Source organism: Phascolarctos cinereus, unplaced genomic scaffold, assembly GCF_003287225.1.
Source record: "Phascolarctos cinereus isolate Bilbo 61053 unplaced genomic scaffold, phaCin_HiC Scaffold_726;HRSCAF=1367, whole genome shotgun sequence".
NCBI classification, from domain to species: Eukaryota; Metazoa; Chordata; class Mammalia; order Diprotodontia; family Phascolarctidae; genus Phascolarctos; species Phascolarctos cinereus.
The window spans coordinates 389,090,980-389,161,304 of record NW_027556098.1 but is presented as its reverse complement, the minus strand read 5'-3'; the positions used below and the strand labels follow the sequence as shown (position 1 = coordinate 389,161,304).

At 47.3% G+C, this 70,325-nt stretch overlaps 2 protein-coding genes across 2 annotated transcripts in view; both read left to right on the top strand.

Annotated features, from left to right (window-relative positions):
* The window catches only part of PLOD1 (procollagen-lysine,2-oxoglutarate 5-dioxygenase 1), a 41,918-nt gene extending 16,676 nt beyond the window's left edge, over nucleotides 1-25,242 (top strand). Inside the window, 16 exon segments of the mRNA XM_020973672.2 lie at nucleotides 4-116; nucleotides 355-418; nucleotides 1,303-1,400; nucleotides 2,843-2,944; nucleotides 4,256-4,325; nucleotides 4,328-4,386; nucleotides 5,106-5,227; nucleotides 6,675-6,779; nucleotides 8,087-8,212; nucleotides 10,225-10,366; nucleotides 12,281-12,394; nucleotides 14,582-14,647; nucleotides 16,170-16,274; nucleotides 19,776-19,922; nucleotides 23,047-23,172; nucleotides 24,260-25,242. Coding sequence (XP_020829331.1) covers nucleotides 4-116; nucleotides 355-418; nucleotides 1,303-1,400; nucleotides 2,843-2,944; nucleotides 4,256-4,325; nucleotides 4,328-4,386; nucleotides 5,106-5,227; nucleotides 6,675-6,779; nucleotides 8,087-8,212; nucleotides 10,225-10,366; nucleotides 12,281-12,394; nucleotides 14,582-14,647; nucleotides 16,170-16,274; nucleotides 19,776-19,922; nucleotides 23,047-23,172; nucleotides 24,260-24,415 — 1,715 coding nt within the window. The 3' untranslated portion in view covers nucleotides 24,416-25,242.
* A 3,778-nt stretch (nucleotides 25,243-29,020) lies between these two features.
* On the top strand, nucleotides 29,021-61,732 carry MFN2 (mitofusin 2). The gene is given in 21 exon segments (XM_078145672.1): nucleotides 29,021-29,255; nucleotides 29,930-30,056; nucleotides 30,538-30,629; nucleotides 35,429-35,607; nucleotides 39,291-39,426; nucleotides 40,558-40,720; nucleotides 41,852-41,976; nucleotides 42,458-42,566; nucleotides 42,679-42,786; nucleotides 43,528-43,681; nucleotides 43,904-43,971; nucleotides 44,054-44,175; nucleotides 45,680-45,806; nucleotides 46,365-46,401; nucleotides 46,404-46,468; nucleotides 46,852-46,954; nucleotides 48,134-48,354; nucleotides 48,842-48,997; nucleotides 56,648-56,844; nucleotides 57,520-57,654; nucleotides 59,137-61,732. Coding segments are annotated over 18 exon segments (2,271 nt in total). The 5' UTR covers nucleotides 29,021-29,255; nucleotides 29,930-30,056; nucleotides 30,538-30,629; nucleotides 35,429-35,432; the 3' UTR covers nucleotides 59,207-61,732.
* The last annotated feature ends 8,593 nt before the right edge of the window (nucleotides 61,733-70,325 follow it).

Here is a 70,325-nt window from a genome sequence, read left to right as displayed (position 1 = left end):
CAGGCTTCATTGGCTACGCCCCAAACTTGAGCAAGATGGTGGCCAGCTGGGAAGGCCAGGACAGTGACAGTGATCAGCTCTTTTATACCAAGATCTTCTTAGACCCGGAGCAGAGGGTAAGTAAGAGAAGGAGCTGTGGACCTGAGGGAGTCCAGTTCTTACTGGATTCTCAGTGGGGAGTGGCCTTAGGCCAGAACCCTGGACTCCTGGGTCTCATTCCAGTACTGCTGCCCCGAGCAGCCTCGTACCAGTCACTTCCTCTGTGGGGAGGGCAAGAGAGGGAGGGGGAAGGCACTGGGTCAGTGCGAGGGGAGGCCTGGGCTGCTGGCCAGCTTGGTTTTGCCTCTTCTGAAGGAGAAGATCAATATCACCCTGGACCATCGCTGCCGAATCTTCCAGAACCTGGATGGAGCCTTAGGTGAGTGGTGGCAGCAGCGAGGAGGGTGATCATGCAGGACCCAGGGAGGGAGAAGGGAGGGAAATAAGGAGAAAAAAACTCATAAACACCCAGGCCTCACAAAGCATCCATGGGCTCCTGGAAGTCTTCTCGATGGGGGGAAAGTGCTGGACCCAGAGTCAAGAAGACCTGAGTCCCACTCTTGGCTTAGATCCTGAGTGGCTGTGTGAGTCAGCAAATCATTTAACCTCTCTGAACCTTGGCTTCCTCTTCTGTAAAATGGGATAATAATAACAACTACCTCACAGGGTGGTTGTGAGGATTTAATGAGATAATGGATAAGAGATCACTTTGTAATCTTAAAGCACTGACCCACCAGCTATTATCATTATTACTATCATTAATATTATTATCCTTATTAAAAAGAGAGAACACTATACTTAAAATGAAAAGACCCGAGTTTGAGTTCCAGCACTACTGTGTGACCCTGGCAAGTCATGTCACTGTTCTGTGCCTCAGTTTCCTCATTTGTAAAAAAAAATGGGTAATGTGAAAAGGTTTTTGTAAGGCTCAAATGGCAGTGTATACACACACATATATATGTATGTACCTGCACACAAACAAAATTTGCAAACCTTAATGAACTTAATGAACGTGACCTTGGTCAAGTCATTTCACACCTCTGAGGCTGTTTCTTGTTGCTCTGTAAAGTGCTTTTCAAACTTGAAAGTGTTACATAAATGCTAAGGGGCTGGACCTTCCAGGGAAGGAAACTCCCTCCACCAGGACAGGTTGGCATTTTCCCTGCCCTCTGGGGGCTTCCACTCTGATTTCCTGAGAAGATCTAGGGCTCAGGGCTTTCCCCAGGGCCATGAGCAGGTGATAATCTAGGCTGTGATTTCTAGATGAGGTGGTACTCAAGTTTGAGACAGCTCAAGTCCGAGCGAGGAACCTGGAGTATGACACCCTGCCCGTCCTGATTCACGGCAACGGGCCCACCAAGGTAGGCTGTCCCCTGGCCCTCGTGGAGGAGGAGGAGGCTGCCTGAGCCTTCACTTCCCAGCCAGCTGGGCCTGGGCCAGACCAAGGTTCTGCCCTTCCATCCTCCTGTGCTTGGACCTGCCTCGCCATACTTACTCTGGCTTGTCTGTCCTTTTCACCTTTCATCTTCTGTATCTGTTGTCCCCGCCTCAGCCTTGGCTGGGAAAATGAACCTTACTGAGGGTGGGTAAGTCACGTCCTATCTGCACATAAAGGACCTCCCAGACACAGTTGTGCCCAGGCTCTGGGCTGTTTCTCCAACAGCCTTCATGGCACAGTGCCCCTACACAGTGCCTGGCATATAGTGAGCACTGAATAGATGCTTGTTGACTTTGGAACTCTGTACTCTTTCATCCAACAACTTGTGGCTGAGACCTCCTATATGTGTTGCCTCCATTTAAATTAGAATGTAAGCTCCTGAGGGGAGGGGCCATCTTGCTTTTCTGTTTCAGCTCTTATTAGAGTGCTTTGCACATAGTAAGGTGCTTATTCATTCATTCATTCATCCATCTATCTATTCATTCTCTGCCTCCATAAAATAAAGGTATTCTAGGATAAAGTGGCTTACAGGGGCTTGGGGGTACAGAGTGTATCTGGGGGAAAGCAAATCTAATTGGCCTACAGTAGAACAGAACCCAGGTGTAGACCCACTGAGCAGAGATGGTGCATTTCTAGAGCAGAGATTCCTAGCTGTGGTTCGGCCCATGCCCACTTTCGCTATCTTCATTTATCTCAGAGGGTAGGGTCAGATTTTTCCAGAAACCCTACAAATAACATTAATTTGAAGTGTGGGGCCAGAAGGAAAGTAACTCAACCACACAATACTGAAGCAATATGACTCCTACATATGGATTTTTTTAAAATAAATTATTTCTTTTTTATTGAGGGCAGCTAGGTAGCACAATGGATAATGTGCTGGGTCTGGAGACAGGAAGACCTAAATTCAAATCCAGTCTTCCTAGCTGTGTGACCGTGGGCGAGTCACTTAACCACTATATGCCTCAGTTTCCTCAAATGTAAAATGAGGATCATAATAGTATGTTATTTATGTTGCTATGAGGATCAGACGAGATAGTATTTATAAAGCTTTTAGCACAGTGCTCAACACATAGGAGATGCTTTATAAATGCATGGTTCCCCCACACACACTCTTTCTGTTTTTTCATTTTGGAATATATCCCTCCTGTTTCCCAGACACAATGAACCATCCCCTGTAACAAAGAATAAAAAAGAAAGAGAAAAAAAAATAACTGAGCAGAACTAGCTAGTACACTGGCTGCCCGGGCACGTATTTATTTATGAAGGCTTTGTGAAGATGGGGGTGAAGGGAGAGGGGAGGGGTTGGGGGAGGGGGATGAAAGGATTTTTCTCTTCCCTCCTGAGCCACCTTCCTCTGCGTCTTAGCTCCAGTTGAATTACCTGGGGAACTACATCCCTCGATTTTGGACTTTTGAGACGGGCTGCACCGTGTGTGACGAGGGCCTGCGGAGCTTGAAGGGGATTGGGGTAAGGCTGAGGCCCCGGGTAAGGGGGGAGGTCAAGGCTGGGGGTTCCCTCCGGGTTAGGTGGGCTGGGCAGATCTGCAGCCTACAGCCTTAGGAAGTAAGTAGGGGTCACTGGGGCTTAGGGTGAGCTGTGAGTTGGTCAGGTCGTTAGGACACCAGACAGAAGAGAGTGTCTGAAGAGACACCAGTCACCAGGATGTCGTGAAGCCAGGCATGCTCCTAGAGCAAGGTCTGGCTTGTACAGAGGCTCGTGGAGCTCAGGCTGGTGGAACCCCAGAGGCCAACTGGTCCATCCCTGCCTCCTTTTACAGACAGAGAAACCGAGGCCAGGGAGGTGTAAAGATCCTCGGTCTAGAGCTGGAAGGGAACTCAAAGGCCATATAGGCCAAGCCTCTCATTCTGCAGGGGGGGAAACTGAGGCCCACTTCGGTAAAGAAATGACTTGCCCAAGGTCTCACAGAGCCTAAGGTTCAAAGGCTCTCTGACTCCAGGATTAGGGATTTTCCCACTGTGGCTTGGCCAGAGGCCTCTTACGTACTTCCTGCCAGCATGGCTGGCGAGGGTGGCTCAGTCTAAAGCACTCCCCGACCCTTGGAGCTGTCCAGCACCCCAGCGTGGTCACCGAGCTGCCTCAGGAGGTGGAGGTGGGCTCCCTGGTGACCACTTTTTGGAGGTATTGGAGAGGGCATTCTTGGACAGGTCTGGGTTGTACTACATGGCCACAGGGGCCCTTCCAAGTCCTAGTCTCTGGCACTGAGCAAAGTCATTTTCCCCATCTGTAAAATGAGGGGCTTGGACAAGATGACCTCTGAGCTCCCTTTCAGCATTTGATCTATGATCCTAAGTCAGCTAACCCCCCTGAGCCTCAGTTTCCCCCTCTGAAAAATGAGAGGTTTGACTAGATGCCCTCCAAAGTCCCTTCCTGATCTAGTACCGAAGATCCATTCACCTTTCTGGGCCTCAGTTTCCCCAACTGTAAAATAAAGGCGTTTGACTTGGTTTGATTCAGAGGCCTTTTCCAGCTCTCTCTCTGTTGCCTTCTGTGAACAGGCCAGAGGACTGGTGGGTGGTCCCAGTGAATCAGGTCACCCTGTCCCTAGGTACAGTCATAGCCCAGGCTTCCCTGGGAGCCGAGCTCCTGGGTTCTGGCTCTAGCTCCACCCCTCCCCCATCTGGCCTTAGACAGAGCTCGGTGCCCCCCAATCCCCGCTGTGTGATGTCCCTGCGTGGCTCAGAGGAAGCTAGGTGTGAGGGGAGGGGGATGCCTGGATCTGCCTCACCCTGGGGCTTGCACCCTCCTCTTCTCCTGCAGGATGAGGCTCTGCCCTCGGTCCTCATCGGAATCTTCATAGAGCAGCCAACTCCGTTCCTGTCCCTGTTCTTCAGCGGCTCCTGAACCTCCGGTACCCCCGGAAACAGCTTCGACTCTTCATCCATAATCATGTGAGTAGCCAGCTCCAGGTGGAGTCTTCCAGGGAGGGCCTCCAGGCAGTATGTGACCCAGGGTGGACTTCTAGCTGGCCTTGGCACGAGCAAATAGTGAAGGATTTATAAATGCACCCAGGTGACTGGATTTGGAGCCAGGAAGACCTGAGTTCAAATCCTGCTTTAGGGCCTTATAGGAAAGTCACTGACCCTCTCTCTCAGCCTCAGTTTCTTCATCTGCAAAATGGGGACCATAATAGCACCAACCTCAAAGGGTTATTACGAGGATTAAGTGAGAACACTTCTAGCACTTTGCAAACCTTCAAACGCTGCGTAAATGCTAGCTGTTATTATAAGACAAAGCCAGATCTCGATTATTTGTGACGGGGAATGCAGCAGTAACACAGGTAGTCCAAAGCACAGGCCATCCACAAATCCCTCTCTCTTGCCTCTGGTGGGCCCATGAAGGAGAGAATGAGAAGCCGGGCCTGTCAGGGGTGGAGAGTCTGTGAGCTCGTGCTGTTTCCTGAGTCAGACTGGACACTCTGCCTCAGTCTCGATGCCCAGATGCCCCGGGCTGGGCTCACAGAGTGGGGGTCTTCCCTTCTCCTTTGTCACAATCTTCTATCCCCAGCCTCCTGACTCGAGTCAGAATTCTTTCCTTTTTGCCTTCGGGCAGGGGGGCGATTGAACCCCACCCCCACCTCCATCTCCACCCCCTCCCTCACCCCTCCCAGGAGGAACACCATGAAGACCAGGTGGAACAGTTCATAGAAGACCACGGCAGCGAGTACCATACAGTCAGCCTTGTGGGCCCGGACCAGCGGATGAAGAGTGCTGATGCCAGGAACATGGGCGCGTGAGTCTGGGGCCAAGCAAGTGGAGAAGTGGGGCTGGCAGCAGTGGAGAAGCTCCCAATTTGGAGTCAAAGGACCAGGGTTCAAATCCTTGCTTTGCCACTTACTACTTGTGTGACTTCAGTCATGTCACTTTTCCCTTTGGGCCTCAGGCACCCCATGTAGAAAATGGGCGTAATAATTCCTGACCTGCTCCCTCCCAGGGGTATCATGAGATGACTTAAAAGAACATTAAAATGTGGGGCAGCTAGGAGGTGCAGTGGATACAGCACCGGCCCTGGAGTCAGGAGGACCTGAGTTCAAATCCAGCCTCAGACACATAACACTCACTAGCTGTGTGACCCTGGGCAAGTCACTTAACCTCACCAAAAAACAAAACCAAACCAAAAAAAGCATAAAATGACTCATGGATGCCAGAAAGTGTTACTCATTAGGAGCTGGTGGCCTTGCTGAGCCCAGCAGGTACCCGGGAAGGCCAAGCAGGGGGAGGAGGGATACAGGGCTGTTGGTAAATTTGGCACAACAAAGAATATATGGGCCACCTAGAAAAGGTGACGTTTTCCTCACTACATTCCTTCGTCCAAATGCAGTCAACATTCATGATATCACAGGATGACAGATTTAAAGGCAGAAGGCACCTTAGAGGCTATCAATGGAACCCCCTCATTTTACAGATGGGGAAACTGAGGCCTAGTAAGAGAAAGTGACTCACTCAGAATCACCCCGCTAGCAAGTGTCTGAAGTAGAATTTGAACCCAGGTCTCGATCCAACTGAGCAATGAACATAGTATCACAAGATGTAGGTCTGTGTGGGAGCTGAAATGTGATTTGTTGGTTAACGTCCTGACTAAAGAACAGGTCACAGAAATAATACTGGACGTCTTTAAAGGTAACAACACTACAATCTAGCAAAAGTAGTCTGTCAAACAGGCATCATAGCTAAGGCAGGGAACTGAGTTTATATTCCTGACAAAAGGAAGAGAAAAACATTCAGAAGAGGAAAGGAAGGAAAGGGAGTAGGGAAGAAGAGGGGAAGAGATGTGAGAAAAAAAGGAATTTAAAATCAGAAGGGACTTGAGAGGCGCAATCCCCTCATTTTACAGATGAGGAAACTGAGGCCCAGAGAAGTTGTGACTTGCCCAAGGAAACATAGGTAATAAGTAGCGTGGCCAGTGAGTTTAAGGAAGAAAGTAGAAGAAAGGAAAGAAAAAAGATGTAAATAGAGAAGATAGAAGAAAGGAAAGAAAAAAGCTATGCTATCAGGAGGGCACCCACAGCAGCCCCTGCTGGCCAGCAGGGCTGGGAGCAGGGCGGGAGGCCACTAGGACCCCAAGGACAGTGACTCAGTGGCAAGTCGTGGCCTCTCCATCGGGGTTAGAGGGGAGGGGGTCTTGGTCTTTCTCTTCCACATCTTTCTCTCCCTGACCTTTGCCTTCTCTCTCCCCATAGGGACATGTGTCGTCAGGACCGAGGCTGTACCTATTACTTGAGCATGGATGCCGAGGTGGCTTTGACCAACCCCGATGCCCTTCGGCTTCTGATTGAGCAGAACAAGTAAGAGATGCCATCCCACCCCCACCCGTCCCTGGGCCCCTGCGCCACACAGGAGCAGGGAGAGAGAGAGAGCAGAGCTATCTGAGCAGCACTGCATCCTCTCCAACATGGTCCTCCCTTGCTACTCCCCAGGCGTCTACCTCCAGGTCTCCCCTGTCTCCCGGAGTCCTAACCCATCTGCTTTTCTCACCTGGGAATTCTCTGTACCAATGAAATCACAGGACCATCTCTAGCTTTTGTATTTTCATTTCTACACCTGTAATTTCCCCCATTAGAATGTAAGATTTCATTTATGCCTTTGTATCCCTATCACCTAGCCTAGTAGGTGCTTAATAAATGCTTATTGATCGATTGATAAGCATTTATTAAGTACCTACTTTGTGACAGCCATTGTATCATCTTCAGAGAGAGATAACTCACAACTGGGAGTATGGGGAAGCCTTTCTGGAGAAGGTGGCATTGAAGCTGAGCTTTATAGATCAGAAGGCAACTCAGAGGCTGAGAGTAGTCTAGACTGAGGGAATTGGGTGTCCACTAAATTTGGCATTGTTACGGTGAGCCCCCAGGAGCAGGGGAGGGGGGAAGGCCACCGGTCACCTAAAGAGGGTGAACCAGCTCAGGTTAGAATGGAGCGGGTTAAGGCTCTCATGACAACCGGAGTGTGGTCAGACCTGTGAGCAGCCCCAGCCCTGGGTGAAATACAGACCTAGGCTTTGAAAAAAAATTGCCTAGAGGACTGGGAGGTTAAACAACTCTGGAAGGATCTCATTTCATGTCATACAGAAATATAAAATATTAATGTTCATATGGGAATATGACACTGTAGGGGGGCATCCCCCTCCTATAAATAATAACTATGCCAACAGATAAGTGAATCTAAATGTAAGGTCATTGCTATCAGCATTGTATTGTAGAAGAGAGACACAGTTGCCAAATGTCTGTATTGATATTTGATGCTCCATGACTCATCCTGACATTACCACCCATTCAGAGCTCAGTCTGGGACAAAAACGTCTTTGCTTCCTGGCCTACATTATTTCTTGCCCGAAGCATTTTGGTGTTATGGTGCTTAGAGATCCCTCGGTGGGAAAGAGCCCAAGGGGTCCCTTGCCATTGGCCCTGTGGGAGTCGGTGGAAGGGCCATGAATGCCTTAGTTATTGCCATGCTGGTGGGGTGGGCCTGGGCGCCACCCCCTTCTGTCTCGGAAGGCTGGCTCTGTCTGCCTCCCATGGAGATGGAGTGGGGTGCTCTGCTTTGTACATGCGTCCTCATCTGTTGAATTCATTCCCCTTTTCCCCCTGCCTAGAGCTGTCATCGCTCCCTTGGTGATCCGTGCAGGGAGGCTGTGGTCCAATTTCTGGGGGGCCCTCAGTGCTGATGGTTTTTATGCCCGCTCCGAAGACTACGTGGACATTGTCCAAGGGCGACGTGTGTAAGTGTCTGCCTCTTGAGCTGTTATCTCATTGAGAGAGGGTGGCTTCTCATTTAAGGGGTGATGAGGGTGTGGTCACCAAACTGCCCTAAGTCTCCATTGCTCTTGTATTTGGCAATGTTTTGGTAAGAGAGATTCAGTCTGTAGAGAAGGAGTAGTAGAGCAGAAAATGCACTGGGTTTGGGAGCAGAACAGCTGTGTGCCCCCAGGCATGTCACTCCCTCTCTCTTAGCCTCAGTTTCTTCATCTGTAAAATAAGGGGTTTGAACTACCATGGAGATCACTAAACCTTTCCAAGGGTGGATGTGGACTTTCCATTCAGGGAGATCCCCAGAAGCAGGATTAGGAGGAGATGTGATATGATGGTATGGGCAGCTTGGTGGTGCAATGGATAGAGAGCTAGGCCTGGAGCCAGGAAGACTCATCTTCCTGAGTTCAAATCTGGCCTCAGACACTTACTAGCTGTGTGACCCTGAGCAAGTCACTTAACCCTGTTTGCCTTGGTTTCCTCATGTGTAAAATGAGCTGGAGAAGGAAATGGCCAACCACCCCAGTATCTCTGCCAAGGAAACCCCAAAGGGGGTCACAGAGTCTGAAAATGACTTAACAACAACATGGTATGATGGAAGTAGTCCTGGCCTTTCCATCTTGGATTCAGATTCCACCTCTGAATCTTAGTAGCTAAGTGAATCTTGGGCAAAGTATTCCCTTCTCTGGACTTCAGTTTCCTCACCTGAAAGTGATCCAGTTGGACTGGATGGCTCTAAGGACCCTTCTGGCTCTAAATCTAGAGTGTTCAAACCAGATTTGAATTCCAGTGGAGTCTTTTACTGTCTTGGGACAAGTCACTCAAATTTGGGTCCTAGCTGGAAGGAACCTTAGCACTCACCCATTCTAACCCTGCCATCTCAGAGATGAGGACAGTGGCACCCAGAGAGGGAGCTGGGTTGTCCAAGGTCACCTAGACAGCGAGCAGCCGTCAGTCCTGCAACTCTGAATGGATGGCACTACTGTGCCTATCTCTCAGCTGCAGTTTTGCGCATCTGTAAAATGGGGATAAGGATAGCTGTACCATCATCTGCTTCCATGGTTGTTGTGAGAAGAATGTTTTGTAAGCCTTGAGATACCTTGAGATGTGGGGTTTTCATCATTGTTGATCACTGTCACAGCTCTGGAGCTGGGACCTCAGAGGCCAAATAGTACAGTCCCCTTTGTTTTACAAATGAGAAAATGGATGTCCAGAGAACTGAGGTCACATAAGGGCATGAGTGTCAGAGTAGGATTTGAATCCAAATCCTCTGATTCCAAATTTGGCATGCCTATTGTACCACTCTCTTCCATGCAAACCTAAGCTGAACCTTGGAGGAAGAGAAAGATCATGGGAGGCAGAGATGAGACAGTATGTCCCAGGCATGGGGGATGGGTTGTATGAATGAATTCAGCCAGGAGATGGAATAGAGAGTTTTGAGTATACCTGGCAGTACAGTTTGGCTGGAATGTAGAATGCATAATAATAACAATAATAGTAGTCGTAGTAATAATAACAATGATAATTACTCCTAATAATACCTAGCATTTATGTAGCATTTTAAGGTTTGCAAAGTGCTTTATAGGTGTTATCTCATTTGATACAATGACCCTATGAAATAGGTGCTGTGATTATTCCCATTTTACAGATGAGGAAACTGAGGCTGAGAGAGGTTAAGTAATGAGCCCAAGGTCACATAGCTAGTAAAAATCTGAGGGAGAATTTGAACTCAGTTCTTCCTGACTCCAAGTCCAATCCTCTACCCCCTGTAGGCTGGCAAAGTAGATTAGAGTCAGATTGTGGAGAGCCTTAAGCCACGCCTAGAGGTCACTAGGTTTTTATATAGTAGGTTTCAGAAGAGGGGAGTGTAGTAGTGGTCACTGGGGGTCTTGTCCTAAGATTGGAGATTGTGGTATCATGAGGCATTCCCCTCCCCCCCCACCTCTCTTGCCCCCAACTTTGACCAGTCTGCTTCCACTCCTAGTGGCGTCTGGAATGTCCCCTACATCTCCAATATCTACCTGATCAAAGGAAGCACCTTGCGGGGCGACCTAAGGGAGAAGGACTTGTTTCACAGCAGCAAACTGGACCCTGACATGGCTTTCTGCACCAATGTCCGCGAGCAGGTCAGTCTCAGGCATGGGAGGAAGGTAGTGGGAGACCTGCAGTTCACATCTGGCCTCAGACACATAATACTTCCTAACTGTGTGACTCTGGGCAAGTCACTTAACCCCAATTGCCTTACCAAAAAAAAAAAAAAGAAGAAGACCCCTTCGCTCCCTTCCAGCTGTATTGAATTAGAAAGCACTTGGAGTTGGGAGCCCTGAGCTCTGTCCAGGAAAACCTGGATTTGGATCCTGCCATGTGACCTCAGGCAAGTCTCTCAATAAGACTCAGTTTCCTCATCTGTTAAAAGGGAATAATAATAGGACCTGCCTTACAGGGTTGTTGTGAGGATCCAATTCAATAAACATTTATTAAGTGCCTACTGTGTTGCAGGAACTGGGGAGGTGATTAATAAAAAAGAAAGAAAGTCCCTGTGATCTCAAAGAGCTTACAATCTAAAGGGGAAAAGGAGACAGGAAAGCGGAGTGAGGGGGTGGGGTAGGCAAACCAGAGGTGCCCAGCCAGGGGCATCTTGTTCCATGGCACTGAAGCCGGGCAGAGCCACAGATGCCAAGTGCAGCGATCTGAGAGTCCAGTTCCGGCCCTCTATAAAGGAAGGCACTGGGAGGAGTTTGGTACCAAGCCCTCCAAACAGAGGGGAGGTGGAGGGAGGTGGTGTCAACTAAGGCTTGAGTTAGCTGCCTGGTGGTGAGTTTAGAAGGGATGAGCTGGTCCTGGGAGGGGCATCTTGTTTCTTGGAGCTGAAGCCAGGCAGGGCAGCAGATGCAAAGTGGAGATAGGATCAGATGGGATAATATAGGTAAAATACCTTGCAAACCAGAACAAATATCATAGAACTGGCTGAGGGACCCTGGCCAAGTTATTTAACCCACATTCTCAAAGATATAGAGATAATTGCAGAGAAGATGCCTTCCTGTATTGATAAAGGGAATTTCCTCATTAGGAAGCTCTTCATACTAGTGAAATCACAGATCCAGACTGTATCCTCATATAAATATGAATTGTTGTTGTTATGATTATCATTACAGGGCTGTTGTTAAGATCCAGTGTATGAACAATATGTAAAGCCCTCCTACAAAAATGTCAGCTATAATCATGACTGTTCATGAGTCTTAAGGTCTAGGATTCTAAAGTTACCGTTGTAACTCACATTTATTCGGTGCTTTGAGGTTTGCCAAGTTTGATAGATTAACCCACTGGATCCCTCACAACACGTCTTTGGAGTAGGTGCTGTGAGACAGATAAAGCATTTATGAAGTGTTCACTCTGTGCCGGCAATGTGCTACATGCTGGGAACTCAGTACAAGTAATCTAGACAGCTTCTGCCTTCAAGAAGCTTACATTCTAATAGAGGAAGGCGACAGGTTGGGGGAGCCAGGAAGAGCATGGTATCTGAGTTGTGGTAGGGCGTGGCTATGGTCACAAAGTGGCATGGAGGCCTGTTTCCAGAGCATGCCTATCAGAACTTGGGGTCGTAGGGGCTAAGTCTGGCGGTATGGGGGGGAGGGAAGATGACTATGGGTGGAAGATAAGGAGCATGGGGAGAAGATACCTGTCAAGGGCGTTAGAACTCATGCCAACTCTGGGTACCTATGGTGCAGCTAGGTGGCGCCATAGTGTATAGAGTGCCAGGCCCAGAGTTGGGAAGATGAGTCTTCCTGAGTTCAAATCTAGCCTCATTCACTTACTAGCTGTGTGACCCTGGGCAAGTCACTTCACCCTGTTGGCCTCAGTTTCTTCATCTGTAAAATGAGCTGGAGAAAGAAATGGCCAACTGCTCCAGTATCTTTGCCAAGAAAAACCCAAATGGAGTCTCAAAGAGTTAGACGAAACTGAAATGACTGAACAACAACAGGGGACATCTATGGTCATTCTGGGGGCAAAAACCCACTTTGTCCTTTTCTGTCTTGCAGAAAGTCTTCCTGTTTGTGACCAATCGGCATTCCTTTGGCCACCTGCTGTCTGTGGACAATTACCAAACAACTCACCTGCACAATGACCTCTGGGAGATCTTCAACAACCCAGAGGTAAGAAGAGGATCAGAGCAGGACCAAAAAGAGGGATGCCATGGATTGGACCCTTTCCCCTTTCACACACATACACACACACACACCACACACACATTAGCCAACTCAATCTCCCTAGTGCCCACTTTCCTCTTCTGTAAAAGTGAAAGGGTTGATTCAGGATAATGTGATTTTCCTTCTAGCTTTCATAAGGCTAGGAGCTCTGAAAGGGAAACAGAGGCAGAAAGAAGGTGGGTTACCAGCTTGCTGGTTGGAGACACAACCTGGTCAGCTTCTGAGGAAGAGCCAGTGTTAGAGTCTTACTTTGTTTCCCCCGGGAGGTGCCCAACTCTGCCAGTCAGATAGTCAAACATTTATGAAGCACATACTCTGTGCCAGGCACTGTGCTAAGCACTAGAACTACAAAAAGAAGCAAAGGACAGTCCTTGCCCTCAAGGATCTCACAGTCTAACAGTGCGGACAACAAGCAAACAAATGTGTCCAAACAAGCTATGTGCAGGATCATTAGGAAATCATTACAAGAGGGAAGGCACTAGAATTAAGAGGGTTGGCGAAAGGCTTCCAGTAGCAGATGGGATTTTAGGTGGGGCTTGAAGGAAGCCAGGAGGCAGAGATGTGGAGGGAGAGCAGCCCCATGCCCACATGGGGGACAGCCAGAGAAAATGCCTGGGGCCAGGCAATGGAGTGTGTTGTTCATGGAACAGCCAGAAGGCTGGTGTCACTGGATCTAAGAGCACGTGGTGGGGTGTGAGGCTTAAGAACGCCAGGAAGGTGTTAGGAGGGGGCTAGGTTATGAAGGGCATTGAATGCCAAGTGGAGTGTTAGAGTCTCACTGGAGTCTATTGAGTAGGGACGTGACATGGTCAGCCCTGCGCTTTAGGAAAATCACTTTGGTGACTGAATGGAGGATAGATTGGAGTGGGGACAGACTTGAGGTAGGAAGACCCAACAGAAGTCTAGGTGAGAGGTTCTGGGGGCCCAAAGTAAGGGTAACTGAGGATTGAGAAGGGGAAGGATGGGAGAGATGTTGTGGATTCAGAAACAATAAGGTTTGACAACTGATTAGAAATATGGGGTGAGAGGGAGTGAGGAGTCTAGGATAATGCCTTAACCTTAGTGCCTTTCCATTTACTAATTATCTCCAGGTAATCCTGTGTGTGTCTTGTCCTTGTATGTCTTGTATTTGTCTTGCTGCTTCAAGCCCCAAGGATAAGAATATGTCACTGAGAACTGAAGCTTGCCTGGGATGGGTTATGCCGTGACTCCTGGGCCATGGCCTAAGAGTGAGTCCTGTGGCCCATGATTCTTGGTCCTTAACAGACTTTCCAGAAGCTTGCTGAAGTGCCACAATCAGAACAGATTGACCTGGCAGTTAGGAACCTTTGGCAGAGTCCATGGGTGGGGGTGCCTTTGGGCTGTGGGTTACTACTATGGATAGTAGCATAAGCACGCCACCCCAAGCAGGAGAGGAAGGCTGCTTTTCTTTTGGGGGATGGATCCTGAGCAAAATCAGTGGCTACTGGAGTTGGTTTGGGGAAGAGTTTCCTGCCCTACCTTCCTTGTGTAGATGGCAAAATTCCACTGTCTGATCAGTCCGTCCCCTTCCCCCTGGCCAGGAGGTAAGGCCTCTTCTTGGATTTTTTGTTGGGTTATGGTGTCTCTTTAGATACTTGTAGAGCTGTATAAAGTGGAACTTGGATTTCCCTGGTCTGGTTCTAGGATTCTAGGGGCCAGTGTTGTCCACAGATAAGCTGTCTTATCACACTAAACAAGAAACCAGGGCATTTTTGCTAATTTGTTGTTTAATTATTTGCTGTTAATCATTATATGTGCCATCATTGCAGGAGATTATGGGATAGTCTCTAATGAACTGTTTTTTAGCAGCCAAAACAAAACATAGTTGTTTGCATGTTGGCTCCCCTGTTAGACTGTAAGCCCCTTGAGGGCAGGGACTGTCTTTTTGCCTTTCTTTGTATCCGCAGTTCTTAGCACAGTGCCTGATACATAGTATGAGCTTAATAAAAGTTGACTGACTGACTTGACTCACTAATGCCAAGGTTACAGACTTTGGAAGAATGGTGGGCTTAAGTTGGGCTAGACATCCATGAGGTGCCTTCCGATCCTGAAATTCTTTGATGCCGGGAAAGCGCTCAGAAATGTTAAAAAGCATGGCTTCTCTCACCATAGGACTGGAAGGAGAAATACATCCATGAGAACTACACAGAGGCCCTCAAAGGGAAGTTGGTGGAGACGGTAAGAGAGCCTCAGGGTGTGGGAGGGAGCAGCTGTGCAGAGGGAGGGGGAGGCGAGCGGTTGCCGGGGAGATGTTTTGGACTCTGAGCCTGCACAGATGTGCCTTCCTATTTTGTCCTGGCTGGGAACCGACCTCTGGGGGTGAGGGCGCTGCTGGGGTCAGAAGAACAGCAGGATCCTGTCACCAGGGATGGCCCAGCTGATGGGGCCAAGCTTCTTGGTCTGTAGGAATTCAGCCCAGTTCTTCTTTCTACCCTGCCCACTCCCAGCTAGAATTAGAGTTCAGTCAGGTCTGGAGGGCTGTCCCCATCACATTACCGGGAGGCTTCCCAGACGTGGTTTCTGAGCAGAATGGATGGCCATGGCATGGTTTGGGGAATAAGTGGGAAGACGGCATTCTGGGAAAGAACTAGAGCCTTCTCTGACCAGTATGGGCCTCCCCAAAGGGTCCCCCTTGCCACAGCCCCATGAGAAGCTTGAGGCTTAGGAAAGTTATATTCTAAGACAGGGAGAGGGTGACTGGCAGGGCTGTGCCCAGGCAGGGAGGCGGTGTGGACAGGGACAAGCAAGAAAGAATGGAAAAAAGGAAGAAAGCAAGTGTATCAATCCCTGTGCCTAAATTATCCCTTTCCTCCTGTTCCCTTCACTCATCCTGACATTCCACTCCCACACCTTCTTCCTCTCCCCCACTCCCTCTCTCCCTCCCCTCCTCTGTCCCTCTCTCCTTTTCTCTTTCCCTCCATCTCTCTCTGTCCTCTCCCTCTCCTGTTTCTCTCTTTCTTTTTCTCTTTTTCTCCCTCCCTCCCCTTCTCTCTCCTTCCCTCTGTCCCTCTCTACTTCTCTGTTTCCCTCCATATTTTTCTCTCCTCTCCCTCCCTCTCTTTCTTTTTATCTTCTTCTCCTTCTCTTCCCCAGGCCTCAGTCTCTGCCCCTGATCATAGCTGTAATTTTAAGCATAGATCTAATCATGTCACCTCTCCTGCCCCAAATCCTCAGTGGCTCCCTAAATCTTACCATGTAAAGTTCAGAGTCTTCTGCCTAACATTCAAGGCCTTCCATAATCCAGCACCACCCTACCTTCATGTTGATTCACCTCTGAACATGCTACACCCCAATCAGTGGACGACCCCCTGTCCCCTGAACACACTCTGTGTTCTGCCTTCATGCCATGAGTAGGCCAGTCTCCTATGCCTAGAACGTCCTTGCTCCTTCCCTTCCCATGTTGAGCTCCTGTCTAGTGCACATGCCAAATGCCCCCTGCCTGATTTAGTAGCCCTTCCTGGACCCTTCCCCCAGGGACTCATACAGCCCTCTGTTTGTTTCTCTCTGATAAACTCAGAATAAATGACCTATGTATAGCATTGGTGTGTATACCTGTCCATTACTGGACTTCAGTTCCCAGAGAGCAGTCAGCCTCTGAGCTAAACTTTGTATGTCCCCAAGAGCCTAGCACCGTGCTCTGTACACAGCAGGTGCTTAATAAATGTTTATGGCTGCTGTTGGTGGGTCCTGTCTCCCCTAGCCCTGTCCAGATGTGTACTGGTTTCCCATCTTCACGGAAACGGCCTGTGATGAGCTGGTGGAGGAGATGGAGCACTTTGGCCAGTGGTCGGCTGGTGACAACAAGGTGAGGGACATCTGTTTTCTCTCTCCAGGGGAACACTTCTCCCAGTCCAGGTCACTAAGTCAGCATAGGTATTGAGAGGGCAGGTACGGAGGCTGAGCAGGGGCAGATGTCTAAGGACGCTGACAGTATAGAGGAAGAGCATTGGGCCTGGCAGGGAGGGAGAGGGGTGGGGCCGTCTCCGCCAGCTGCCTTATTGTTTTCACAGCAAGTTTTGCCCATTCTTCCTAGCTCTGGGAGCAGCCTTCTTCTTCTTCTTCTTCTTTTTTTTTTTGGCAAGGCAGTTGGGGTTAAGTTACTTGCCCAGGGTCACACAGCCAATAAGTGTCAATGTCAAGTGTCTGGTCTGAGACCACATTTGAACTCAGGTCCTCCTGACTCCAGGGGCGGTGCTCTATCCACTGCGCCACCTAGCTGCCCCTGGGAGCAGCCTTCTTAAAAAAAATTCTATTGATACTTTTTGCTTTTATATCACCTTCATTTTCAAATATAAACTCTTTTTCTGCCCTCCCCCAAAGCTGTTTTAAGTGTAGATGACCACTATGGATTATCAGAAGGACAGTTCCCTCAGTTTGGGGTGGAAGGCTCATAATCTGGAGCTCTGGATTTCTTTTCCAATCATGCTTTGTCATGCAAACTGACAAAGTTATGTAAATCTTCCTATGTATTCATATTAGCACATAGCACATAGAATGTTAGTACTAGACAGGAATGTGAATTGTCAGAGCTGAGAGAATCCTTTTGTGGTTCAGACATTTCAGACATGTCTGACTCTGTGACCCCATTTTGTGGGTTTCTTGGCAGGGATACTGGAGTGGTTTGCCATTTCCTTCTCTAACTCATTTTACAGATGAGGAAACTGAGGCAAACAGGGATGAGTGACTTGCCCAGGGTCACCCAGCTAATAGGTATCTGAGGTCAGATTTGAACTCAGGAAGATGAGTCTTCCTGACTCCAGGCCCAATGCTCTGTGCCACCTACCTGCTCCAGGACAGAGTCATCAGAAACAAAAAATTCAGAGCCAGAAGGGATTGTAGAACATGAATTGTTAGATCTGGGAGGAATCTTAGAACACGGACTGTCAGAACTGGAAGGAAGCTTAGAACATGGAATGTCAGAAATGAGGACTTAGAAAACAATATCGGAGCTGGAAGAGACTTTACAATATGGAATGTCAGAGCTAGAAAGAATCTTAAAACATCAAAAATCAGAGCTGGGGATGCACCTCAGACTACAGAATGCTAAATCTAGGAGGTCCCTTAAAACATGGAATTAGAAGGAGCCTTCTAAAAAAATAAACCTATCCCTATCATCTTACTGTTTTTGTCCAAACAAAATTGATTTATTGAAAAAGGCGTGAATACGATTGAGAGGAATGTGCGTCAGGAGAAGCAGCTAAGCAATGCAAATGCAGTATTTGTGGTTAAGGCCAGGTGTTCTTAATCCGGGGTTGGTGAACTTGTTTTTTAAAAAAAAAATTTGATAACTTAATTTTAATAATTTGTTTCCTTTGTAATTCTCTGTATTTTATTCATTTAAAAACAACAGTTTGAGAAGGGGTCAATAGGCTTCACTGGACATTGCCAGAAACGGCCATTGCACAAGATTCAGATTCTCTATTTTAGATTTAAAGATCCTTAGATTTGGAGTCTGAGGATCCAGGTTCAAGTTCAGACTTTGCCATTTAGTTCCTGTGTGACCTTAGATAAGCACTTAACCTCTGTTGGTCTCAATTCCCTTCCAGTTCTACATCTATGATCCTACCTGGTTACTTCCATTCTGAAAGATTTTCAATCCAATAAACAAACAGCTTGGGGTATAATAAGAATAATAATAATAGCTAGCATTTCTATAGCAGTTTAAGGTTGGCAGAGTCCTTTTACTTGCTCTCATTGGCTCCTTACAACAGCCTTGGGAGCTAAGTGCTATTATTATCCCCATTTACAGATGAAGAAACTGAGACTTGAGAGAGGTGATGTGCTCTGAGACATTCATCTAGTGAGTGTCCAAGGCAGGATTTGAACTCAGATCTTCTTGATTCCAGATCTAGGGCTCTATCCACTGCACCACCTAGTTCCCAAAGCTAGGTGTGGTGGAACCTCACCACAACGTAGACATTTAATCAGAAAAGACAAAACTGAGCACTCAGGGCTCTGAGGATAGTTGTTTTGTTTTGTTTTGTTTAGCTTTTTTATTACTCTTTTTTTTTTTAAGATCACCATAGTTCCTCACTACAGCATCCGTCCCCTTACTCTTCCCAGAGCACCATCCTATGTAACAAATTGTATTTTTTAAGACAAAAAGAAAGAAAAAGACACTTCTTTGCTTCCATCTCTCTTCTTTCAAGCCCGGCTCATTCTTGATAATTTTGCAACATTTACTTTTGATTTTTTTTGTGAGTGAGTGTGTGTGTGTGTGTGTGTGTGTGTGTGTGTGTGTGTGTTGTGTGTGTGGTTCGCTCTCTGTTTACATTGTTGCAACCGTTGTGTCTATTTTTTTGTTGGCTTTGCACTATGTAGCTCTTTCCAGGCTTCTCTGTGTTCATCCCATACACTGTTTCTTAGAGCACCAGCATTACTATTCTGTTACACTCGTGTGCCACAATTGGTCTGGCCTTTCTCCACCTGATGGGCCTCCACTTTCCTTCCAGTTTTCTGCTATCACAAAAAGTGCTGCTATAAATATTTTAGTGTAGACTTTCTTGGGGACTTTCTTCTTATCGATGGCCTCCTTGGGGAGGCTAAGAAGAGTCTGAGGGTGGATTTGAACTCAAGGCCATTCTGACTCCAAGTTTGGCATACCCACTATGCCAAATAGCTGCCTCTCACCGGCTGCTTGAGCTTTTGGTTTCACTGAATTATGGCGGGTGGGAACTGGCTCTATTTGCATCATAGCAGATAGAGGGGCTTCACTGTGATACATTTCCTTATGTGTGGTCCCTTCTTGGAGATGAAAGGCACTTAGAATAAGGCATACTGAGGACTTCCATAATGAAATATCCTCCCCAGACTCTAATCTTTCCTAGCTTCAATTTCCTCATCTGTACAATGGGGATGATAATACTGCCTACCTCACAGGGTTGTTATGAAGATCAAATGAGATAATATTTGTAAAGCGCTTTGTAAACCTTAAAGTGCTATGTAAATGCTGGCTATTATTATTTCTGCTCCCAGCCTTTAGAAACACATGACAAATCAGTAAAGATAATATGTAGGGGAACTAAATGTGTCTGTCTACATGGACATGCATGTAAGTCTCCTGACTATCAGATTTGACCTCTGTATACTACTCTAGTCCAGTGTGAGATCGTTGAACCTAGCCAAACCTTGATTGTCATTAGTAACTGTTAGATGCTTTGAGATCTGTGGAAAAGGTGGAGTCTAGACGTGTAGGCATTGATTTGGTCACTGTGCAAAAAACACAAGTGCCACTCTCAAAGTACAGGGGAGTATTGGGGTTTATTTTAATTGGGCTAACTGGTATCCTCTGGTAACTGAATTCCAGGACAGCCGAATTCAGGGTGGCTATGAAAACGTCCCAACGATTGACATCCATATGAACCAGATCAAGTTTGAGAGAGAATGGCACAAGTTCCTGGTGGAATACATCGCCCCCATGACTGAGAAACTCTACCCAGGATACTACACCAGGGTAAGAACACCTGTCAGGCCCTGACCAGGAAGGACGGCCCTAGCTGGGGCCCAAGAATCTGCCAAGCTGCTGGGGAGTCCTCAAGGGGGGAGAGAGCTGGGTACTGGGCCCCCAGGTAGAATTCCCCCGCTCTCCAACCCAGGCCAAGCAATGAGAAGGGGTATGGCTCCTGATGGTCCCCCCCTTCCAGGAAAATAAAAGCAAGTCAGCTCTTTTCAGTATTCTGCTGACTGTGCACAGACCCAAGGATGAAGGGGGGCTTCTGGATGACAACAAAGATACCTGAGTTTCCCCTTCAGGATGGGGATGCCCCCTGACTGACTCAGCATTGAGGCTGAGAACAATTTCCTTGGTCTGACCCGCTATTTGAAAAACTTACCCTTGAATCCAGCCATCTTTAGTTAAAGTGGCTCTAAAATCAGTCTGAGAATCTTCTCAATTAGATAATTAATATGCCATTTCCCCCTTTTTAAGAAAGTTTTCTTAACGCCTTTCTTAACCTATCATTTCCTGATATAAACGTTCTACCGCTAGCCATTCCTTTTAACAAAGAAAAATAGCCAAAGAAAACCAACCAGGAACAGACACTATTCCTGATGGTGTATGCAGCATTCTTCACCTATAGCCCACCACCTCTCTACTTGAGAGGAGGGAGGACACACCAGTGTTTTTATTCATGCATTTCTTTATTGAGTACTCTATTTGGTGTCCAGTCGGCCACAGTATTCCAAGGAATATCATGATACAGAAGACCAGGCCCTTGGGGATTTTACAGTATCATTGAAACAAGGCATAAATAATTGAATACATGAATGAATAACATCAGTAGCTAACCAACAGTTTGGAACATTACAAGGCTATCTATCTATCAGTGCTAAGTGCCAAATGAGTTATTTAAATAGGTATCGTAAATTTGAAAAAAGAGGACTTTTTTCATCCCATTTCCCCCCAGGTCATGTAGAGAGTTGACTTAATCAAAGGTTTGTTAGGGTTTTTTTTAAATTATTGGCCCAGTGCCTTGCATATAGAAAATGCTTAATAAATGTGCTTCATCTCTAAAAGGAAAGGAATGGCCTGGATGACCTCAAAGGACTAGCTCTAAATCTTCTTGGGGGCTGATTTGGCTTGAATTGAATTTTCCATTCACACAACCCCATCTCTTGGGCTATGCTTATTTCCAAGGCTGATTGTCTGTGCTACCTCAGGAAGGAGAGCATGACACCGTCCTAGGGGGAATGATGCTGCAGTCTTAGCCGCCTGGTACATGAGTGAAGAGATGAAGTGGAGAAGAATCAGACTTCTTCATTAGAATGTCATCACATGCCAGGAAGTCAGTAAGGCCTGGGAGGATTAAGCAAGCCAGCCTCTCTGCAATTCAATTCAGTTCAGCAATTGGGTGGCGGTTTTTTTAAAGGTTTTTAAGACATCACCTAAATTTTCCTCAGTATCTGTCTTCTTCCCTTGTTCCAGTGACCCATATTTTTTAAAGAATATTTTTAAAGAAAACATTTTTAAATGACAATATTTTAAAGAAAAAAAATTAGCAAAACATATCAATACATCAAAAAATCTGACAGTCTATACAGTGTTCCATACCTGTGGATTTTCCACTTCTGCAAAGCAGTAGGGGGTGGTATCTTCTCTTACCTCTTCCTTGGGGCCGTGTTCATCAGTTTTTAATTAAGCACCTCCTATATGCCAGGCATGGTGTGCTAGGAGCTGGGGATCTAAAGAAAAGAAAACAAAATTGTCATTCTACTGGGGTATGCTAAAATACAGACAGAGAGAGTACTAAGAAGCTGGGGAATCGGAGAAGGCTTCATGGAGAAGGTGGCACTTGAGTTAGGAAGAAAAGGAGCCTGTAAGTCAGCAATCCTGTCTGTGATACATACTAGGGGATACAGTGATAGGGAAAAGGCCAAGCTATCCGTGAGTGCTGGCCTTTGTGAATGAGCCCAGAAAGGCAGCAAGGGAAATGGAGAGTTGGGATGACAACTAGCAGAGCACTTTTGCTGTACCATAAAATTCACAGAGGTGTGTCTAGGTGGTGCAGTGGATAGAACACCAGGCCTGGAGTGGGAGAAGATCTGAGCTCAAATCTATCCGCAGAGGCTTATTAACTATGTGACCTTGGACAAGTCACTTAACCCCTGTTTACCTTAGTTCATCTGTAAAATGGGAACACACCAGAGAAGGAAATGGCAAACCACTCCAGTATCATTGCCAAGAAAACTCCACGGACGTAGAGTCAGACATGACTGAACAACAAGAAGAATTCACCGAAGGCAGTGATAGGAAATCCTCCAGAGGGGCAGGCTATCACCAGATCAGGTCCTTACATGCCAGGCTCCTCCAGCTTCACCTCCTCCCATCCAGGCTCTTCTGGCTCCTGTGCAAAGGGCCAGCATGGGGCTGCCCCACCCCAGCTCCTTTGTGGCAGTGGCTCCTAGGGTCCATTTAGGGAGAAAGCAGGTTAGTCATTCTCCCCAGCTGTAACTCTCTGAGCTTCCTCTGAGAAATGCTGGTTTTATCTAAACCTTCTTGAGTCTGTTTCTGTCCGCAAAGTCATGCCACCTGTCCGAGCCCTGAGGGCTAGGGCTCATTCTCATTTGGGAGAAGCATGAATTCTTCCTATTTGTCTGAGAGCCCCCTCTTTTCAGTAGCCGGGATTTCCGCGATACTGGGATTTGGAGTGCCCCCCCTGCAGCACATGGCCACTAGGCATAGGCGTTCTGAACCCTGACTCGGGGCTTCCCAGAGCTCAGACATTATTTTATCTCCCCAGTTAGAAGGTCCCTCCTGGAAGGGATGGACTGTTTGATTTTTTTTTCCCTGGTGCCTTGAGAATAATAGGCACTTAATAAATGTTTGTTGATTTACTCATTATTGCAAGGATCTGTATAGGTGGTATGGAGGAGGTCTTTGTGGTCATTAACATTTCTGCCCCTGCCCTCTCCCCTACCTCCTGTAGAGCCCCCACTAGAAATGTCTGTTGACTGAATTAGGACACGTTCACTCTGCAAAAGTCAACATGTGACCAAGGGGACCATGGAGCCTACTGAAGGAACTGTGCCTAGGACTGGGTTAATGAGTAGTGCTTTCTCTCTTTTGCCCTCACCCCCAGGCCCAGTTTGATCTGGCTTTTGTGGTCCGCTACAAGCCAGATGAGCAGCCCTCCCTGATGCCACACCATGATGCATCCACCTTCACCATCAACATCGCCCTCAATAGGGTGGGCGTGGATTATGAGGTGAGAGCTTCCTGCAGTCATAGCCCCTGGTGGGAAGGTACTAGTATTAGAGGTCCATCAGAATATAGCTTCAGACACAGGATGTATGGGCAAGAGATACTTGGAGACCTATCCCAGATAAGGGCAGAGAAATCCAAAGTAGACTGGGTACAGAAAGGCTGGGAGTAATGGCCCTGAGTGGGATCAACCGGGGAGGAAAAAAGGCAACATGTCAGAGTGGATGAAGGGGCCACCTTTGGAGCAGCAAGTCCTGTCCATGATCCCTACTGACTCTGTGACCCTGGCAGATCTCTGGGGGCAGCTAGTTGGCACATGGATAGAGCCCATGATGTGGAGTCATGAAGACCTAAATTCAAATCCTTCCAAAGACACTTACCTGTATGACCTTGGGCAAATCCCTTAATTTCTCTTTGCCTTATCTGTAAAATGGGCATAATAACCAGCTCCTACCTCCCAGGCTGGTTGTGAGGACTAAATAAATTAATATATGTGAAGCTCTTTGCACACCTTAAAATGCCATCCAAATTAGAGTTATTATTATCATCATTTAATTACTACCACTACTTAATCTCTCAGTGCCCTTGGCAATTCTCTTAAGACTAAATTACTGGTGAGTTGTCTATCTGCCCCCACTGAGAGTTCCCTACTAGTGGAATTGCAGGTCAGGACCCTCCTATCCTCCCCCCCAAAAAAACCCATGAGGGCTTTCTAGAGGGAGGAAGGTAAAGGCAAGGGTTTGGAGAGAGCGGCTGGAAAATTGGGGAAATGTGGGTGGTGAGCTGGTGGGTCAGCAGCCCAGAAAAAGGGTCTGAGCACCCTATGCTTCTGAGCATCTCTTCAGTGGTCTCTTGCTCTAACTAGTCACACTGGTTGGCTTGTGAAGTTATAGCCAAAGGCTATGGGGTTTCAGAGGAGGGAGGGATCACTGACGCCTGTGATAGATGGTCAGCAGCATTCTTGGAGGGGGCCCTGTGATGGATAGTCAGGATAGCCACATTCTTGGAGGAGGTGAGACTTGAGATAGACCTTGAAGAAGGGTTTGGATTGGAACTTCTTTCCCCATTGATCTCCATCTTGTGTATCCTAGGGAGGAGGCTGCCGGTTCATCCGCTACAATTGTTCCATTAGAGCCCCCCGAAAAGGATGGACCCTCATGCATCCGGGCCGACTCACCCATTACCACGAAGGGCTCCCCACCACCAGAGGAACTCGATACATCGCTGTCTCTTTTGTCGATCCTTAAGAGCCCAGACTTTGTCACTGTGGACCTTTCCCCTTTTCTGACCAGGCCAGGGGTCCTCCTTGACTGACCCTTGGCCAACTTCGGCTGAGCCTCAGAGCTCTTCTTGTCCTTCTTTGAGACTAAAAGCCCAGGATGGGAATCGGAGTGGATTGCCTCCCACCCAGTGCTCACATCATTTTCCACAATGCTGTGGCCTGTTGGCTTTGGGAGATACCCTTTGCCTTAACGACTGCCCTTCCCCAGCATTGTCTTCCTGAGATGCTTTCCTCCTGCACCTTAGGAATCAAGTATCCCCCCAACACTGTGGGGACACTGTGGAACTGAGCAGACTCTGAGAAGTAGACCCCAGAGCTGAGCTAAGGCCAAAAAGGGAGCTCTCAGATCAGGACAGAACGTTGGAGGATCCCCGCACCTGAGCACTGCTGTCTTCTTCACGTTCTCCCCTCCCAGCTCAGTCAGCCTGGTCCTCAGACTTCCTGCTTCCCATCACAGACCAAATCTGATGTGTAGCATCAAACCCATCTTTAGATCTCTTGCCCAAGGATGGGCCCAAGTGTTTACCCCCACAACAGCCTTTGCCAGGATCAGGGAGACAGGCGAGGAATCTATTTATGTTTCAGATTGGTCCCTGCATTGGCTGGTCAGCCTCTGAAGAATGGGGGACCAGGGCTGGTATTCACACATACACACACACACACACCACACACACACACACACACACACACACGCATAGGGCTGCATTTTCATTCACCAGCTGGCTCTTTGGCCAAGATGGACAGTTCGAAACAAGAGTTTTTAACATTAAAACTTAACAAAACAACCAATAATGAGATGATCTGAGAGTGCATATGTATATGTGTGTTTTGGGGGTGTTACTTTTAGAGGGCCTCAGCAGGGCAGCTAGGTGGCGCAGTGGATAGAGTACCAGACTTAGAGTCAGAAGGACCTGAGTTCAAATGTGACCTCAGACCAGACACTTGACACTTACTAGCTCTATGACCCTGAGCAAGTCACTTAAAATAAATAAATTAGTAAATAAAATAAAGGGCCTCAGCTAGGCAGTTAAAGAAGCAGCTGTTGCTATGCTGGGGAGTTAGGGACATTCAGAGGAAGTCTTTAATCCCACAAGGTTGACCTCAGGGAACGCAGCCATTCCCCAGAACAATCCTTGGCACTGATGTCAGAGACAGGATGTTATTGCGTTGACTGAATAATTAAATTCAGCTGATAGGGAGGTACCATCTGCTAGTTTCCTGTCTGTAAAGCTGAGGGTGGAGGTGGCCTAAAGGGTCCTACGGTCCCTCTCAGTTTTTGTTCGGTGATGCTGTAAATCACGTCACTGCCTTGGGCCTCAGCTTCCTCATCTGTAAAATATAATAATAATAGCATTTCTGTGGTGTGCTGCTATGTGCCAGGCACTGCGCTACGCACTTTATGAATATTCTTCATTTGATCCTCACAACGACTATGGAAGGTAGGCGCTATTATTATCCCCATTTCAAAGTGGAGGAAAGTGAGGCAAGCAGGGGCAAAGTTACTTGCCCAGGGTGACACAGCTATTAAGTGTCTGAGGCTGGATTTGAACTCAGGTCTTCCTAACTCTAGGTCCTGCACTCTAAGGTCCCTTCCAGCTTTAGCCCTAAAGATATTATATCACATAGCTGCCCTGTGACTCAGTTTCCTCACTTGTAAAATGAGAGAATTCGACCAGATGGTCCCTGAGGCCCCTTCTGGCTCTAGAACTATGATATGATCTATGCTGTGTGACTAGGTGCCTAGCACTGTGCTGGATGCTGTGGAGGGAACCCAAGATCTCCAGGTAGGAAGGAACCTCGGGGGAGGGGGGTGGGGTCCGACCAAGAATCACTTCTCCACATCCCTGACAAGCAGTCACTCTTCTAGTCCTCCATTGAGGCCCTTCTGAGGCAGTCCACGTTGCTTCCGGATAGCCTGGATTATTAGGACATTTTTCCCAACATCAAAGCAAAATCTGCCCTTCTGTGATTTCCCCTCATTATTCTTGCTTCTGCCTTCTGGGGCCAAGCAAAACAAAGTAAGTCCGGTTTCCCCATGATGGCCCTCCAAGTACTCAAAATCAGTGCTCATAGTTATTATACGTAGAAATATAAAGCACCCCCCTCACCGAGTCCTTCACCGTCTTTTTAGGGGAGGGGAGAGTGGGGGATAATTGGAATTGGTGTCCTTCCTGCTTCCAGGCTTCTCACAGCCTGGGAGCTCCTTCCACCAGGTCTCACCTTCCGCTAGTAAACAACAGGTGAACAGGAAATTCTTTCTCTTTGGTGGGGAGCTTGAGAAATAGCAGGTCTCTGTGTCTATCTATAAGCTCTATCAGTATTTAGCTGCGTAACCTTTGGGAAATGACTTAACCTCTTTGGTATTTAATAATTTCACCTGCAGAATAGGGATAATAACTTCTGATCTGCCTGAAGGCTAGAGCCTGAATCAGATGGTTTTTTGAGTCCCTTTTGAAATGAGAGAGTTTGGGGTGAGACCAGGTGGTCAGCTGGCTATTTAGGCTGGTCACCTGAGACCATGGGGTCATCATCCTCAGCTCTGTAAAGTCTACTTTTTTATTCTACTCAGAGATGGAGCAAGCTCAGGGGAGCTGATTCATACTGAGCAAGCTCACAAGGTCCCGATTTCTATGTAACCCAGAATGCCAGGTTACAAATTTATAGTGGAAGCTATGTCTAGCAAAGATAACAGCAGAAGGCAGGAGACCAGATCAGAGGTCAGAATGTTGCTCGGTAAGCATAGGATTATAGAACAAAGAAAAGGAGTTATTTCCATCAAGCTGCAGTAGCCGAGTTGTCATCTTCATTTTAAAAAGGTTTGTGGGTACTCTTTTTAAATTGTACATCCCTATTACTTTCCAATGACTCACCCTTCCGACCTAGAAACCTCCCTCATAACAAGGCAGTCAAACAAAACAAAATCAACTCATTGGCTGTGTCTGAAAATGTACGCCTCATTCCACAACTGTAGTCCACCACCTCTTTCAAAAAAAGCATCACCAACTGACATTCTTCTCTTCTATGGAATCACAGGGCTTAGAACTTGAAGGGAAACTCTTTTTACAGATGAGGAAACTAAGGCTCAGCAAGGCAGACTTTTTCTTGGGTCACACAGCTAGTAAGCAACAGAACCAGGTTTCCCATTCTGGTATTCTGGCTCTAAACCCAGGGTACTTTCTACCACATGAAGACTATTGTCTGCCCAGATAAAAAATAAGCACCCTGAGGTCTGCAGAGAGCTTCATGACTATGATCTTATTTGATCATGATACCCAACCATTAAGTGTATAGGTAATATATAGATATAGTAAACATAGTATGTTGTATAGTATATATAACATATGCTATAGGGTGGCTAGGTGGCGCCATAGTGCATAGGGCACCAGATCTGAGTCAGGAAGACTTATCTTCTGAGTTCAAATCCAGCCTCAGACACATATTAGCTGTGTGACCCTGGGCAAGTCACTTTGCCATGTTAGCCTCAGTTCCTTATCTATAAAATGAGCTGGAGACAGAAATGGCAACCCACTCCACTATCTGTGCCAAGAAAACCCCAAATGGAGTCACAAAATGTATACTATATACTATATAGTATACATTATTTTATATATATGTATATGTCTATATCTCTTTATGTCTATATAATATTTGTAGCAAGTAGCAACAATAGGTACTTTGTACAAATATTATCCTTATTTTACAACTGATGCATCTGAGGTCCAGTGGTCAAAGTCATTTAGGTTGGTGGTCAGGTATAGAGTCAGGATTTGAACGTGGGACCTCCAACTGTTGTGGTCTAGGGGTGCTGGGAACCCCCAAATCCAAGGGTATAAGGTGGAGGTCTGCCTCCAAAGAATTCGACCACTCAAGCCTTCTTTCAGTTAAGTGGCCAGCTTATTGTAACACCAATAGAAGCGGGCCAGACTTCTACTGAGTCTGCTGTCTTTGTGAAGCCAATAGAAGCGAGCCAGATTTTAAGAATCTGCATATTTGCTGAGGATAAAATGGATGTTTTTATACAGAAAGATGGTGGGAAGATCTGGATGGGATCTAGAAGTGGCGAGTAACCTGGGGTGGTCCAGAGGAAAAAGAGAAAGGGGTCTAGATGGGATCAAGGAGTGTCAAGTAAGCTAATTAAGGTGGGCTGGGGTGGGCCAGATGCCTTGGGTGGAGGCACCAGTGATCTAGGCTATTGAAAAGTATGGGAGAATTCAGGGCTTTTCCTTTTTAGGATCCAGAACCCAAAGACATGCTCTTTTCCCTTCAGGGGTTCAGATCCCATCCCCATCACAACTGTGCATATTTGCATAAATTCTGTGTTGCACACTTAATAATGCGTGATGATTTGCACCTAAGCTTCCCCCTTTCAGGGTGGGTGCACAAAAGCGGTGAGGCCCAGAAGCCCTGCCTGGTCAGGCTAGACCTGGTTCTCTTCCAGGGCTGCCTCGCCCTTGACAATCCCTGCGGACCCCGAGCCCCGCCCCTCGAAGAGGGACTCCCTACTCGTTCAGAACTACGACTCCCAGGGTGCACGGCGGGCCACTCTAGTGACGTCACGGCCAGCGCCCAGTGGAGCCGCAGGGCCTGGACGAAAGGCTGCGCCCCGCAAGCGCTGGGGCCACTCTGGACCCTCGCGGAGCTCGTGGAGATCTTCCGGTCAGCTCCAGCTGCCGACTCCGAAGCGGGAAGTCGGGGCGTGTGCGGTGGTTGGGGGCAGCGAGTGACGCGCCCCTCCCCTCCACGGCCTGACGCGGCCTGATGACGTCACGTCGCATCATGGCGGCGACGGCTCCGAGAAGGTGAAGGTGAGTGTGAGTGACCGCGGGCCGCGGCAGCGCTGCGGGGGAAGGCCGAGGGGCGCGGCCGGCGCTGAGCCCCCAGGCCTCCGCTCGCATCCCCCAGCCCCAGCCAGGCCCGCATTCTCGGCCCGCGGCCCCTCCTCTCCTGCGGCTTCCCCAGTGCTGGACCCTCCCTATTCTGCCCTGCATGCGACCCCTCCCGCCCCCATGCCGGGCCCCCCTCCGTATCAGTGCTCCTCCCTTCGTATCAGTGCTACCCCCTCCGTGACAGGCCCCCTCTTCTCCACGCCAGGCTCCCCCCATGCCGGGTCCCTTTTCCGTATCCGTGCCCCTCCTCTGTGCCAAGCCCCTTCCCCTCCATACCAGGCCCCCCGCCCCCGTTTCCAGGACCCACTCTCCCATGCCAACTTCTTCCCCCGTGCCAGGCTCCCCTCCTGTGCTCTTTCTTGGGTACATGGCATGCACATGTGCCCAGCCCAGGTGTGTTGTGATGCCCCAGGGTTAGTGAGCTCCTCCAGTCAGTCCCTGCCCTTGCTCTCCACCCCAGCTTGCTGGCATGTGTCCTTGCAAGAGGCCTATATGAGCCCAGGGGTGGTTTTCGTTTGGAGTCCTAACCTGATTAGAGGGGCCTGGTGCCGGCCCCAGCCTCCTGGTGACTTCTCCCCCTTTCTTTCTGACAGTTCTGGGGACTGGGTGGATTCATCACAGCAGCCTGTGAGGGTGAGAAATGCCCGGATCCTTCCCTTCTTTTCCAGGCCAGCGGAGTTCATGATGTCAGCCTTGTGAAAACAATCCACCTCTCGAAAAGTAGGTCTTGGTTTCTTGGGGCCTGTGCTGCCTTAAGCTGTAGGGGAACAGCGGAGGCTGTACGTGCAGCCCTGGGCTGGAAGTAAACGAGATTAGGAGAATGTCACAGATCCAGTGAAGGGCCCCTTGAATTGAGTCTTGGCATAGGGTGATTTCACACTGGAATCCTTTCTGTCTTTGTGAGAGGAAACCAAGTTGGGTCAGACCTTTTGTCCTGTGAGCTAGTTCTGCTATCTAGGGCATCCGCCGAATGTTATTTCACTCCAACCAAATGGAACTGATTTAATATGTTGTGAAATAAGGAAAGTAAGCATTGGAATCAAAAATACTCTGGCAGATCTCTCTTTTCCTGGTCTCTCTCTTCTCTCCAGTGTTGTGATTCTTCATCTTTTCCATATTGTTCATTTCCTAACTTTGCCTGGAAAAAACTCTCCTTCATCTCCATTCTTTTCATTTTTTTTTTTCCGTTTTAATTTCTCAGCTTCTCCCTCTCTGTATCAGTTACATTGGTGGACGGTCCTGTGGATCCTTTTTTTCTCTTTTCCTGCTAGAAGTTGCTCTGCATAAAATTGGGTAAGAAAATGGTGTGAATTCAGGCATTGCATTTCATACCCAAAGCCACACGAGAGATTTTTGCTTCATTCTCCCTCTTACATCCCCAGATACCTAACTGACTTCAATTAAACTCAGGTATGAGCTAGCCTGATGATTACCTGGGAGTAGATCATACTAATGATAATTGGAACATAGAATTGGGTTTGTTCTGATAAAGCCTTCTTAAAGTGAAGTTGGTGGTTTCCAACTTCAGCTGAACTTTATCTTCTAAGCAATGTGACAGCCCTTGGTCTACAGTACTAAGGAATTCCTTAGCATTATGAACAGATCTGACCCATATGATTTAGTAGGTATTCTCTAGAGAGTGGCCTGATGCACATAGACATGAAATGATTTGCCCAGGGTCACACAGTTAAGTTTCAGTGGCAGAATTTAAATTCAGGTCTTTCTGACTCCAAAGTCAGCATATTATCTATGGCACCCAGGCATTCTCTACCTTCTGAAATTATAAGACTGTTATCTGCTATGTGCCTAGGGGAAGGGCCCTGCTTGCCTGAAGCCTTCCTGGAAGTGGGAAACTCTCAGGTCCTCCCTGAAGAGTTGAAGGGGTGGTGTGGGAGGAAGCAAGTGTGAGGAGTTCCAGAGCTAGAAAGGGAAGCTTTGTATACTTTTGTTTATTCTGCCACATTCTTAGCTTCCTTTTGTAGAATAAATTCATACTTGAGATCCTGAGCCCCAAATATTAGGTGATGCATTCAGGTTAGGCTAAGAGTTCATTATTAACTTAAGAAAATGGGACATATCTGCCAAGGATATAAGCTTACTAGGCTATTACTCTGACTACAATTTCCTTTTCTGTTATTGTCCCTACCCCACCCCTACCCCTACCCACTCTCACCCCCTACCCCACTGCCACCCCCTTATATTGTTAAGCCCCTTGAGGACAGAGACTGTCTTTTTCTTATTTACCTCTCCAGCCCTTAGTACTGTGACTAGAACATAGTAGGTCCTTAACAAGTATTTTTTGACCAACTACAAATCCCAGAGGGCAAGCAGCTCAGTCAAATGGAGCCAGTTAGATTTCATGGGAATTGGGGAGTTGAGGAAATTAATGTTTCTCCTGATTAAGGAGAATTAATTTGTGGCAGATCAGGGGCTTGACTGGGTTGGCTAAGATAGCCAAGGGAGCAGGGAGACGCTTCCTATCCCAGGTGTTTCCAAGACTAGTTGAGGGCAGCAACTAGGAGTACTGTGAGGACATTCACTGCTGAGGAATGAAAACTCTAAGGAGTTGTAAGTTTTTTCTCACTCCCTTTATATCTAAGAATTTTACATTTTCACTGAGCTGCTTTCATTTCATTTCCTTGGGTAACTCATCTGCCTTTTAGTTTTCTTTTGCCATATACTAATGCTTCTCGTTTCAAGCCCTTAAGTCTCACAAATAATCACCAGATCACTAAAAAGCACCTCATTATAAATGCCAACTAGTTTTCAGCAACCTACTTCCAGAAGTAGTTTGTCTTCTGGGCAAAAAGTATTTAGTTCTTATAGGGAAAGTTGTCTTATTACAAGACTCTGACTTCAGGGATTTACCTCAAGGCCAGGTATTGGGTTGATGGAGATGGGGAGGGAAATATGTTTTGATACTCTGGAATTTGGGTGTCCTAACCTGATTAGAGGGGCCTGGTCCCGGCCCAAGCCTCCTGGTGACTGCTCCCCCTTTCTTTCTGACAGTTCTGGGGACTGGGTGGATTCATCACAGCAGCTTGTGAAGGTGAGAAATGCCCAGATCCTTCCCTTCTTTTCCAGGCCAGCAGAGTTCATGATGTCAGCCTTGTGAAAACAATCCACCTCTAGCATCCTTTATGTGTGCCTGTTTTCTTCCTCAGTTGTGTGGCTTTTTGCCCGGTTTGCCTGATTTTTCCTACAGTGTGGGTATAGTCTGCCCAGCCCTTGCACAGCTGTGAGTACAGCTACTATGGGCTAAGGACTTCTTTCTGGAGTCTGATCACACAACAGACCTTTGGCCCCTATGAAGTGGAAGAGTGTGGCCTCATATTGTTTCCAGTTTTCTCTGTTCAGTATATAGCTGATTTTTTCCTTGTTCAGTCTTCTGGGTGACTTCCAAGGAAAAGAAAGTAGCTCCATAACCCTAGGAGACTCCTAGGAAAGAAACGGTAGTGGTAAGTGAAGTGGGATCAGTCGTGTCTCCTCCAGGAGTCCAGTCTGCTGCCTTCCTCCTTGCCTCACTTGAGGTTTTTCCTCATCTCTTCACTCTGCTTCGCTCTTTCCATCTGTTCCTTCGAATTGATTTTGGCAGTCTCTTGTCATCTACTCTTCCTAGATGTTCTTTCCACTTCTGAGAGAGTTTCTTACAGATACTAGTGAGCAGCTCCAATGCTGTCCATACTACAGTCACCGCCCCCCACCCCTTTGGGTGTGGCTTCATGTTGTATTTCCCTATCCCTTGCAAGGTTGAGAGCAGGAATGGGGAAGTGGAGCAGCTGGCAGAGACAGGAGAACCTTGGCAAGGAGGCATTTACCTGCTGGGTAGCAGAGGTAAAAGAGTATGCTGTCTGAAGATGTCTGCAGTGGTTATCAACAGGTCCTGTCCCCCTCACCCCCTATTCTGAGTTCTGATTGGCCCTTGGGGATCCTTGCCGGGGTATCTGATCTGCCTTTTCTTTTTCCATCCGACATCATTTGGGTAGTCAAGAATGTAACTTCTGGGGCTGAAGCTGAACCATAATAGTGCTTTTAGAAAGAGATTCCTTTTTTTTGCCTCTGCCACATTCATAACATTGCTTAGGTGTCAGGGAAATGGGCAAATCGGAGAGTTCCCACTTTCAGCAGCTTTGTTATTCTAGGGGAGTACAGTATGGACAAGTAAATACAAGGCAGCTTGAAGGCGGAAAAAGTGCTAAAAACCGAGAGAATAGGACAGGATGAAGCCCAAACGAACCTTGGGGAGCGCTGGGAATTCTTAGGAGGAAAAGGTGAGACAGTGAGTTGTTCCAGTCCTTGGGGGCAGCCTGTGCAGAAGTGTGGAGATGAAATTGTGAATTCAGGCAGTATTTGTTGGGAGTTTGGCAAAGGTAGATTGGAGTTGGATTGTGCTGGGGCGGAGTGCTCACTTAGCACGTTGGCCATAGATGACTAGCAGTTCCTAGACTCCAGTGCTGTAGAATCTTAGAGCTGGATCAGGCCTCCAGGTCACCTGGCCTCTCCCGTACCTGCGTCCGGCTTCCCTGCACCACGTGCCCGGCTAGGGGTCCTCCAGCCTGCACAAAGCATTCTGGCGATGGGCAGATCCACCTCCTGAGGCAGCTCTTCCCCTTTTGGATGGCTCCAGTTGTCGGGAAGCTTTCTTTCTGTCTAGCTGAAGTCCACCTCCCTATCGCTGCCATCCATTGGCCCTGGTTCTGTCCTCTGGGGCCAAGAAAGCACGTCTGCTTCTGTGGCCTTATGATGGCCCTTTTCAATGTTGAAACATAGTGATTTCCTCTTCCGTAAGGCTTCTTTTTAGGCTAACCACTCGTGTTCCCTTCAGTTAATCTTTACTGGCATGCTTGTGACTCTTCTCCTCCTCCTCCTCATTATTGTTGCTCTGGTGGTTTCCAGGTGGTCGCTGTCGCATGTTCAGAACTGGCATTCCCCAAGTACGTCTGACAGGGTCTGACCAGGGTCCAGAGTGCAGTGTGATTGACTTCTCTCTCATTCCAGGTTCTAGATTCTTTTAGGGCAATCAGGAATCCAACTGGGTTTTTCAGGTGCCATATTACATTTTTGGTGTCCTAACAAGGGAGACACACTTCCCCATTCTGTGCTTGTGTGGTGGTTTCTTTGGAACCCAAGCACACGACTTTATGTTTAGGCCCGTTGAGCTCTGTCTTACTGGATTTAGCCCGTCGTTTCTTTCTGTGATGGTTTGGTTCCTACTGCTGCTCTTCAGCATATCAGCTAGCTTCGTGTCAGGTGCTGCCGGAGGCCACGCTGTCTGTCACAAGCACAGACATTGAGCAGAGCCGCCTCTAGATGTGTTATGTGTCCTGGGAGACTGAATGGGCCTGGCCAGGCTGGGTGCACAGCAAAGCTTGGGCTCCTTCACCGGGCTGCCAGGAATGCAGTCCAGAGGGCAGGCTTTTATTATTGGTTTTATACCAGATCGCCTCCGTGCAGATTAGAGAAGGTAGCTCTATTCTCTTTCTCACTTGACAGAGCCTCTCCTGGAAGCTTAGGGAGTTCATGATTTGCTCAGAATGCCCCCCACGAGGTTCTGACAGCTGAGTCAGGAGGCTGAGGGTCCCTCCACATTGATTTTAGGTCTCCGGTAGGAGATCTGGTCATCTCCATGGTCCTTTCCTCAGGTCTCAGCTCAGATCCTTTTGACCTTGCCTTTCCCAGGTTCTTTTCAGAGTTAGTTCTGCGTCATCTGAATGATGGCTAAGATCAAGCAATTGGAAGCTAATTTTACTCTCTGCTTTATGGGAAAGGATCAAAGAGGAGTCTAGCCTCTGGAAATAGTTATTTAGGTCTCCTTCCTCCAATCCAGAAAAAAAAAACAGCCTGCCTGAAGCTATTTGATGTAGAGCACCGTGTGGTACGGTGGAAAGAAAAGTAAACTTGGCAGTCCTGGAATGTGAGTTCAAATCGTGTTAGCGCTTGCCGCTTGGGGGACTTTGCACAATTCACTTCACATCTTGGGTTCCAGGTTCCCCTCTATAAAATGAGGGGTCGGAGTAGAGGACCCCTGAGGCCTCTTCCAGGAGTGTGGGGGCACGTGGCGTGTCGGCCTCACCGACTGCTTTTCTCCACAGCGCGATGTCCCTGATCTTCTCTCACTCCAACCCCATCATTTCAATCAAGAAGGACAAAAGACACATGGCCGAGGTGAATGCGTCTCCACTCAAGCACTTTGTCACCGCCAAGAAGAAGATCAATGGTATTTTTGAACAGCTGGGGGCGTACATTCAGGAGAGTGCCACCTTTCTAGAGGGTAAGTAGCGCTCTGAGCGTTTTATTTAGTCCTGACAGGATGTTTGGTGCCATTGTCTTGTGGATTCATCCCCACACTTATGGTCAGCATTAAAAAGGTTTCTGAGAGCTTGGTGAGGGTGGAGGCTGCTGCTTCGGTCACTGCCTCCCATCCCCCTGGCTGGGATTTAGATTCCTTAGGAAACCATGGCCCGGGATCCTAGGATTAAGACCTGGGAGGGACCTAGCCCGGCCCCTTCATTTGGCAGATGACCCAGTTGAAGGCCAGAGACTCACATAAGGCCACAGAGGTGGTGAGTGGATAACCTGGAATTCAAACCCAGGTCATCTGAGTCCAGATCCAGCATTAGGCCTGGCCAACGAATGCGCTTCATCTTATAGGCCAGCTTCTAATTTGGGGACAGTTTCTGGTCCCAGACTGATGAGGAGAGGGAGAACTTGGACAGTTACTCCTTTTGGGCGTCTCTCCCCTCCCCTCAGTCTCCCTGCCCCTGCTGTAGCAGCTGTTAATCAGGGTCATGGACTTGAGCTGGAAGGGCTCCTGGAGGCTCCAGAATCTAACCCCTCTTACCCAGGAGGCCCGTGTGGTGGGCAGAGGTGGCCTTACCTGAATGGGGTCACTCAGGTGGTGACTAACAGCTCGGATCTGAAGCCAGGTCAAGATTCAGGGTTCTGCTGCCTCCTGGCCTGTACGCAATAGAAAGGTTTAAACACGTCTCTGTTTCTCTGAATGGATCATGTGTCTTCTCTTGTTAGCATGGTCTCACTTTGTGAAGTCTTGCAGCTCGGTGACTAAATTTGATCTGTCTTCAGCTGCATTTCCTGTGATATGAAAGGGCTGGCAGGCAGGCAGCTAGCATTTATCAAGTACCTACTATGTGGCAGGCTAAGCTAAGCACTTGGAGAGACACAGTCAAGCATAAAGACATTGCCTGCCCTCAGGGAGCTTACCTTCTAACTAGGGAAGACAACATTCAGAAGGGAGTGGAAAATGGGTGGGTTTTTGCTTGGGGGAGATGGAGACAAAATTAGAAGCAAACCAGGATGGGGAATGAAGGCTGGCTGGCCCAGAAGGAACTGGGCAGGGGGATGTTCTAGGAAAGGCAGCTGAGGCACAATGGCAAGGCTCAGAGGATCTCCCAGGGTGTTTTCAGCCTTGCCATTCTATGATTCCATTGGATGATGGAGTCGAACAGTGGCTAAATTTAGAACCAGAGGACTTAGAGTCCAGGGCCACTGCTGTTTACAACCTCTGTGACCTTTCATCTTTAAAGAGAGGAAGGCGGGGCCGGACAGGTGACCTCTGAGCTCTCTTTTGCTCTCAGCAGATGCTCTGGGCTGTTGCCCACACGTTGGCAGGGGAGCCTCATGTTACCCGTGGGGCGCCTCAGTCCAGCTCCCAAGCCAGCAGTGAGTGCTGCACAGGCAAGCCATCTTACACAATGGAAGCCTTTCTCTCATTATTCTGGTTCCGTGTGAATTCTGGGTAGCCTCCCAGCTCACTGCATGACTGGTCTGCCCCACCTCCTCTTCTGGTCAGTCTGAAGTTTTGTCCAGGCCTCATTGGTGTAAGAAACTTCCAGTGGGGGGAAGTCCTTCCACTGGTGCGGAGAGGCCACTCCTTTGTACCTTATAGTCTTAAGAATTGCTCAAGCTACTGAGTGAGAAGTTATAAAAGTGCTTCCCATGGTTACCCAGCCAACATGAGTCCTGAGCAGGGCCTGAGCTTGTGAGTCAGGAAAACCTCGGGTTCAGATCTCACCTCTGATCCTTATTAAACATGTTACCTTGAGAAAGGCATGTCTCTGAGCTTCAGTTTCCTCATCTGTAAAATGGGCACAGTACTATCAATAGCACCTACTTCACAGGGTTACTAAGAAACTCAAACGAGACAGTGTTTGGAAAGGATTCCTAGACTTGAAAGTGATCTCTGGCTCCAGAGGGACGTCTCTTGTAGAAGCCTGTTTGTGCTTGAGTTGTCAGGTGCACGCTGTAGCCGGCTCATGTCCACTCTGGTTTTTTCTTGTCCTTTGGATCACCTGAAGTTTTGATTTTTAAATCCTCTTTTTCCATGATTCAAAGCCATGTAGCATCTCAGGGGAGTGTTGGTTTTTAAAAGATGAGGTCTTGTGACAGAGAAGAAATTACTGAAAAACACTGTGTGATTTGCCAAGAATTATCTATCCTGTTATTTACTTCTGGGCCCAGCTTGTTGGCATAAACTACTGTGGATTTGATGAAGGCTTTTGTTTGGACCGTGCCTCCAGGGATGGGGTCTTCCAGGTGTTTGTCTTATCAGATAGCACTGACCTTTCTCAGTGGGAAGGGCTGGCAGGAAGAGCAGAGCCCACCAGACCCCAGAATGTGCTCTCAATTAGCCTGGATTAATACTAGCATGGGGAACTCATGATGGCATCGGACATTGCTTTTGTGAGTTTGTTTTTAACACAGCACCTAGTGTCCAGCCAGCAGGGCTCCTGCTCTTCAGTTAGACAGACATTCCAGAGGCTCCAGTCACTGCTGTCACATTAAGCGCATGGCTATAAAAGGGAGAGGTATCTGACCTTGGGCACATGGGCCGGGAGATGGTGTTGGCTTTTTAGCTTCTGGCATTGCCTGCTTGGCATTAGCAATGAGTCGTGTGCCAGGGCCACCTACTTCATGTGTGCCAATTAGCATGTTTCAGATGCTTTTGGAGTGTGCAAAGAATCTGGGGTGTGTCAGCCTGATGGTATGTCAGAGTGTGTGAAGGAGTTCTGAAGATTTACTGACTTCTCCTCCCTTACTTAGCGCAGCTAACTGGGAGTTGAGTTCTACAATCTGCTAAGAACGAGACAAGCCTCAATTCTTTTCCAGTATCTGCCACTGCCTCAGTTTCTCTGTCTAGAAAGTTGGGCTTATCCTTACTGTCTCTCCTTCTTCCATACTTCTGAGAAATAATGAGATAATAAAGGCATAGAATGCTTATATCTCTTCTCAAGGGTGCTTCATAGCTTGAGGCTATCATTAATGTTTTTCTTCTGGAATTGTTTTGACTACCTGCCCCTGTTTCGTTTATTAATAAAAAACATCCTATCAAACTTAACTTTACTGATCCTAGACCCAGAGCTAAGTAAGAATTTCCATGGCCATCTGGGCTTCATTTACGGAGCACTGGGGCCCAGGAAGGTTGGGTGATTTGCCCAGAGGCTCACAAGTTGTTTTTTTGCTTGTTTTTTGTGAATAGTATTTTATGTATTCCAATTACGTGTGAAGATAGTTTTCAACATTTATTTTTAATATGTTTTTGAGTTCTGAATTTTTCTCCCCCCCCCCAAGATGGCAAGCAATCTGATATAGGATATACATGTGCAATCATCTCAAACATATTTCCACGTTAGTCATGTTGTGAAAGAAGAAACAGAACAAAAACGGGAAACCATGGGGAAAACCCCCCACAAGTGACAATAGTCTGCTTCAGTCTGCCTTCAGATTCTGTGGTTCTTTCTCCAGAGGTGGGCAGCATTTTCCATCACGAGTCTTTTGGAGATGTCTGGGATCATTGTAGTGCTGAGAAGAGCAAAGGCTCACAGTTAAAAAAGTCAGAGGCAGAATTTGAACCCAGCTCCTCTGGCTCCAGAGTCTTTCCATTAGCCACAGTGCCTCTCCTGCACGTCTGACTCTGCCTTCATTTTGTTCCCACAGACACTCACAGAAATGTCGAGCTTGATCCGGTCACCACTGAGGAGCAGGTGCTGGAGGTCAAGGCCTACCTGTCCAAAGTGAAGGGCATCAGTGAGGTCTTGGCCCGGCGGCACATGAAGGTGGCCTTTTTTGGCAGGTGAGTCCTCGCCGCCCTCAGCCCTTTTCCTTGGTTTACCTGATGGTCCACACAAGCCCAGAACTCAATCCGAGGGTCCCAAGGCCCACTGGGTTGTTTTGTTCATTCTGCCTTGGAGTCTAGAGAGCCCCTTTTAAAATAAAAGAGGTTAAGGCTAAGCCAGGCTTCATCAGCAGACTGAACACACGTGAGCAGTCTGAGAATGTCAGCTCTGCTTCTCATTCCTTAGGGAGCAGGGGGAGCGAGTGATTTAGCCTCTCAGCCCCTCAGTTCACTTCATTCTAGCCATAGCGGGTTAATAGTACTGGATATTTTTGGATATTTGACTCTGTTCCATAAATGTTTGTTAAGCACCTGCTTTGTACAGAGCCCAGAGCAGTAGGTGCTAGAAGAATATAGAAAGTGTAACTGTCTAGTTGGGAGAATAAGAACCCAACACATGACAGCATGATACAGTATTACCCGATAAATGCACGAAGCACATAACAGTAAAGCAATACGTTATGGTGTCACTGGAGTAAAGAGAAAGTTGTTGTGAAATGCCATGAAAAGGAGAGCGTGAGTGGTGGCAAAGCTTCCGGTGTGGGCCGGGCACAGAGAGGGTGGAAGGAGGTGGAAGCCATGGCTGAATGAGTCAGCAAGAGGGAGCTATTTTTAAAATGACTTAATATCCTGGGGTGTACCAAACGGGAGAATGCTTGTACCGCCAGCCCCACTGGGCTGTTGTGAGGAAGGGGCTTTGTGAGCCACCACACATGTGGAAAACATGTACAGCTCTCAGTAGTGGCTGTGGGAGAACTCTTCATCCTCCCTCTGCATGTGGCCCGAGGCTGCACGTTTTTAGAGGGATCAGTGTTAGGGAACAGCATTGAAAACTGAAAGAAAAGAAAGGGGAGCAGGTTTAGTTTTTAATCATTTAAAATTTTTAGGGTTCCACCCTTGACAAAACTAGAAAGCATTTAGGATTATTGAGCCTGACAAAGAGAAGAAACTTGTGGCCCCCAAAGAGCTTTCAGATCTGGAAGCACCCTTGGTGGGCTCCCCTTGCGGCAGTTCCCAGACTTACGGACAACTCAGTCTCGTGCTTGAGTCCTAGCTGGGTGGCCGCTGAGGGCCTCTGATCTCTTCCAGGACAAGCAATGGAAAAAGCACCGTGATCAATGCCATGCTCTGGGACAAAGTCCTCCCCTCCGGGATTGGCCACACCACCAACTGTTTCCTCCGGGTGGAGGGGACAGACGGCCAAGAGGCCTTCCTGCTCACCGAGGGCTCTGAGGAGAAGAAGAGCGTCAAGGTAACGAGGGCCCCCAAGGGAGCCCTGGCACCCTGGGGGCCTCCTTGGGTCCTGGGTGGGATAGACATCTGTTGTGTTGGTGGGCAGATCTGGAGAAGGGCTCCCTAGTCCTCAGGAGGCATCCTCTCCTTGCCTTCCTCCTGCCCTCCAGGGAAGAATGTATGAAATCCTCTTTCAGACATTGTTCTCCAGAATGTGAAAGGGCAGTTACACCATAGAGAGTCTAGACACCTACTCTTGATTCTTTGTGTGGCCCTGGCCGTGTCATTTGATTTACCTTCTTTCTATGAAGGATGAGCCTATGCCATTTCAGATGATTTCGGTTATGAAGTGCATTGAGATCTTTTTCTCACGTCACGCAGAATGCCTGTGAGCATTTGTCCAGGGGTTTGCACCTTGGTTCTCCTCAGGGTGGGAGGAGCAGCAGCTTGAATCTTTATACTTGCCTAATGGCTTAACATCTTAGCGAGTTTCCAGCCTGTTCATTTTTGAGGTGTTGCAGGATTGCAGAAGCAGCCTAAGTCCTGATCTTCAGAAAAGAGAAGCAAGAGAATGGCCCCAGGGAGTTTGACTTCAGTCCCTCGAGCAGTTGTAGAATGTGTCACAGAAGGGCTGCTGAGGGAGCATTTCTGCAGGGAAGGAGGCACAGAGGGTCTGACGCAGGGATGCTGTTGGGCCTGTCGTAGTTGGCATCGTGTCCAGCTCTGGGTGCCACATCTTAGTGTTGGACTGGCAGAGCGTCCAGAAGGGGCGTCCAGGATGGCACCGGCTGTCGTGTCTCTGCCATGCCCTCGGATGAGGAGGGACGCACGTGCCGCCTGTCTGTACAGACATAGAGGGCCGGCGTGGGCCGGAAGGAGGAGGCTGTGCTCCTGGCCCGAATCCGTCACATGAGTGATGGGCACACTCAGGCTCGAGGGCAGGAGACGCTTCCTCAGAGCTGGAGCTGCCGTAGGAGGTGGGAGGCGCCCACTCGCTGGAGGCGTTGCTTGGTTGGCCAGGCTAGGGGGCTCCTGAGGCCCGTTCTGCCCCGTTCTCGAGTGCCGGGCTCTCACTCTGCACCCCGCTGGTTGATCATTTAGGAGGCAGCTCTTGAATCTTCCCTCATCTTCCTTTCCCTTCTCCCAACAGACAGTAAACCAGCTGGCCCACGCCCTTCACCAGGATGAGCTCCTGAATGCTGGCAGCCTGGTGAGTGTGATGTGGCCCAATTCCAAGTGTTCTCTTCTGAAAGATGACTTGGTGCTGATGGACAGGTGAGTGAAAACACCAGGGTTGTGGCCTCTAGGGATGAGGGCTTCATGGTGGTGAGAAGACTAGTGAGACAAAGCAGGCTGGAGCTGGTCCTGTAACTCATGGTGGACTAGCCACGCTCGGGCCACTCCTCTTGTCACTTAGAATAGCCCTTGGAACAGTTTTCCAAATGGACTTGCCAAAATCCGCCTGCCTGCCAGGTTCTCCTCAGTGTCACCACACCTCTAGGTTTGTCAGTATTCAGTGGTAGTGAGGTGCGGTGCAGTGCTTGAATTTTAACATTTCCTAAGAGTGATTTTTCACTTGCAGTCTGTTATCCTAAAGGCTGAGCCTGATTTTGCCCTGCTCGGTAGGCTCATGCTCCATATGCATGGATGATTCAGAATCTTCTAATTCTTCCTCTTTTGGTAGGGGAAGAAATGATTTTCCCCTTTGCTCTCTTTGCACAGTGATGACCTGCTTTTTTCCTCTTGTGATCTTTAGCCCCGGGATTGATGTCACTACAGAACTGGACAGCTGGATCGACAAGTTCTGCCTAGATGCAGACGTGTTTGTATTGGTGGCCAACTCAGAGTCCACCCTGATGCAGACGGTAACCCCTTCCTCCTCCCCCTCGCCTCCCTTCCCTCTTCCCCACTCCCACCCCCACTCAGTGACCAGCTGTGGTGGCGGGCTCCCCTGAGCTGGGGCTTCCTTGTGTTTAGGAGAAGCAGTTCTTCCACAAAGTGAGCGAACGCCTTTCTCGCCCCAACATCTTCATCCTCAACAATCGCTGGGATGCCTCTGCCTCAGAGCCAGAGTACATGGAAGAGGTGCGTGGTGCCCTGCCTGGCACGAACTCATCACTTCCCGGAAGATGTTCAGAGTGCTTTCAGACTGCCTTGGCATTGGAGGAATGAATCCAGCCAATGCAGGAAAGCCACAGGGTTCAGGGCAGCTACCCATTCCACTCCCTTTCCCCAGATGGTCTACACCTGGCATCCTAGAATGTCAGAGCAGATGGCATGTGGAACTGATAGGGACTGTTGGACATCTAGTCCAACTCTGCCATTTTACAGAGAAAGAAACTGAGGCCCAGAGACTCTGAGGGACTTGTCCAAGATCACTCAGGTAGTGAGGATAGATGAGGGACACTGCCCTCGACTCTCTGCCTCTCTCCATCAAAGGTTTCTGTGGATATGTACAGCACTACACTTTCATGGGAATGGCAGACACAATTAGAGCTTGGTTTGCTTCGTTTAGATAAAAGAAAGTCTCTATTTGCTTACTGTAGGGCTTGCTGAGGAATGGGTTATTGAGGAGGGAGGAGAGAGCAGTGTTAGCAGTAAATTGCTTTTTGGCTTTGGGCGAGTTTATAAACCCCCTCTCATTTTTCTCATGTGTAGAAATATCAGAAAAGGTGACAGACCTGTAGTTTCCAAACTCCATAGCGTCCCCTCCCTCTTGGGGGTGTATCTGCCTCGTGGGGGTATGCTGGTCCCAGCCAGGGCCAGGCTGGTTGGCTGGATCAGAAGAGAGGGGCCTCACTTTTCCGGGGCTCGGGCCTCTTGCAGGTCCGGAGGCAACACATGGAGCGCTGCACCAGCTTCCTGGTGGATGAACTGGGTGTGGTGGATCGGGCCCAAGCCGGGGACCGCATCTTCTTCGTGTCTGCCAAGGAGGTGGTCAATGCTAGGATCCAGAAAGCTCAGGGGATGCCAGAAGGAGGTAATGGTGCCCTCGTTTGTTTGTGCAGTTATGGGGAAGCCAAGAAATCTAACGATGCTTATTTAGTCTGGTAACGGAGAAGGCGAGAAGAGCCTTAGGGAAGATGGCTTTCTTCCTTTCCCCATCCCCCGTGAACAACATGAATGATTTGGGGTAGTGGGTGTGAGCGACTTGTACCAGCGGCTCAATCCTTGTCCTGCTAAAACTGGGCAATTCTCCTAGGAGGCGCCCTGGCCGAAGGCTTTCAAGTGAGAATGTTTGAGTTTCAGAACTTTGAGCGGAGGTTCGAGGTAAGCCCTTCCCCATCCTGCCCTGCCCTGCCCCCAGCCCCTGCCCCAGCAGCACGTGGCTCAGAGGGCTCTTCTCTCCTAGGAGTGCATATCGCAGTCAGCCGTGAAGACCAAGTTTGAGCAGCACACCGTGCGGGCCAAGCAGATGGTGGAGGACGCACGCCTCATCATGGACTCTCTGCACGTAGCGGCGCAGGAGCAGCGGTGAGGACGGGGAGGAAATCTGAAGCCCGCTCCCGTGGCTTTGGAGGGAGGAGGGCCGTGCAGTGCGTGGGGGCCGTGTCATTCTGGGTCCTCCAGGGCCGAGATTGGTCATTGCAGCTCCTCGTCTCCATTACTGTGGTGGCTACGCTCGTTCTCCTGAGCCAGCTTACCCAGCTCTGTGTCGGCTCATCTGTGTCTTCCCACACTTCTCTGAACTGTTCGTTCCAATGAATGATATTCCATGACACGTTTATGCTACAGTTTGTTCAACAGCTGTTTCTCGGTTCTTTTCCCTACCATATAAATTATTGCTGGGAATGTTTTGATATATAGACAGCCCTTTCTATCTCAGACTTACTTGTGGTATGTGCCCATGGGTGGGAATGCTGAGTCAAAAACTGCAAATATTTATTCAGTTTTCTTGCATTATTCCAAATTGTTTTCCAGATTAGGTGGACAAATTCACAGCTATAGCATATTAGTGGACTAGTTTTCCCATAGCCCCTCCAGTATTGACCATTCCATCATTTATTATTTTTGTCAATTGAGTAATAGAATTTTAGAGGTGAAATTCTCTGTTATTGAGCACCTATTAAATGCAAGACATTGTAGAACAGATGCCAGTGATCATCTAGTCTACCTGCCTTATTTTATAGAAAACTGAGGCCCCTGGAGCAAGTGACTTGCCTAAGGTCACTAGTTATTTTGAGAGTTGGGACTCTGCTGAGTCTTGTGAGCCTGATTCCATGCTCTTTGACTACCCCATGTCAAACCTTCTCTTGAAATTCCTGTCGATCATTAATTTGTGGGTTTGGAACTTATTCCTGCTAGCCTGAGCAGTTGTGAGGTGGTCCATTTTAAAAACATGCCTCACAGAGTCAGCCCAAGGCCTGTTTGAACACCTGCTGCATGGCCAGCACATGGTGGGGGGTAAGAATGTACCCTGTAGGAGCTGAGAAGACTAGTTGTAAACCTGTTTTTATGACTCTTGCCCACCCAACCCTCACCATTTCTTTGGTGCCACATAGGCAGTAATAGCAGGTGTGCTTTTCCACTATTGAGGAAGCTTGTGGCACAGTGGGTAGAATGCTGGGCCTAGAGTCAGGAAGACATGAGTTCAAACCTAGCCTCAGATTCTTTCTAGCTGTGTGACCCTGGGTAAGTCACTTAACTTCTATTTGCTTCAGTTTCCTCAACTGTAAAATGGGGATAATAACTGCATCTACCTCCCAGGGTTGGTGTGAGGATCAAATGAGATAATTTTTATAAAGGTCTTAACATAGTGCCTGGCACATAGAAGGTGCTTAGTAAATTCCTGTTCCCTTCCTTCTTCTCTGTCTTTATGTTCTTGATGTAGGATTCGAGAGTCCAGTAGGCTGATATATCTTATAATTAGGATAAAAACTTGTAAATTCTAAGAAGAGTTGCTCATTTGTTCTTCAAAATGAATAGGTCAGTGAACTCCCCAATTCTCAGGCTGGCTCATGATGCCTTCTTTCTCCAGAGTTTACTGCCAGGAAACACGAGAAGAGAGACAGGACAGGCTGGGATTCATTGACAAGCAGTTAGAACTCCTAACTCAAGACTTCAGAGTTCGAATTAAGCAAATCACTGAGGAGGTGGAAAGACAGGTGAGCACTGACTATGTCTTAGAGCAGTGGGGTCAAATTCGGAGAGAAATGGGGTCACTAAGGACCCCCGACTGCCGCATATTAACTCAGCTTCAACATGTAATGTTATCAATGTTTTGTGGTATTATTTTTATTTAATTAGATATTTCCCAGTTCCATTTTCATTTGATATGGATGCTAGACACTCTGGGGTGTTTCAGCCCATGTTGGCAGGGAGAGGACAAAGCCGCAAGCATAGTGACCAGACTGAGGGGTTTCTGAGAGCCTGGGGCACCTAGTTCATCCCCCAGCCAGGTTCTGCTGTCATCCGCTTGGGTCTGGGTTCTGGCTTTAAGGTTCATTGGCTCTGTGACCTCAGACAAGTCATTTCTTCTCATCTACAAACCAAGATGCGGGTGGACTAGCTGCTCTCGTTCTGTCACTCTCGCCTTAGGACTCTTGAGTGGAGTTGTGGGGTGTCGTGGCTCAGTCCAGCGTGGCCAGCCGCAGGAGCTCTCGTGGCGTTGTGGAATAGTGCACAGCATCAGCAGACTTTTGGTTTGGTTTTGTTTCCTGTAGGTGTCTAATGCAATGGCTGAAGAGATCAGGCGCCTCTCTTGCTGGTAGATGAATACCAAATGGACTTTCATCCCTCTCCAGTGGTGCTCAAGGTTTATAAGAATGTGAGTCATTATACAGTGGACAGTTTCCCAACCCCCTGACCAGGGTGGCCAGCACATGGAGCCCTCGATGCCCGCCAGTGACTCAGCCCCAGCTGCTGGGACAGCCCCTCAGGCCCCAAGTCTGAAGCGGTGTCCAGTTTCTTAAGAAGTCTGGAGGCTAGGAGGGTGATGTGCCCTGAAGCAAGTTCTGAGGAGTGTGGCTTCCCAGGAATTGCCTCTCCAGACTGCAGGCATCTTTGTTTTTGATTAAGAAACTCCCTCTCTAGGGTTGTCTTTGTTAGTAATGATAATAGCTAGCATTTGTAGGCGCTTTCACGGTTGCTGGGGGCTTGACATACATTAACTTGTGTGACTCTCACAATGATCCTTCATCTTCCCTCTAGGAGTTACATCGCCACATTGAGGAGGGGCTGGGCCGCAACCTGTCTGACCGTTGCTCCAATGCCATCACAGGGTCCCTGAAGACCATGCAGCAGGACATGATAGGTTGGTGGGCCCCGAAGACCAGGGAGAAGGGCAGCCAGCTCCAGTCAAAGGGCGTGTTGTGAATCCGGGCCCATTTTTACCTTTGCTACCTTCCTCATGACCCAGTGAGGGATCCACATGTTACAGATAGAAAGCTTGGCTTAACTTTGACTGATGAAAGCCTGGGGCTGACCCTCTTTGCTAATGCCTTGGGGCTCCTAAAGGCTGGCTCTTTGGCCTCCACTAACAACGTCGCCTCACACAAAAAGGTGTCGTAGGATAGTAGAAAGATTGCTTGACTTGAAACCTTGAGTTTATAGCCAGCTCTAGATCCATCTGTTGCCATGGAAACACATTAAGAGTTGTATAAACATGGGCAAATCACTTTGACTCAGCCTCCTCTGTCCGTAAGGATGGTGTTTACACAGCCTCCCACCAGCCTGGGTGCAGATTCTAAGGCTTCTCCTTGGTCTGCTATTTAATCTTCCTTTGTCCAGCCTCCTGGAAATGATCTTAGCTCATCTGTCAGACAGACGGGGTCCATCACTGGGCCCACACAGATCTCCCCCTGGCCTAGCACATCCATACCACCGTGAGGGTTCCAGCGAGGTTCAGGGGAGGGCTGTCGGGGTGACTGAAGGTGATTGGGGTAGAATCCACCTCTGCAAGTGGACAAAGACAGCTCTTAAGTATGAAAAGGCTGAGTAGAAATAACAATAATAGCCAAGATATCTTGATGTGTATCTCTGTCACTTTAAGGCTTGCAAAGCACTTTGTGTGTTATCCCATTTGACCATCACAACAAAACTAGAAAACGGGTGCTGTTATTAACTGCTGTGGAGAGATGTTGAGTGATTTGCCCAGGTCACCCCCTTAATGGCTGAGGCAGGAGTTGAACTCAGGACCTCCTTATTCCAAGTGCCCCCTCGTTGCCTCATAGTAATGGAAGTATTAGGCGAATTTAATGGCATGGGAGTGTACTGAATGATAACCTGACACAGAATCTGCCATCGAATGACGCCTGCCTTTGCGTTAGCTCAGCAGTCCTTGCGTCTTGTGGTGCCCACAGAACTTCAGGTGTTCTTTCCATCGCTCTCTAACATTGCCGGGGCAGCTGCCGTTCACCTCCCATGGCGTCCGTCTCAGAGGGCTCTGATTTGGTGTGTTCTGACTTCTCCTCCCGTCTCTGATTTGTACCAGATGGCTTGAGACCCCTCCTTCCCATCACCCTGCGGGGTCAGATCGACATGCTGGTGCCACGACAGTGCTTCTCGCTCAGTTACGACCTGAACTGTGACAAGCTGTGCGCTGACTTTCAGGAAGACATTGAGTTCCACTTTTCTCTTGGCTGGACTATGCTTGTGAATAGGTTTCTGGGACCAAAGAACAGCCGGCGGGCCTTGATGGGCTATAACGACCAGGTGAGAAACCTTCCCGCAGGCAGGGGCTCCTCGGTTGGGAAGGGGCTGTGAGGGCGCCGCTTAGCTCGCGGAGCCTGAGTCAGGCCCTCAGGGGACATGATGGCCAGCTCAGCCCCAGCCAGGTGGGAGACCCCCCTCAGTGGCTTGTCCAGCAAGTGTCCTGCGGCCTCACTCGGGCACCTCTGCTGAGGAGGACCCCCCCCGCTCCACCTTGGCACACGCAGGCACCACCCTAGCTGCTCATCCTGAAGCGTCCTGCTCTCTCCCGGACCTTCAGACTCTTCCTCCAGTTGTCCCGCTCACGTTCTTCCTGCTGCGTTTTAAACCTCTTCTCTTGCCCTGTCTTTGTTTGCAGTTGAATTCACACTCACACATCCCATCCCTCCACCAGTGTCAGGAAGCCCGTTCTGGAGTTAGGAGGGATTTCACTGAGGTGTGGGCACCGGGATTGGAAGTCATGTGCCCTTTTTCCTTTCTCTCTGTCTAGATTCAGCGTCCCATACCTTTAACTCCAGCAAACCCTAGCATGCCTCCCTTGCCTCAGAACTCTCTCTCCCAGGAAGAGCTCATGGTTTCAATGGTCACTGGCCTGGCCTCCCTGACCTCCAGAACCTCCATGGGAATTCTTGTCGTTGGAGGAGTGGTGAGTAGAGGGGTGTGCGGGGTGGGAGGGGAGTGAGAGACAGTGCTCTCAGGCCACTGCTATTGACCAACTGACTGACCATATGTTATAGCCAGTTACAGAGGAGGTCTCTAGGTGCTGCTGTTTGGCTTCCAAACAGCCCCTTGGAATTCTTTGGTAATGAATCCCTGCCAGAAATTAGACCCTCAGAGGTGGAGTGGAGCCATTGAGGCCCCTCTTCTGGCAGACAAGCAGAAATGAAGCAGCCTCTCAGCCCTGGCCAAGGAAAGTGCGATGAATGCCAGGCACAGCCTGGTCCTTGTCTCCCTTCACGTCTGTGGCTGCAGTGGCTGATTGGGTGGAGGGGAGCTTAACCATGGGCACTGCTACTGGACGCTGGTCAGGCCCTGCCTCAAGCTTCAGCTCATCATTCCATACCCACAAGATCTTCCATTACCACAACTCATTTCTTTAGGGCCTTGGCTTTTCCTCAGCACTACCCCAGGCTCTTTGCTCTTATTTCTGCACTTTCCTCCCAGTCCAGTCAGACTCTGTACTGCCCCGGCACATGTGATCCTCTCTTGGGGCCACAGGTCTGCCCTCGGCTCTCCTCTCACAGCCACGCCCCGGATCAGGCCCATTTTACCTCTTTTCCTGGACTACACCGTAGACCCTTTTAGAAAATGTTTATTGATTCCTTTTGTTTTTATGTCCCCTGACTTTCTCCTGGTATCCCTCTCATCTCCTGCCGAGGAGCCATCCCATATAGCAAAGAATATTTTTTAAAAGAAAATGAGGAAGAAGAGAAAGAACCCCAGAAAAATGGATCCTTACATCCAAAAAGACTGAAAAGATATGCAGTGTTCCATTTCTGCAAAGAGGTGGGAATCAGGAGTGTGGGGAAGGTGTCCTCTTCTCTCATCTCTGGGGGTCGTGGTGGTTCTGTCTGTGTTCTTCTACAGCTTTCTCCATCCTCTCGTTGGTGGAGGTGGTTCTGGGCGCTGGTGTACTTACCAGGTAGATTGTGTCCTTGGCTCTATTCCCTGCCCTCAGCTTCAGTCTGTGTGGATCCGTCCACATCGTGTCTTAGAGCACAGCCATCTTCCATCACGTTCATGGACCATGCAGTGCTTAGCCTTTCCCCAGGAGGTGGGCTGCCACAGCACCAGGCGTGCTATAAATAGACTCATGTATCTGGGGACTTGTTTTTTTTAAAATTAATTTATTTTGATTTATCAACAATCACTTCACATTCTTTTGAGTTGAAAATTTTTCTCCCCCTTTCTCCCCCCCACCCTCCCCAAGACGGCGCACAATCTGTATAGGTTTTACATTTACATTCCTATTAAACATATTTTCACATTAGTGAAGTTGTAAGTAAAAATTAAAACCAATAGGAGGATCCATCAGAAAGATGAAACAAAACTCAACAGAAGGTAAAAATAAGTGACAGCGATTCAACTTCCGTAGTTCTTTCTTTAGATGTGAACAGCATTTTTCATCCTGAGGCCTCTGGAGATGTCTTAGATCCTCGTAATGCTGACAGGGTTCAGTTTAACAATCTTAGTCATTGCATAACGTGGTTGTTATTGTTTACAAAGTCCTTTTGGTTCTGCTCACTTCACTCAGCATCAGACCATATAAGTCTTTCCAGGTTTTTCTGAAGTCAGCCTGTTCATCATTTCTTATAGCACAATAGTATTCCATTACATTCATATACCACAACTTGCTCAGCCATTCCCCAATTGATGGGCATCCTCTCAATTTCCAGTTCTTTGCTACCACAAAAAGAACTGCTATGAATATTTTTGTACATGTGGGTCCTTTTCCCATTTGTTTGATCTCTTTGGGATATAGCCCTAGAAGTGCTATTGCTGGATCAAAGGGTATGCACATTTTTGTAGCCCTTTGGGCATAGTTCCAAATTGTTCTCCAAAATGGTTGGATCATTTCACAACTCCACCAACAATGTATTAGTGTTCCAATTTTCCCACATCTTCTCCAACATTTATCATTTTCCTGTTTTGTCATGTTGGCCAATCTGATAGGTGTGGTGTGGTACCTCAGAGTTGTTTTGATTTGCATTTCTCTAATCAATAACGATTTAGAGCATTTTTTCATATGACTATAGATGGCTTTAATTTCTTCATCTGAGAACTGTCTGTTCATATCCTTTGACCATTTATCAATTGGGGAATGGCTTGTATTCTTATAAATTTGTCTTAATTCTCTATATTTTAGAAATGAGGCCTTTATCAGAGAGACTGGTTGTAAAAATTCTTTCCCAATTTTCTACCTTCCTTCTAATCTTAGTTGCATTGGCTTTGTGCAAAAACTTTTCAATTTAATGTAATCAAAATTATCCATTTTGCTTTTCATAATGTTCTCTATCTCCTGTTTGGTCATGAATTCTTCTGTTCTCCATAGATCTGATAGGTAAACTATTCCTTGTTCTCCCAGTTTACTTATGGTATCAGCCTTTATATCTAAGTCATGAACCCATTTTGACTTTATTTTGGTATATGGTGTGAGATTTGGGTCTATGCCTAGTTTCTGCCATACTCTTTTCCAGTTTTCCCAGCAGTTTTTTTCAAAGAGTGGGTTCTTATCCCAGAAGCTGGGGTCTTTGGGTTTATCAAATAATAGATTACTATAGTCATTGACTACTGTGTCTTGCATATTTAACCTATTCCACTGATCCACCTCCCTATTTCTTAGCCAGTACCAAGCAGTTTTGATGATTGCTGCTTTATAATACAATTTAAGATCTGGAATTGCTAGGCCACCTTCCCCTGCATTTCTTTTCATTAGTTCCTTTGATTCTGGACCTTTTGTTTTTCCAAATGAATCTTGTTATTATTTTTTCTAACTCTATAAAATAATTTTTTGGTAGTTTGATTGGTATGGCACTGAATAAGTAAATTAGCTTAGGTAGGATTGTCATTTTTATTAGCTTGGCCTACCCATGAGCAACTGATGTTTTTCCAATTATTTAGATCTGATTTTATTTGTGTGAAAAGTGTTTTGTAATTGTGTTCATAGAGTTCCTGGGTTTGTTTCGGGAGGTAGACTCCTAAATATTTTATAATGTCTACAGTAAGTTTAAATGGGATTTCTCTTTCTATCTCTTGCTGTTGAGCTTTGTTGGTAATATGTAGAAATGCTGATGATTTATGTGGGTTTATGTTATAGCCTGCAACTTTACTAAAGTTGTTTATTATTTCAAGTAGTTTTTTACTTGATTCTCTAGGATTCTCTAAGTATATCATCACGTCATCTGCGAAGAGTGATAGCTTTGTTTCTTCTTTGCCTATTCTGATGCCTTCAATTTCCTTTTCTTCTCTTATTGCTAAAGCTAACGTTTCCAGTACAATATTGAATAGCAGTGGCGATAATGGACATCCTTGTTTCACCCCCAGTCTTATTGGACATGCTTCTAGCCTGTGGGGACTTGCTTCTTGTCGATGGCTTTCTTGGGCTGTGTGCCCGGCTCGGCCCATAGTGCACCAAGGTGACTGTCTTTCCACAGCCCCTCAGTGTCAGTAATTCCCATCTTTGGGCATTTTGGCCACTGTGTAGAGTGTGAGGTGAAACCTCAGCATTGTTTTCATTTCTGCACAATAGCCTCTTTTTTTTTTAATTGTTTCTTGTTTTTAGCGTTCTTCTTATTTGGTCTTTGTGCTTTCAGCCTCTCCCTTCTCCAGTCCACCACCAAAGTCTTCAGTGCTTCCTCTTGCCTCTAGGATAAAGTAAATGCAAATTCCTCCCTTTGGTGTTCGAAGCCCTTCATGTTTCTGGTGATAGCTGACCCTTCCACACTCCTTCATGTACTTGGCCCAGTCAAGCTGGCTCAAGTCGATGGTCATCTCCTTTCTCCAGGCCTTTGCCGTGTACCCGGAAAGTGCTGCCTCCTCACTTCCACCTCTTGGCATCATCCTTTGCTTCCTTCGCGGCTCAGTCTTGCTGCTGCCTCCAATACCAGGCCTTTCCCTGATGTCCTGGCTCAGTGCTTTCTCCTTCCCTCAGATTATCTCAAACCAAATTTAACCCCTTGAAGGCAGGGAAGATTTCATCTTTCACTTTCTGTGTTTAGGCCATTCCCTTTCAGTACTGAATACTTTGGTAAGTGTTTGCGGAATTGCTCAATTGAGCCCTGGGAGGGAGGCAGTCTTTTTTGTCTTCTCTGACAGACAAGGGCAGCATGAGAAGTAAAGCCTCTTTCTCTGATTCCAAACCCAGTGCTTTTTGGACCAGACCAGACCACCTCTGTCATTGCAGGCCAAAGACCTTCCCTGTGCGCACTACCGTGTCTGACACAGCACATGAAACTAATGCTTGGCCCCATCCCTGCTGTCCATGAGCTGGCATCCTGAGCATGCAGACTAGTCTCAAGGGCATGGTAAAGGATCTCCTTTTCCCTCTGATGCCTTGCAGATGAGGTCCAGGCAGGGCCTTTCCCTCGTGGTGAGCGGATGAGGCAGGTGACTCTGGCCAGACCCTTCCACCTCTGTGTCTGGCTTCTCGTCTATAGAACAGGGCCTGGGGCAGGAGGGTCTCAAAACTCCTTGCAGCCCCCGGTCCGTTGTTGGGGCTCTCCTTGCTGTTCAGGATCCACTTCAACAAAGCAGCCCATCAGCTGGGCCGCACGGCACAGAGCCACTTGTCCTAGTAGTGTCCTCTAAGTAGGATTTCACCTAGACATTCATTCCTGCCAGGCGTGGCCCCTTCACTTTTTGTGGTTCACGGCAGAACCACATTCTCAGCTGACAGGTCAAGCCCTGATCTGGTCCTCTAAGATTGTCGCTGACACCCAAGAATCCCTTCTTATCTGAAAGTGCCAGGGGTGGGGGCGGCAGTAGCTTTGGCCTTCCTCCTTGGTGTTGGATGCTCTCCATTTGTTGCCGCCCTTTCAGTCCCAAGGCCGTCCTCTTGTGTCCATGGCTTCAGCAGACGTGGTAAATACTCAGGCAGAGATGAAGACAAGATCACTCACTCTCATGGGCATTCTTCAGCCTAGTAACACCTTTCCCTTCCCCAGACAGACTGAGAGAGGTTTGGCTTTGTAACCCCTTCCCAGGAAGTTAGTTTGCTGACTCTGTGCATGGAGCAGTGGGCTCGGTGTCAGGAAGACCCGAGTTCAAATGTGGCCGAGGCCACTTTCTAACTGTGTTACCTCTCAGTCTCCATTTCCTCCTCTCTAAAATGAAAAGGCTGGACGAGGCCTCTGAGGTCCCTTCTGGCTCTATTTCTATGGTCCTGTAGATCCGTGAATCTAATAATAATAATGACAATACCTAGCATTTATATAGTGTCTACTCCATGCCACGCTCTGTGCTAAGCACTTTACATACATTATCTTATTTGATCCTCGCTAGGCACAGTGGATAGAGCACCAGCCCTGACGTCAGGAGGACCTGAATTCAAATCCAGCCTCAGACCAAACACTTGACACTTACTAGCTGTGTGACCCCAGGCAAGTCACTTAACCCCAATTGCCTAAAAAAAAAAATTTTAAAAAGAGGTTGAGTGAGTTTCCTTAAGTATCTGAGGCAGGATTTGAACTTGGGTCTTTTAACCCCAGCCCAGGGTTCTATCCATTGTACCACCAGCTGTCTAGAAATCTAGAAATAAGCAAAAACGGCCTTGAGATGACAAAGGCCCTCCAGTCCTTGTTTAACATGGAATTGAGCCAAGCTTGGTCACCTGGTTTCCTAATGGCAGGGTGGCCGAGGCAGGCCTGATGTGTGCTGGCAAGAGTCCAACTGAGAAGCAGATGCTGGCTGGTGTCATTACCTCAATTGGTGGTCATAGTGACCCAGAGATGTGGAGGAGGAAGTTGTAAGGGGTGGGTGTGGCGCATTCCGAGAAAATTCCAGCAAACATTTATTAATCGTGTGTCATGTGTGAGACACTGGGCTCCCTGTTCGGGGTAAAAACATTTCATCAACAGCTGGCCCCTACCCTGGAGGTGCTGACAGTGTGATCAAGGCCTGGGGCACAGAGGTGCGCAAGTGACTGGTCAGAGTTAGAAAATTGTGTGGCAGCACCGGGGTCCTCTGCTGTAGCCTGCAAGGTTCCCCAGGTGACAGGTGTGGGGCATGGTGAAAGGGAGGAGTAGGCACTGGCATGCAAAAGTGGTGGGTTCTTTGGGGTTCCTGGCCTGCCCTTTCTCTTCTCCCCAGTTGGCGTTTCCTCCCGCTCTGTTGTACGTGTTTTGTGTAGGGCTTGTTCATTCATTCATTCATTCATTCTCTGTCCAGGGCAGTGCACCCCAGGAAGAGTGGTTAGAGAGGACATCTGGGGAGGGAGCATTCACATTTCAGTAGGGGGATCATCCTAGAAGGAGGTTGTACGGACTAGGTATGTTTCTGTGGAGCACTTTGGGGTGTAGTCAACGCTAGCATGAGGAGTCCAGCATTCAGAGTTCTAGTGTGGGTCTCTGTGAAATCACCAAGACCTCAGGCATGTCACAGAATTTGTTAACGGTTTGTTGCCTCAGTTTCCTCATCTGTAAAAAAATCAGGGTTAGACTGGGTGAGCTGTAGGTCCTCTGATCTTTGGGTCTGGCACCTTATTGGAAAGTGATAACAGCACCTGCCCTACCTTCATCCCTGGCATTGCTGTGAGGTTGTGGCGTGCAAACCTTTTGGAAACGATCAGGGCTTGATGGCATGGTATGAAGTGCTCCGTACAGCTGCTCCCTGCCGTGGTTTCATGAATGTGGCCTTTGGGGAAGCCTCGAAGGGGGCAGAGCAGCAGTGCATCATAGGCCATGCCTCCACCTGGTGGGGAGCCTCCGATGGACCCTGCGGCCAGCCCTCTGACAGCTGGGGCCGGAGAGGCAGCTCAAGAACATGGCAGATGATGCATACTGGTTACAGTTTGTTTTTCTTTTTTTTCCGAGTGGGATGGAGTTGGGGAGAGAAAATTGATTTTATTCATTGAAAAAAATTAAATCTTCAAAACTGATGCTTGATAATACTTCTAGTCTACAAAGTTTTTATTCCATTGAACCTTCTCCAACAGTGTTATGGTCAATTATATTCATTTTATAGATGAAGAAACTGGCTCAGATGAGTGACTTGCACAAGGTCACACAGACTGGAAATGGCAAAGTCAGGGCTTGGATCCTTGGACATCAAGTTTGGTACTTCCCTTTTAAAAAGAAGAATATTTGTTTAACTTTTGTTTTACATTGTCTAGATTTCTCCCGGTATTGCTCCTCTCCTGGAGTTATCCGATATCGTAGTGATTTGCTTAAAGAGGAAGAAGAGACAAAGTGAACCAAAGCAGACAGGGCGTTAAGAGGTCTGAGGAGAGGCAGAGTGGCCGGGGCCTCTTCCACCCCCCAAGAGGCGTAGCAGCTGCTGTCCTCTCTCTCCTCACGGAGGCTTCTGAGTCCCTTTTGATGGCGGCGGGGTCCTTCCTGCGTTCACGCTCTGCCGGTCACGTGCTTTGTATTCCCGGCTCTGCGTCAGGTCACACAGTCACGTTCGTACTTTTTCGGGTTCGTCTCACGCGTCCTTCCTTACAGCCCGGTCTTGGTGCCCCATCTGACCCTCCCCCGTTCGGTGGACGTTCACTGTTTCCAGGTCTTTGTTACCCCAAGGGGTGCCATTGTCTGCCTGCTGGCCTCGGCTCCTGGCCGCTGACCGTGTCCGGTCTTTGCAGGTCTGGAAGGCGGTGGGCTGGAGGCTGATCGCCCTTTCCCTGGGGCTCTATGGCCTCCTCTACGTCTATGAGCGCGTGACGTGGACCGCCAGAGCCAAGGAGAGGGCCTTCAAGCGCCAGTTTGTGGAGTACGCCAGCGAGAAGCTGCAGCTCATCGTCAGCTACACTGGCTCCAACTGCAGCCACCAGGTCCAGCAGTAAGTGGCTGTCGCTTCCCCTGCCGGCCCCAGGCCCGGCCGGCCCGGCACCCCTCACCCCGATGACTCGGGCTGCCCGAGGGCCCAGCATCAGGGGAGGGGGGAGCCCGGGAGTGTCTTCCCCAGACTCTTCACCAAGACTTGAGCACCACGGCCTCTGGTCAGATCACTGAGCGGACCTGAACAAAGTCAGGAAAAGCTCTCTCTCTTTCAGAGCTCTCCAGCTTTGAAGAGTCAGGCATAAAAATTTACCGATGACTTTTCCCATAGCAGGAAAATTAAATGGGATTGATTCTTTTAGATGAGATCTGACTTCAGTCAGGCAGTTAAACATCGTGCAGATGCTGAGGATGCAGAGCACGTAGCGTGTGTTGGGTGCTGGCTGCACTGGCGTTTGGTACTTGAAGGTGCTCCGGTCCTCTGGTGTCCATCTTTTTGCCTTTTTTTGGTGAGGCAATCGGGGTTAAGTGACTTGTCCAGGGTCACACGGGTAGCAAGTGTCAGGTGTTTGGTCTGAGGCCAGATTTGAACTCAGGCCCTCCTGACTTCAGGGCCGGTGCTCTATCCGCTGCGCCACCTGGCTGCCCGACTCTGGTGTCCATCTTGCCCCTTTGGTGCTCACAGTTGCTTAGGTCAGATGTTTGTGCTTCCTAATGACCCAGCCTCTCCCTCCAGGGAACTGTCTGGGACCTTTGCTCACCTGTGTCAACAAGTAGACGTGACTCGGGAGACTTTGGAGCAGGAGATTGCTGTCCTGAATAAAAAGATCGAGGTTCTCGATTCATTGCAGAGCAAAGCCAAGCTCCTCAGGTAAGCGTGCTGCTGGTGGCCACAGGGAAGTCGGCTGGCAGGATCGGCTCCTCCCGGAGCGAACGCGTCCAGCGGACTTGCTGGTCACCATAGCGGCCAGCCGCCGCACCTGCAGGGGAAGCCGGGAAGGCCTGGTGTCGTCCCAGGGTACTTGCCAGCGTGGGTGAAAGAGCAGGGAATGTGGGGTCCGGGAGGCCCAGGTTCTAGCTGTAGCTCTGCATAGTTAGCAGTGTCTCCAGGCCAGTCCCCACTGCTCTGCACCTCGGCTTCTTCATTTGTACATTGTGGCTGATACCTACCCAGCCCTTCTCACAAGGGGGTTATAAGGATCCAGTAAGATGCGTTTGAATGTATTTGGGAAAAAGGAAATAAGAACATTATTACTGAGAATTAGGCTCTCTCAGCCTTAGTGTCCTTATCTGTAAAGTGGGCGTAGTCTCACCACCTACTTCTCAGGGTTGTCTTGAGTTTCAAATAAGAGGATTGACATGAAGCGCTTGCAGACCTTCATGCGCTATACAAATTCTAAGTGTTACTGTGATGATGATTTAGGGCTGGCAAGACCTTAGAAAAAACTCAGCACAGATATTGGGGAACCGAGGCCCATGGGGGGCTGAGGACTGGCCTGAAGTTACTATGGAGGATTGCTGGGACTTTTACTGTGGCTTTCTGCCTCTGGAGTTCAGCCCTCTTTCCACCACTCCACTGCCACCAGGACCTTGGCATTTCCTGGTTCCCCTTGTGGAATTTCATCAGACAGACTTTCCATTTCTCTGGCTTTGCTAAAGTGCCTTCTCTTCCCTTTAGCCAGTAGTCAAGATGAAGTGCCCCTCGAGTCGACAAATGACAGTCTCAGAAGGGACCCGTTTCAGCAGACAGTCCTTGTCTCCTGAGCTGGGGGTCCCCTCAGTCTTGCAGGGCTGGGGGTCTGCCATCTTGGCTCATTCATATACGACTTTTATGAGCTCTTATTTCCAGCTCCCCGGGACTGCTTGACGTTCCCTGACTTTCTTCTTCTCATCTGTAAAGGCACAAGCAGATGAATGAGTGGCCAAGTCAAAACACTCCCTCTTTTGTTCCGTCTACGGTCCTTATCTTCCTAAGGAGCACAGCTTGGCTAGGGGCAGTATCCTGTGAGAAAATCTCCCTGGCTTCTGCAGGCATGAGCACATGTGTATGTGCACATGTATGTGTGCACACATACACACACCCACCTACCTCTTCTCCCCTGCTCTCCCCCCCCGATCCCCGGTGTCAAATGGGGGTCACATAACCTTCCAGTACTGCTCTGATGTCTCCCTCTTCATTCCCTGCCTTGTATTTACCCCATGGATGCATAGAAGTCTGTCTCTGCAGTAGAAGATAATTCCTGGAGAGCAAGAACGGTTTTGCATCTTTTGCTTGTGTGGCTCCATTACATATGTAGTAGGCACTTTATGTGTGTTCAGATTGAATCTGTACGATGACGATTTCTCTTTTCAGGAATAAGGCAGGCTGGCTGGACAGTGAACTCAGCATGTTCACCCATCAGTACTTGCAGCCAGGCAGATAGTGCGGAGAGCTGGGAGCTCCCGGAGGTGTGAAGAGCGGACGTTGGGGCCCAGACTGAGGCGGAGCCGTGGGAGAGGCCTCAGGCCAAGACACAGCAGCCAGTTCTCGTGGGCGGCAGCCACGTAAATGATAGCACCCCGATTTCTGATACGGCGTTGAACCTTTGAACGCTAGTTATTTATTATCCTTCCTTTGCCTGCTGTTGAGATTAGGTGGTTTGCAGGAAGAATGTCTCCATATGCTTAAGGGAGAATTAACTGCAGACGGTACTGAGGTTTCTTTAAATTTTGTTATTTCTAAACTTTTATCAAGTTCTAATTGATTCAGTCTTTTGGTTATTTGGTAAATGACTTGTTAAAATGATTTTTTTGATCCCAGAGTTGGCTAAAGCCCATATTAAGAGTATTGGAGAAACTTAGTGATCAAGCAGAGCCCCCTCTTCCCCTCCTCTCCTCCCTCCCTCCTGCCCTCTGTGGCATTCGCATTAGCCTGTGTAGGCCCACAGTCCTCTGCTCTTCTTCAGCTGAAATACAACAGTAGAGAACAGCCGCTCTTTCTGCCCCTCACATACAAATGTTCATTTGAAATAGCTACAGAGGAGTTGAGAGTTGTAGCCAGAGCCAGCCCAGGAAGAAGCCTTCCTTGGGTTCATTGGGCTTGGTCAGTTTGAATCCTATTTTCCCTTTGCAGTGCTTCAGTCAGTTTTGCAGACAGCGCTTTGTCAGGGGTATTTGACACATGCAATGGCCAGGCTAGGGACGCTTAGCCACCCGAGAGCTGTGTGGTACTTGAAGAATTGCTGCAAATGGAAACGTAGGTGATGAGAATCGCTTAGAGAGAACAGTTAGCAGACCAACGGTATATGAGGAATGAAGTGCATGGGTGTGGTGCTCACTTTTAAGATGGCGACACTTTCTGCCAGTTCTCTTCCCCCAGATGTGGTTGTTTCAGGTCCTCAGTTCAAGTTCTGCAGTGCATCTGTGCAAGGTCTCACTTTATGAAAGATAAGTAGGTTTGAAGTAAGGAAGGAAGCTGCTGAAGGAAGATAAGGCAGAAATGGCTTGGGAATTGAGAGGAGACGTGGGCAGCAAGCATAGATAGTGGTGCCTTCCTGCAGGGCCTCTTTGAGCACAGCGAAAGACCTCCTTGAATGGTGGTTCTCAAGCTGGCCTTCATTTGTACTTGAAGTTGGCCCTCTTAATTGCCCAGCTTAGGTCTGCCATCCCTTGCATCTTCCCCCAAGATGAAATCACTGGTGTCAAACATCCTGCCCGCATGTCTGTCTAAGAGTCTGTTCCACATTACTGCAGCTGTTCCTGACTCAGCATTCAGTGCCAGTGACTCCTTGGAATCATCTGACAAAGAATTTGGAAAAACCCAAACCTCCCCTCTCCATCTCCCATCATCCGTCCCCATCAGTTTCAGTCTGAGACACATCTTGGCCAAGTAAGTGCACTGAAGACTGTTTTCCTGTCATTAAATTTGTGGTGACTTCTCATTGGAGGTGGATGAACCCCTGCCCCTGGAATGTTGGCTCCTTCTCTGGTCCCAGGCAGAGCCTGGGAAAAGCAGCATCTATCCTGCAGAGTCTTGAAGCTCTGGAGAACAGGCCAGTGACTGCCCATGGGGAGATGGGATTTCTCCAAAGGAGATGGCTTGCCTGTGAGGCAGGGACCCTCTTCCTTCCCTCGAGAGCTCTGTATCCTCACTCCAGCTGGCCATTAGGTGGACCTTCTCCCTCCTTGTTTCTGTGTCTTTCTGTCATTGCATCATCCTGGGCTTAGCTATTCGTCTATCTTGTGCAAAATATGTTCTGGTCTCCATTTACAACCCAGTAAGCAGGCAGGAATGTTGTAAAGCAATTTGAGTGCAGACTGACCCTTCCGTAGCTAAGGTTCCACTATTGAGTCTTCAGTGGTTGGTGACTGAGCTGGAGCCACGGTAGGGGTGAAGGGAACTCGCTCCAGATAGTGCTGTTGGGCAGGGACTTGGATGGCATTCATGTACCTATCTGTCCCAGATCCCAGTGGCATAGGAACAGAAGGGCATGTAGTAAGGTCTTTGCTGACGTAGGAAAATGGTGAGAGGATATTTTTAATGTTTTGCGAGGATTGACTGGTGGTAGCCTCAAAGGTTGATTTAAAATCACTGTAACAAAGCACAGTTGCCAATGAATTTTGTCGTATTTGTGGGGGGTTTTTTTAATCTAAATTTTAAAAAGAAAACATCTCTTAATGTCTTGAATATAAATGGGGAGCAATGGGAATTTTGAGGTTCTTTTGTGATAAATGGGTAAAATTTAATTTGTGACAATGAGGAAAGACCTTTTAGTAAAAGAAGTTTGGGAAAGTGCACTTTATTTTATTGCTGCTAACTTTTTTCCCTTTTTTGTGTTGTTGGGGTACCAAGACCTAAGCTTGATAATGAGTTCTCTCTCTGTTGTATTTAAGATGATAGATTTTCCTGAATTGGCCCTATATCATTGCCGAGAATATTGGAAACTGAAATAAAAAGCTGTTGGGAAACACTTTGGGCTTGTATTTCATCTGTTTAAAGTCATTGTGAAACCTGGAGAATTGCTCTGATTAGAAGGATAGCTGAGCACACAAACTGTGCCAGCATGTATTGAGGGCAAAGCTTCTTAATAAAATGTGTCCAGTGGAGGCCCAGGTAGTCTAGATTGGGCTTTTGGGGGTCTCAGGAGATCAAAACATTCCACCTTAAGTAACCAACAAACTGCAGTTTTTCTGTGACCAGAAACCTTGGGATTTCTCCAAGGCAGAGGATCTCACTGATCTCCCCCTTCTGAGGGGTCTTGATGTTTTTCAGAGTAAAAGGAGTTCTCAGGAGCAGTTTACTATGATTGTTCTGAACACAGACCCAAGAGGCTGCTGCCTTGACAGGGCCAGACGCAGCATGTGCCAAGTGTTTACACCTGTCTTAAGTTTCTTCACACACACAGCATAAGGGAATGAGAGTTGGAGTCCCAGTATCCTAGGCTGAGCAGAAAGGGGGCCTTAAAGGCTGCCTATCCCAGTATCATTTTATAGATGAGGAAACTGAGACCCAGAGGAGCTAAAGTGACTTTCCTGAGGTAACCAAGGTTAGGGAATTGAGTGGCAGAGCCAGGGTTCGAGAACCCGAAGCCACCTCACTTTAGATCCCACTCTAAGACCCTTCCCAGTCTGGGCCTGAGCTTCTTCCTCTGTTAAGTGAGGGGGTTGGGGTAGATGATTTCTGATGCCCCTTTCAGCTCTGAGCTCTCTGACCCTACCCTCTGTAGTCATATAATAATTAGATAGTTATGGTCAATAACACTGATCCCTGAGGTATTTGCACCCGTAACGAATCCTTGACTATGTGTGCTGCCTGTTCGTTTCCAAATGATTTGGAAACAGAACCAACCCAAGCCTAATCCGAGAGATTATGAGCTCCTACTAAGTTCCTCCCGTGATGAGGAAGGAGGCTGTGAGATTTCTGGGTGGAGGCTGACTCCACTCAAGGTCATTCTCTTTTCCTGCGAAGGTAATTTTTGATAAGCCATACTTTCTCCTTTGAAAACTGCTTGTAAGCTTTAAAATACTTTACAAATGAGAAACGGGCGAGTCATTTAACCTCTGAGTCTCAAATGGTAACTCCTTCACAGGTGAAAGTGAGGATCACAGATGTAGAGCTGAAAGAATCCCAAGAGATCGTTGAGTCTGACCCCTCTCGTCTTACAGAGGAGAAAGCTGAGCTCAGAGAGGGGGTTTGTCCAGGGGTACACAGATGTAAGTGGGTGAGGCAGCTTTCAAACTCGGGTCTTCCTGACTCAGAACAGTACTCTATCCACTACACCATCTAGCTGCCTCTATCAAATGAGATTGTACATAAAGCACTTCGTAACCCTAAGTTAAACCCTGATAACCTTGAATAAATATAATCTTATGCTGTGTAGCCACGTCTAGGAATTCTTAACTTAGGGCCATGAATTCTTATAACTCCCATAGAATTTATTTTCATAATAAGGCTAATTGGTAAAAACAAATGACTCACTTCCAAGCATTTGAAGTGCTGTTGTGTTGAAGAGATTTGTTTTGCTTGGGCCCCAAGGGAAGAGCTAGGAGGAAGGAGTGGAATTTATAGGGGCAGATTTAAATTCCCTGTGAAGAAAACTTCCTGACCAGAACTGTCCCAAAGCAAGGGAGGGAGTGGGCCCCCTCTCACTAGACTTCTTCAGGCCATTGTCATAAAAGGGTGGTTTGAGGCCACCTGTCAATCTCTTAGTATTAAGGACTAATTACTAATTTATGTCCTGAGTCCTGTTACTGCTGTGCGTCTCCCCCTTCTCCTTTATCCTACACAGGAAGTCCCCACAACTACTTTTGTTTAACTTCTGTTGTCCCTGTGTTTCCCCTATCTCAACTTCTAACATGCACTGCAGATCATGCTGTCCTCCTGAACCAGCGAGACTCCCTCCCCCTGGGCCCCGGCTCTAGTCAGTGAGCCCACCTTATTTCCAACAGAGGTAGGCATCCATCCCGGCTATTGTACTACTGCTGAGCTGGGTTTTAGAGGAAGGGCAGGATTCGGACAAGAAAACAGCAACAGTGTTTTCAGAGTGCCCAGTGCTTAATGGTGATTGATTCGTCTGACTGAAATGTGCGTGATGGGGTAGGAGGAATCAAACTTACAAAGAGGTCATTTTATAGAAAGAGACGATAAATGTCAGTTGGAGGAGAAAAATGTCAAGAGTTTCAAGAGAAAAAATATTTTTTTTAAGAAAGGAATTATGGAGACCCAAAATGGTCAGATTTGATTATAAAGTAGCAATTATCAAAGCTGTGTAGTATCATTTAAAAGATAGAAAAGTAGATCCATGGATCAACTGTGAAAGACTTGGCTGCTCTGATCAAGACAATGACCTGAGACAACTCCAAAAGACATGTGATGAAAAATGCTATCCACCTTCAGAGAGAGAACTGATAAACCCTGGATGCATATTGAAACAGACTTGCCCAGGGTCACACAGCTAGTAAGTCAAGTGTCTGAGGCCAAATTTGAACTCGGGTCCCCTTGACTCCAAGGCCAGAGCTTTATCCACTGTGCCGTCTAGCTGCCCCTGAAACATTTATTTTTTTTTTGAGGGGGGCTAGGCAATGGGGTTAAGTGACTTGCCCAAGGTCACACAGCTCTTAAGTGTTAAGTGTCTGAGGCCAGATTTGAACTCGGGTCCTCCTGACTCCAGGGCCAGTGCTCTACCCACTGTGCCACCTAACTGCCCCTGAAACATGCTTTGTTTTTTTTTAGGCAGTTGGGGTTAAGTGACTTGCCCAAGGTCACGCAGCTAGTAAGTGTCAAGTGATTGGTCTGTGGTTGGATTTGAACTCAGGTCCTCCTGACTTCAGGGCCGGTGCTCTATCCACTGCACCACCTAGCTGCCCCCTGAAACATACTTTAAAAAAACCAACTTTTTTTATGTCTTCTTTTACAACATGGCTAATACAGAAATATGTTTTGCAAGACTACATATATAATCAATATCAAATTGCCTTCTCAAGGAGTGGGGAGGGGCAAGAGAGGGAGAAATTTTGGAACTCAATTTTTTTAAATGTTAAAAATTGTTTTACATGTCATTGGGAAATTAACAAAATAAAATATTTTTTTTCAAAATAAAATAAATTTAAAAAGAAAAGTAGATCCATGGAACAGACTCAATAGCAGTACCTAGAAGCAAATGAACACAGTAATCCAGTGCTCAATAAACCCAAAAATACAACTACTAGAGGGAACGTGACCCTCTTTAACAAGAACTGTCAGGAAAATTAAGAGGCAGTTTGGTGGAAAACAAGTTGAGACCAGTATTTTATGCCACATACCAAAATAGGCTCCACCAACAAAGAGGAAATTAAGATGAAATAAAGTGAGCTATTTTGCCCAATTATATGCCAATAATTTTGACAGTCTAAATGAATTGGATGAGTATCTACAAAAATATAAATTGCCCAGAATAACGGAAGAAATAAAATGCTTAAATAACCCAATGTTAGAAAAAGAAATTGAACAAGCCATCAATGAGTTCCCTTAGAAAAAATCCCCAGGGCCAGATAGATTCACAAGTGAATTCTACCAGACATTTAAAGAGCAATTAATCCCAATGCTGAAGAACTATTTGAAAAAAAAAAAATAAGTGAAGGAGTACCACCAAGTTCCTTTAACAACACCAATGTGGTACTGACCAGGAAGAGCCAAAACAAAAGAAGAAAATTATAGACCAATTTCCCTAATGCAAAAGTTTAAATAAAATACTAGCAAAGAGATAACAATATATCACAACGTTCATACACTATGACCAGGTGTGATTTATACCAGGAATGCAAGGCTGATATAAAAATTTAGAACCCAAGAAGATATAGAGAACATTACAAAATGTAAAATAGATAATTTTGATTATATAAAATTAAAAAGTTTTTGCACAAACAAGACCAATGCAACAAAAATTATAAGGAAAACAGAAAAATGGGGAAAATTTTTTTTGCAACAAGTATCTCTGATAAAGGCCTCCTTTCTCTACTATATAGAGAACTGAGTCAAATTATAAGAATACAAGTCATTCCCCAATTGATATATGGTCAAAGGATATGAACAGGCAGTTTTCAGATGAAGAAATCAAAGCTATCCATAGTCATATGAAAAAATGCTCTAAATCACTATTGATTAGAGAAATACAAATTAAAACAACTCTGAGGTACTACTTCACACCTATCAGATTGGCCAATATGACAAAATAGGAAAATGTTATCATTGTGGGAATACATATGCATGCATGTTGGTGGAGTTGTGAACTAATCCAACCATTCTGGAGAGCAATTTGGAACTATGCCCAAAGGGTTATAAAACTGAGCATACTCTTTGATCCAGCAATACCACTGCTAGGTCTATATCTCAAAGACATAAAAAAAAAAGGGGTGGGGGGAGACCTATTTATACAAAAATATTTATAGCAGTTCTTTTTGTGGTGGTCAAGAATTGGATATTGAAGGGACATCCATCAGTTGGAGAATGGCAGAACAAGCTGTGGTATGTGATTGTAATGGAATATCATTGGGTTTTTTTTTATTAATTTATTTTGATTTGTCAACAATCATTTCCATAAGCTTTTGAGTTTTAAATTTTCTCCTCCTCCCTCCCTACCTCCCTCTCCAAGATGGTGCACAATCTGATACAGGCTATACATATACATTCCTATTAAACATATTTTCACATTAGTGATGTTACAAGTAAGAATTAGAACCAATAGGAGGAACCATCAGAAAGAGGAAACAAAATGAAACAGAAGAAAAAAAAATAGCATTCGATCTGCATTCAAACTCCATAGTTCTTTCTTTGGATGTGGATAGCATTTTCCATCATGAGGCCTTTGGAGATATCTTAGACCCTTGTACTGCTGAGAAGGGTTAAATCTATCTATCAGCATTAGTCATCGTACAACGTGGCTGTTACTGTGTACAACATTCTCCTGGTTCTGCTCACTTCACTCAGCATCAGTCCATACAAGTGTTTCCAGGTTTTTCTGAAGTCTGTCTGTTCATTTTTTATACACAATAGTATTCCATTACATTCATATATCACATTCACAGTTATGATTACTATGTGTCTTTCTCTCCATCCTTTTCCCCCCCGTTTATGCTTTTCTTTCTCTTTTCTCCTTTTCCTTCCTCACTAGTGTTTTGCTTTTGACCACTACCTCCCTCAGTTCCACCTCCCTTCTATTAGCCCCCTCTCTTTTCTTTTCCTTTACCTTTACTACTTCTTCTTTCCTTTCTATTCCCACTCCCTTTTCTTTCACCTTTTCCCTCCTAATGCCTATAGGGCATGTTAGATTTCTATACCTAACTGATTATGTTATTCCCTTCTTGAGCCAAATCTGATGACAGTAAGGTTCAAACAATGCTCATCTCCCTCCCTTCTTTCTCTCTGCTGAAATAGGTTTTTGTGCCTTTTCCTGTGATGTAATTTACCCTTGTCTGCCTCCTCCTTTCCTTCTCTCAGTACATTTTCTTAGTTAGATCAGATTAATCCACTTACTTGGATCCATTTAACCCACTTGATTAGATTTTTTTTTATCATTACATCAAAGTCAATTTATACCCACCCCCTTTATGTATACCCCTTTAATATGGTGTAATAACAATACAGTTCTCAAGAGTTACAAGTGTCATCCCTCCCTTGTAGGGATGTAAACAGTTTGCCCGTATTAATAACATGTTGTTTCTTTCTGTCCCTTTTACCTTTTTATGTCTCTCTTTAGTCTTGTATTTGAAGATCAAATTTTCTGTTGAGCTCTGGTCTTTTTATCAGGAAGGTATGGAAGTCCTCTATTTTGTTGAATATCCATCTCCTCCCCTGAAAGATTATGCTCATTTTTGCTGGGTAGTTGATACTTGGTTGTAATCCAAGCTCCTTTGCCTTATGGAATATCATATTCCATGCTCTGTGTTCTTTTAATGTAGAAGCTGCAAGGTCTTGTGTAAGCCTGACTGTGGTTCCATGATATTTAAATTGTTTCTTTCTGGCTGCTTGCAGTATTTTCTCTTTGACCTGGTAATTTTGGAATTTGGCTGCCATATTCTTTGGTGTTTTCAATTTGGGATCTCTTTCAGGAGGTGTTCGATGGATTCTTTCTATGGCTATTTTACCCTCTGGTTCTAGGATCTCAGGGCAGTTTTCCTTTATGATTTCCTGAAAGATACTGTCCAGGCTCTTTTTATGATTTTCAGGTAGACCAATAATTTTTAAGTTGTCTCTCCTGAATCGATTTTCCAGGTTAGTTGTTTTACCAATGAGGTATTTTACATTTTCATCTATTTTTTCATTCTTTTGTTTTTGTTTGATTATTGATGTCTCATAGAATCATTAGCTTCCATTTGCCCAATTCTAATTTCTAACAAATTGTTTTCTTCTATTAGATTTTGTACCTCTTTCCCCATTTGGCCAATTGTATTTTTTAGGGACTTGTTTTCTTCAGTGTACTTTTTTTCCAATTGGCCCATTGTATTTTTTAGGGACTTGTTTTCTTCAAATGTACTTTTTTTCCAGTTGGCCAATTGTATTTTTAAGGACTTGTTTTCTGTACAGTTAATTTTTGTCCTTCCTTTTCCAAGCTATTGACTCTCTCTTGCATACCTCTCATTTCTTTTCCCATTTTTTCTTCTACCTCTCTCATTTGACTTTCAAAATCCTTCTTGAGCTCTTCTAAGAAGGCTTTTTGGGCTTCGGACCAGTTCATATTCCCTTTGGAAGTTCCAGATGTGGGTTTGTTGACAATGTTGTCCTCTTCAGAATTTCTGCCTTGATCTTCACTCTTCCCATAATAAGAATCTATTGTACATTTCTTTTTGTTCATGGTGTTTGCTTATTTCCTGGCCTTTGAAGAGACTGAGCTCTCCTACTGGGGAGCAGAGGTCACTGACCCAAGCTTCTTGTGTTGGGAGCCTAGGGCCTGGTTGCTGGCTTTGTGTGCTGGGGCCTCCAATGTTAGCAGTTGGAGGCTGTAGGGTTCTGGCAGCTTACCTGGTGTTGGGCTGGAATCAGCAACAGTGGAACTCTAGGGGTAGGATTGGGTAGTATGGCTCCTGGAGGTTTCCTGCTGCCTGGGGCCTTTCCTTCTGTTCACTTTCTTCAGCTCCTTTCAGATGGATATTGTAGAGTGTTTATCCACTTGGGGCCTTGGAGTGCTGCTTCCCTTACTTTTGCTGAGGCACTGGGAGAGCTAGTTGCTGTAGAATGCTCTGGAACCTGGTGGTTTTCCAAGCTGGTTTCCACCAGTTCCCCCACCCTCAGTGAGGCACTCAGGGGTCCTGGTGTTGGTGTTTGCCTGCTCCACCACCCGGGCTTCAGTGTTTCCTCCTGGTGTGCTGAGGTGGGGGCTTCCCACTAACTTGCTGGTATGCCTCCTATTCTTTACTGCTCTCCTTCCCTCAAGGTAAGAGGGGCCTTTCCTGTTAATCCGTCAAGCTACCTGAGCTACTGGATTGCTGCACCCCATCTTTCTTCTGGTTCAGCTGTTCCAGAGTTTTTCCTGGGGTGATATTTTCTAGGCTTTAAGGGGTTAATAAGGGAGGTTGAGAGAGACTCACCTCTTACTCCGCCATCTTGGCTCGCAGAAGTGCCTGGAATATTATTGCGCTATAAGAAATAACAAGCAGATGATTTCAGAAAAACCTGGAAAGATTTACATGAACTGATGCATAGGGAAGAGAAAAGAACCAGAACATTGTACATAGTAACAGCAGTATTGTTCAATGAAGAACTGTGAACGACTTGGCTCTTCTCAGCAATTCCATGATCCAAGACAATCCCAAGGGAAGAGTACTGTTGCCCTCCAGAGAAAGAACTGACATTGATTGCATACAGACTGAAGCTTGCTATTTTTTGCTTTCTTTTATTTTTTTATTTGAGTCGTCTTTTACAAAATGACTAGTATGGAAATGTTTTACTTAATTGTACATGTATAACCTAAAACAAACAAAAAACCTTAATGCCACAAGGGGAAAAATTGACTTTTAATGAAATACAGAACTTCCAAAGATTCCTGTTGAAAAGATCAGAGATGATAAATAAAAACATTAAGTTAAAGAAAAAGATGAAATTGAGGCCATTCTATGTAAGTTCTCTCTTCAGTGTTCCTCATCTTTTATCTCTCAAATGCCTTCTGCCCCTATGTCTTCCACTTGCCTCACACAAAGAAGTGGCCTTAGTCCTTACCAAGACAAGCCCCTCTACCTGCACAAGCAATCTCATTCTATCCCATCTCCTGTAACAGACTGCCCTCTGTCATCCCTACTCTTATTACTTATTTTCAATTTCTCCATGTCTACCAGCTCCTCTATCGCCTGCAAACATGCACATGTTGAAAACCCTTAATACCATCCTTGCTCACTACTGTCCTATTTCTCAAAAAGGCCATCCACAATAGGTGCCTCCACTTCCTCTCCTCTTACTCTCTTTATAATTGGACTTCCAAACTTCACCAAAATGGCTCTCTTCAAAGTTGCCAATGATCTCGTAATGCTCAAATCCAGTGGCCTTTTCTCAATCCTCATTCTCCTCCACTTCTCTGGAGCCTTTGACACTGTTCA